We start from the raw sequence: 60,948 nt of genomic DNA, 5'->3' as shown, positions 1-60,948 counted from the left end.
CGTGAAACGATAAAATTTCTATTTATTCCCAAAGAATAGTTTATATACTGGGGCATTCTCTTCATTACCCATATTTGCAAAAGCTAAATATTCCATTCACTTTAACAGTAAATTCACAGTCTAAAAGTTAATTTAATCTAACTAATACTAAAACCTACTGAGGATGCATAACGATATTCTTAGAGCACAGTTGGAGCACATGTTTTCTTCAATTATTAAATAAAGGAAAGTGAGACTTCCCTGGTGGCGCAGTGGTTAAGAATCCACCTGCCAATGCAGGGGACACTGGTTCGAGCCCTGGTCCGGGAAGATCTCACATGCCATGGAGCAACTAAGCCCGTGCGCCACAACTACTGAAGCCCGCGTGCCTAGAGCCCGTGCTCCACAACAAGAGAAGTGACCGCAGTGAGAAGCCCGCGCACCGCAACGAAGAGTAGCCCCCGCTCGCCGCAACTAGAGAAAGCCCGTGTGCAGCAAGGAAGACCCAATGCAGCCAAAAAATAAATAAATAAAGCTATTAAATCTGGTCAAAAGTATGGATCTTTTAAAAAATAAAATAAAATAAAGGAAAGCTAACTCAGTGTTTCTGGTGAGAACTCTAAATTATATAGTCTCTGAATATATACATATATTAATGAGGATGTAGATTAAGCTGCTGCAATGTGGAAATCCCAAAATACAGTGGATTAAACAATATTGAAGCTTATTTCTCTCTCATGAAACAACCAAGAGGAGGGTACTTTTTGGTACAAGGAAACTATTTCTAAAGTTGCCAATTTCTAGCCAATGGGGAGAGAGGAGAGGAAAGGAAAGAGGCCAAGCACATCACTTCCGCTCACATGCTGTTGGCCAGAACTTAGCCACATGTGCGTGCCTAGCTGCACGGAAGTTTGGGAAACGGAGTCTCCATCTCGGCAGCCATGTGCCCGACTGAAAATCAAAGATTTTTATTACTAATACAAAGAAGAGGAAAAGGGATATTGGGGATAAATCTCAACTTCCGCAACATCTACATACAATCCAGAATCTAAATATACTTGGAATGTAAAGGAACGATATGGTTGAAAATTTTACTTTGAGAAAATTTATTTTCATGATGTGTTCTATATCAACATTTAAGAAGTTTAAAATTTGTATTCATTTGATCAAAAAGAAATTTTATGATAGACTATCTTCCTTTATACAAGCTTTAGCTATGATATGCAAGTGATGTATAGCAAGTGATGCGTGTAATATGAATCATGCTATACTCTCAACACTATTCCTCAGCACTGACTTGGGCTTTTCCAGAACACAATAGTTCCACAGAACAATGTTCAGTCAGATCTTATACGATTGTCAGTGTTATTTCCTTTATTTAATTGAATAGATTCTGACAGCTTAGGCATGGACTCCTTTGAGAATCTGATGAAAATCGTGGATCCTCTACTCAAATATATCAACGATTTAGCAAATAATTTTAGGGGCATTAGAAACACCTTGCCCCATGAAGCCCAGTTTCAGAGTGTCTTGATTTCCCCCCGGTCTTCCACAGAAGCCTAGGAAAGTATAGATAAAATCACTAATCCCTCTCTCTGGGACCCACCAATGGAATTCCTGGAGCTCTGGCCCAAGGTGGACACCTAGCACAGGACCTGAAGCGTACTGATGCTAAATGATGTTAGTTCCCTGGTGTTTCAAAGCGCCTTTGCTCCCTGTAAGAACTCCTTGGTGTGCTGACATAGGCGAAAGTAAACAAATTAAATTATTGTTAATTAAAAAAAAAAAAAAGAATTCCTTGGTGGTCCATGCATTCCCCTTGGTATTAGTGTTGCTTCTCCCATCTTCACCAACATGAATCACAACCAGAGCCTTGGTGGTTGACTTGGTCATTCCCATGACATTAATGCCGCTCCTCCTTTTGGCATGGACATGGACCTTCTCCCCATCAGTGGGATGTTTCTCAATCTTTTTGCTCACCCAGCATCTGAAGCACCTTCTTACATATATTACCTCCTTATACGTTTGGACGAGAGACAAAATTCACCTTGTGATGTTGAAACTGAAAATGCAAGATACTTTCTCTCTAGGGTCCCTTGTAACTATTGCATGGGCACTTAGTATAGGCTCTGACAGGTTTATGCATCTGCCACAAACTTTGAACTAAGAGCTAGTGATAGAACACAGCAGGGTCCGTGGAGAACGGTCTCTGGCAGCAGTGACAGCTGGGATCTGCGGTACCAGTGTTATTGTAATAGTACCGGTGTTACTGTAATAGTACCGGTGTTACTGTAATAGTACCGGTGTTATTGTAATAGTACCAGTGTTATTGTAATAGTACCAGTGTTACCGGCAGCATCCAGAGTCATTACCAGTAGGAACAGCAGTACAAGCCACAGTGTCTTGTGCTTTGTAGTAGAATCAGTGGCTTCCAGGCTGAATGAGTTCTCCTGCATATTAAGCCATGTTTCCTAAAGCCTTCAGTATAAGCTTCCTCTTTTGGACACCCATATTCCTAGCTTCTCCAGCAGCACTATGATATTTCCTTGTACAAAATCTTCAGTAGTAATCTTCACTGTGACATAGATCTACATGGGAAACTTTGTGGGAAATAAGAATGAATTTCTCCACTGAAAGGGGCAGGTCTAGGAACATAAGCCATTAGAAAATGACTGAGAGGCTCTTGGGTTCTTTCCATGCTGAGAGCAAGCAGAGAATATAGCATTTCCTTTACTTATATTTCGAGCAGATAAGGCCATAATCGTATACTCATGAATCTTATTCCACGGCTTGAAACTTTCAGTGGTTCATCATCAAACTGAAATGGAAGCAGGCTCTGTCATTTTTTGGATTTTAAACTAGAATAATTAACTTAGCTTTTCTGTGTTTCATTTGCTCTTCTTTATTTTTTATATATTTTTAGAGGGGTAGAGAGGTTGTAATATCCATGAAAGATGTTTGTGATATGTATGATGTATAATACATGAAAACCTGGTGCTAGAAAGGCACTCCGTGAAAATGAAGTTTATTCTCCTTAATCTGGCATTCAGAGGCCTTCACTTTAGATCACGATCTGCCTTTCCGATCTCTTCTCTTATCACTTCCCTTCCCTCTTCCTCTCTTCCAAATGCTTTGGTGACACCAGATTTTAAAAATCATACCTTAATGTGGCATAAACAATTCCATGTATCTACTCCTCCGTTCTCTCTGCTTGGAATGTGCTTCTCCCCTGTTTTCTTTTTTCACTCCCCAAGGTCCACCTATGTTGTCCAGTACGTCCTCTACTTAGCTGTTAAGTTAGCCAGTGTTCCGAGGTTATATGACCTAAGTTCATGAGTCTGAGTTCATTGGGCTTTTTGGTTGCAAGGAACAAAGATGTCAGAAAGGTGGGTGTATTGTAAGGATACAGGTGGCACTTAAGAGGAAAGAATGTCACAGGGATCCAAGAAGGCCTGACAGGCAATAGGAGAGTCAGGATCCAAGAATGAGAGGAAGAGGATTACGATTTACTCCCCAGCATCAGGAGTTCAATAATCTTCAGTTTTGTGCTCCACCATTCATGGACTTAAGCTTTCTCCTTATTCCTGCTTCTCTGTATTTTCCCGTCTGTTTTTGTTCAGACCACTTTCTGACATCTCTCTCCCTAAATATCCAAATTTACAGAGAGGGAAAATCAGATTAGACCCCAAGCCACCATCGTTGTTGTTCAGGCAGAGCCTTTGTGCCACGCCTCCTCTGAGGCTGCTGGCCGACTTCCTTTGGGTTGGGTGCCTGTCCCACACCATCACCTGTGGTGAGGCGGGACATTTGAGTGGCTAGAACCTGGTCACCTATGTCTCAAGCAACCAGGAGATCTGTGCATGGGCAGTTCTCCTCAGAAGACACTGTGGGTTGGTAGGAATCTGTAGGTTAATAAAGCCAGGTAAGTAATCCAGAGAGTCAGAGAACCCAAATGTAGGTGTGCAGATGGGCTACTTCAGAACCTCCTGGGATCCTTTTTAAAATACAGAACTTGGGGTTTCACTCCAGATCTACTGAATTAAAATCTGAAGGGAGAGGATTAGAGAACTATATATATTTTATCTCCGCAAGAGACCATAGCTTTGACGTTATGAGGGAACAGAGCTATGTGAAAGATGGGAAGGGTCAGGCTGAAGGTTAGGAAGTCTTCTTGATTCTCTGAATGAATTTGTAGGGGAATTTTGATGTTCTCTAGTGGCAGTGTGTGTGAAAACGCATTTGAAAAGTGGAAGTGCTGAGATGAGGTAGTTTCCTTCAAAGAAATACAGTGTAAGGAATGTGTATCCCTGTAGTTTCCAGAGTTTACACTTATGACTCAGAGACACCAGCAAGAACTAATGTTAAACCCAAACACCATGAACTTTTGGCATGGCCTTATATAAAAGCTGAGAGCTTGCTTCCTTTTTTTAACCTTATCTATAACAGGTATATTTAGTGAAATATCATAAGCAACATGTAAAGTAACTTTATCAAAATGCTGCCTGAAGTATAAATAAAATTAAATTTTCAGGAAATAATTTAAGAAGATCCTTTGTTTTAATGGGAGAAAGCTAATAGACTATTTTGCAATGCTTTAAAGGAAGAGTCGTTTCATATAAATATATCCTAAAAGTTGACATCCCTATAAAAAATAAGCACATACTTCTTCTGGATATTATTATCTTTATTACAAAACAAATATTTTATGTTGAGGTAACATTTCAAAGGGTATTCGGCAAAAATCAGTTGAATTCTATACACACAATTTTGCTACGTGCGACACAGGCAGAGGACTCTGAGAACAGGTTTTCTAACATTGCACATAGACTGATCTTAGAAAAAATTAAGCTGAAAGTTGTCTATTTAAAGAAGAATTTTCTTTTTCCACGCTCCCCAACCCATTCCTCCACATCACCAGTGGTCAGGGAGGTGATTCTCACTGGAGTTCCACAAAAAACATTGAAAAGGATCAATTAATTGAAAAAAAAAGTTTTACTTATCCAAAACACCTCACTTTGCCATAATTTGAAAGTGTTTTCACAAACTAAATATTTATTCATACAGGATTTTCTATTGCTTATACCAAGAATAAATAGAATTGTCTTGTCTTAAATGGAGAAATCCTATGCAATGCTCCAACTCCAGTGTCTTTTCTGCTGTGAAGCCTTCTCTGATTCTCTAAGGCAATGTTGGTCCCCGCTCTGTGCTCCCATATGTTCTGTTCATACCTGTGTTATAGGACTCACCCCACTGGATAGTAGTAATTCTTGCTTCCGTCATATGTATCCCTCTTTAGCTTTATTTATCCCTCCAGAAGCTCGTCAGGAGCAAGAACCAAGTCTGAAGCTTCTTTATATCCCCAGCACCTAGCACAGTGCCTGGTACCTCACGGAATCTCAATAACTGTGTGTTAGGTTAATGAGTTAGGAACTATTTCAGCTGTGAAGCTATAATGCACATCTTTCCTTGCTTCGGGTCTCACTGAGGGTATTCTAGTGAAATTCCCCGTTATTGAAACCTCTATGGTTTGGTGACATCCTAGAAAGAAGTATAATGTCCAGTATTTCCTTTCATAAAGGAATGGTCTCTGGTTATTCTTCTGATACAAACATCAATAAATTACAGTTATAATGATCTCCCTAGTCTCCAGCCCCCACGACACCTGTGTGCGAGAGGCACCGAGGAGCGCCCGCGCTAATAGCCGTCTTGGCAGTCATTGTCATCTTGATCCCCGATGGGTTTGTTGTGATAAGCATCGACTGTTAATCTTCTGCTTTCCATCTCAGTGTTTTTGGACTGGATTTCTTCCTCGCTGCTTGATGTGCTCTCGGTTGAGCTGCTCTCTTCTTTTGATTTGCTGCTGTCCTGAGAATCGCTGCCCTGCTCTTCCTCAGATGGGCTGTCCTGGCTTTCCTGGCTCTGGCTCTCTGTTGAGGCGCTGGGAGACCAGGGGCCCTCCTGGCTGGAACTGTTCTCCTCTTCAGTGGACTCCGGGCTTTCCTCTGAGGATCTGGTGCTCTCACTGGATTCGCTGTCAGTTTGCTCCTCTCTGGATTTGCTCTCTGAACTGGAGGGTTTATCCAAGCTGTCCTCTTCACTGGAGTCACTAGCTTCCTGTTCTTTTGAGTGACTGGTAACGTTATTGGGGTTGTCACCCCTGGACTCACTCACTACCTCTTCCTGAGATTCACTACTATTTTCTTGAGAAGGCAGGTCAACCTCTTGACTAGACTCACTGCTGGGGTCTTGGCCATGCTGACTGTCTTCCGGGGACCGATTCTCCTCGCTCTCCTGTTGAGAGCCACTCTTGCTGTGTTCCCTGGATTGGCTGAGACCAGCCTCTTTGGAGTCGGGGTGTTCTGTGGAGTCACTCTTGCTTTCTTCCACTGTGTTCCTACCATCAGGCTCACCTCTGCCATCTTCCTCGGAGATGCGAGACGATCTGAAGAATTTCCTACTGGGATACCCCACTGATGGGCCTTCACCAGAATCCTGAGTGCTTGCTTGCTCCTTTTTGTTCCCTCTCGAACCTTTTGACTTGATGCTGGCACTGCTTATTCTGGAATTGCTTCTCTCACTCCTGAAGGTGGCCGGGTCATCGCTCTGCATTCCTTCGTCGTCAAACTCAGAGCCATCCCCGTGGCTACTAACCCCCTCAGTGTCGCCTCCCACCCAGAGCTCTTCACTCTCGCTGTCTGGAGTGGAGTCGCCTCCCTCAGGCCTGCTGGGCCCCTCGTGCTCACTGCCGAAGTCCCTGCTCTCACTGGTGGTGTCTTGGGCGCTGTCTTCCCCCTGTGGGACACTCTCCTCTGCGGATCGTGTGGTGTCAGAGGACTCCTCATCACTTCCGAGTCTGGAGTTCCCTCCTCGCCTCTCTTCAGGTCCTGGGCCATTGTCATCATCAGCCAAGGTGTCATCTCCACTCTCGTCTTCATCGTCATCTTTATCATCTCCTTCTTTTCCTCCACTCCTAGAAAGGCCACCAGCTGGTCTATGAATGTATTGCTGATGATCAAGGCCCAGGCCCTCCTCTGATTCAGTGCTGTCGCTGGAGTCTTCATTTACCTGGAGTTTGGGGTTAACAGACATGGTTAGTACCCCAGGAGCTGCTCTCAAGGGTGTTATTTAATGCCCGTCTAGGCTCTTTTTGCTTTCTTCTTCCGATGTCCCTCATCAAAGCCATGTTCAATTTTATGGCTCAATAATGTTTCAACCAGGGGTTAAAAAGGAAGGAAGAACAGTTGAAAGTCAAGTCATTCCATTTTACACAGGCACAGTTCACTTAATGCTGCAAAAATTTTCTCAAAAATTTTATAGAAATCACATTTATGGAACTCAATATTTAAGTGGGAGTCCTTAAAGGATACTTTTGGAGAATTTTTTGTAAATTAAAGAATTGGTTTATAATACTCACTCATCAAGTTGTTTGGTTTAAAACAGAGTTTTTTAAAATACTGGGTGATTTTTAAAATGACTCAAATTTTTTTTTCTAATCAACTCTGGGGGAAAAAATGTATTAGGGCAGGCGGATGAAACCTTTCGCTAAAATGAAAGTATAATATTGTAGTAAGGTATAAATCTCACCAAAACCATGTTTAGACCTCATTTGCACAGGCAGAGAGCTGCCTGTAGAAGGCTTAGCTGAAAGCCTGTAACTAGTGTGACCACCAAGACAGCTTAGTTCTAACTGTGAGCTCAGAGAGGTGATTCCCCAGAAGTAAAACAATTGGATGCTCTACTCAGATAAGGAGGGATAGTGAATCTTCATTCATTACGCTCTGGAAAAATCTGCTCTCTCTACCATATCCTATGACAGAACATTCTTGCCAACTTTTTTTTTTTTTTTCCCACATGTCCCTACTCATCAATGTCTGAGTTTCCAGTCAGGACTACAGGGTGATGACACCTTTTCCCATCACTAGCGTTTACACTGATCCATTAGAACTGAGCATCTATTTAGTTTTCCTAACCTCGATAGGCACATACTGCACCCCTCCCAAGGTGCTGTCATCATCTGAGAGCCCAGAGAACACTGAGGCAATAAATCACAATGTCCCCAGAAAAGAGCATTTCCCCAATTCTATGCTTATAAATCTGTAAAATGTTCCTCTGACAATCTTTAGTAAATCGTGGTAAAAAGCCTAAATCCATTTTCCAACTCTGAGTGAGTATAGAATGCAACATGGGTCAAAGTTTCAGGGAGAAACCTGGTTCCTAGAATGTCTGGAGCCCCTCGGGGTTGAGATTGGTCAAAATGATAGGACAGCTAAGAAAGCAGTGACACTGTCTTAGGAAAATGAAAAGAATAAGGAGGAGGAGGAGGAGGAGAGGAGAGGGAAGGGAGAGGGAAGATGGGGAGGAGAAAGAGGATAAGAAGAGGAAGCTGCCAAGTTTTCTATTAAAGTGATACAAGCTAAGTCAGCTTTCCCCTCTCCCAGGGCCACAGATGAGACGATTTTAAAGATGTCATTACTAAAGCATGAAATCACTTTCACACTCTTACCATCATCTCAGGCCATTTGGAAAGTAGTAAATCCAAACCGCAAGTGATTGATGTGTGTCCTATTTTTTTCTTTATTCAGGAATTACCAACATGAAGCAGCTGTCTCCTTAAAGGTTCCTCAGGGCTCTCCTATTCTCTCCTCCAACAGGATTCCGGGCACAGAGGTGGTCTCCAGACCCAGCAGGTATCTCACATTAACCAGAACTCTTTGCCAGATCTGAACTGCTCCAATTGTAAAACCAACATTTGAGATTTATGAGTGAGCTATTCCTTGTCTTACAGAGTCTATGACCGTGTGTGTGTGTGTGTGTGTGTGTGTGTGTGTGTGTGTGTTTTCTCTTTAACTAGAGGGACATTTAGGGCCACAGTGTCTATCATCTGGCTCCAGTGATAAATATGGAATGAAGAGCATGTCTACCTCTGAATTCTCCCACTCATTTTCCCCTTCCTATTTTGTGGGATGATTTAGCCAGCATAACCAAAGGTTAGAAAATATTATATTTAGAATGGTCACTAGGTAATTTAATCTAACATCATTTCCTTTGATTCCTAAGTAGCCTGGAAAGTTAAGAAAGGTTTGTTTAATTACCTGTTCCTCTGAGCTAACTTTACTTTCTTCTGATGACTCACTTCTCTTCTAAAAAGAAAAAAAAAAGTTTATTTTTCATGTTCGTAATTCCTGAGTAAAGAAAAAAATAGGACACACATCAATCGCTTGTGGTTTGGATTTACTACTTTCCAAATGGCCTGAGATGATGATGAGTGTGAAAGTGATTTCATGAGACGTTTATGATAAAAAATCAGTGATATAGTTACCAAAGGTGGTGTTGGTGTCTGAGCCAAATGACCCTGTAAAGAAGGAAGGAAGACAAGTTACTCTTTCACAGATGGATCATATCATTGCAAACATTTAGGATAATTTTAGGTTTTTTTTAGTATATTGATATATATTTTGTATTCACATGAATATTAATGCTATTTTATAATGAAATGGCTAAAAAATGAATGTCAGATGACCAGTGGCCTGAAAAGACCTTGTGATATAAAAAACCTGGAAGATTTTTGTATTTCCAATACTTAGACAAAAATACAATTTCTCTGAAGAAAAATATACAACCTAGAGGAAATGTAAGAGAGGAAAAAGAGCATTGGAACTCACAAACCCAGATTTAAGTCTCAGTTAGCTCCTTGGCTTAGGTTTTAGCCCTGAAAACTGTCTTGATGCCAGCACTGAAATTCATGTGTTCCAGGAAACATCTAGCCTCAGGTAAACTGCGATGGTTGGTCACTCTATGTGAATTTGCACAATTCACTTCACCTATCTGACGTCAGTTTCTTATTCGTAAATTAAGAATATTAGCAACCACTGTGCTCATTGCACATGGTTGCTGTGAGGATGAAATTGGCTAATGCCCATGGAAGCATCTTGAAAAGTATTCAGTATGATATAAGCTGAAGAAGTGATCCATTTAGAGAACATCTACTTTATAAAATTCAATAGCGGACAAAACTGAATTGAAGAAGCCATTAAACCTTTCTTGAGTCACGTAAGATCACCAAAATAACAAAGGCTAAATCTGAAACTTAGTCATAGTTCTGATTTATTTCACTTTCTTCAATCTGATGAGAACTCTAAGAATGCCTGTACCACCTCTGGTACCCTCTCCCCATCTACTCTCCCTCCCCTTGAACATGACGAAATCCCAAATCCCATGTGGCTCAAAGCCACTGAGCAATGGGTGTGAAGACCCAAGGTGCAGAGAAGAGCAGAGGGTAGCTGCTGTCAGCATGTCTTCAACAAGCCTCTCAGCGACGCTGGGCCGGGATAGCTCCTAGAGGAAGGGCCTGTCATCACTTAAAGTCTTTGCCCTGTGACACTGCGGCAGGCACCATGGCAGACTCTACCCCCGTCACTTAGCATCTGGAATTAGGAATGGAAGGGAGCAACACATTGGTATTTTTCTCATGCCAAGGCTAGACTTGAGAACACAGTGTGTTTGGGGTACTCAGGCTGAATGAAAGAAGGGATCCACAGCAACTGCTTTTAAATAAACCAGCCTAAGGACGTTCCTGATGAAAGTTCATGTAAGAAATCCTGCGATATCTATTCCAGCCTCAAGCAGGGGCAGGACCCCATCTCAGGCCTCTGACATTATCTGGCCATCACTAATAGCATTGTGCCCTAGCTGTGTCCTACGTAAAAGCCAGCAGGAAACAAGGTAATGAAAAAACATTCTGATTTAGGTTGAGATTTTAAGCCTTACTCCTAAAGTCAGCCCTTTATCTCCATGGGTTCCACATCCACGGATTCAGCCAAACTCAGATCAAAAATATTTTTAAGAAAAGAAAGAAAGAAAGAAAGAAACCTCCAGAAGTTTCCTAAAGGCAAAACTTGTATTTGCTGCACTCCAGCAAATATTTACATGGCATTTACATTGTATTAGGTATTATAAGTAATCTAGAGATAATTTAAAATACACATGAGGATGTATGCAGGTTACATGCAAATACTACATCATTTTATATAATGACTTGAGCATCCATGGATCTTGGTATCCGAGGGGGTCCTGGAACTAATGCCCTGCGGATACAGAGTGACAATTGTAGTTCCAATCTTGAAAAGCTACTGACTTCCTAGACCTGACCCCTTCCCAAGAGGGATGTAACACCCCAGTAAAGAAAATGAATTCTGGAGTCAGAGCGACCTGGGTTCAAAGTCTGGCTCTAACGCTAATTAACCACATAACCTAGACAGACTAGGTTACTCTCTGTGTCTCAACACAGAAAATACAACACCTAATTCACTAGGGGTACTGTGAAGATTGAGAAAGTTAATACATGCAAGACACACAGAACCGTGTCTGGCAGTGGTTGTTGAGTTATTGAGAGTTAATAATGATTGGGTTATTTGGAGCCAACACTCAATAAACATTAGCTATCATTCTGAAGACTCTAGCATTCTCTCATTCTTCTTTCTCTTCTCACCTTCCGGGACTTGATCTCCTAACCTCCTGCCTACCAGACATCTGATAAAACAGATTTCTAGTCCTAACCCCTCAAGGACAATCTTGGCTCACTGTCATCCACCCCCTTGCACTACTATACAGACCAACCACAAAAATAAAGCTAAAGGAAAAAAATGCTTCCTCACCAAATTATACTATTAAGTTGGAGTTGAAGCATTATATGGACTACATTTTCTTATAAGAACTAGAAATTATAGCCCTTACTCCCTATATCTTAGGTTATTAATGTGTTCATTAAGTCATTAGTAGTTTCAACATTTGCAATGAAGCCATCTTGGTTATACTAATAACATATTAAAATAAAAATATTTCATAAAAACTTTTCTACTCACCTTCCATTCTTCAGAACTCTTAGATTCAGTATTTTGATCCCTGGCAACCTAGAAAATTCAGCACAAGTGGTCGGCCCACAGAAATTTCCAAAGCAGCAGCTATTAACACTTCACATACTTGGGAGTGGTATTAGTCAAATTTTAGCATGCATCAGAATCACCTGGAGGCCTTGTTAAGACACAGATTGCTGTGCCCTATCGCTGGAGAGTCTGGTTTAGTAGGTATGATGGGGGACCTAAGAACTTACATTTCTAACAAGGTCTTAGTTGGTGCTGATACTACTGGTCTGGGGAATGACGCTTTGAGAACCACTGCTCATGAGGAAGAAACAAGAGCAGCCTAACTATATGAATGGCAACTGAACAGAACAAGGAATTATTCGGATGATATTTTAAAGAAAAGAGCTTCCTAAGAAGCTACATTTTCATCTGACTGGAACATACACACAGCCAGTTTGTCTTATAGCCAATGCAATTTGTGCAGTTTTAGGTATAAACACTTTTTTTTTCATGCATCCCTACCCTGATACTTACTGGGAGAGCACAGGACAATCCCCACAAGAACATAAGCAGGATGCTGGTCTTCATTGCTGGGTATGTCACCTCTACCTGTGATGAAAGACAGAAGATGCTTTTCTCCACCCCCAAGAAATATAGAAGCTTCAACTTTTTAACACCTTCTTTCTATTAAAAAAAATAAACTCATCCAAATGTCCATCAACTGAAGAATGGATAAACATAATGCACTATATCCATACAGTGGAGTATTATTCAGCCATAAAAAGGAATGGAGTACTGATACATGCTACAAAGTAGAGGAACCTTGCAAACATTATACTGAATGAAAGAAGCCAGATACGAAAGACCACATATTGCATGATTCCATTCATATGAAAAACCCACAATAGGCAAATCTATAGAGACAGAAAGTAAGTGTTTGCCCGGGGCTGGAGGATATGAGCTGATGGGGTGACAACTAAGGGGTGAATTTTGAACATAATGAAAATGTTCTAAAGCTGACTTTGGTGAAGGTGGAATAACTCTTGTGAATATATGAAAAACCATTGAACGGTATACTTCAAATGGGTGAGGCATATGGTGTGTGAATTATATCTCAATAAAGCTGTTTTTAAAAAACCTCACTCCTAAGAGCTAAATCGAAAAGTTTTCAATGAGGAGCTCTGTAAACACTTCTTCACTAACACATAAACTATGACAAATGGAGGAAAAGTTAGGAAAAAGCAATAGAGAAATTTCTGACCATTCACTTTTTTTCTTTTTAACATCTTTATTGGAGTATAATTGCATTACAATGGTGTGTTAGTTTCTGCTGTATCATAAAGTGAATCAGCTATACATATACATATATCCCCATATCCCCTCCCTCTTGCGTCTCCCTCCCATCCTCTCTATCCCACTCCTCTAGGTGGTCATAAAGCACCGAGCTGATCTCCCTGTGCTATGCGGCTGCTTCCCACTAGCTATCTAATGTGGCAGAACAGACTGGCAAATATCTTCAGACCAAAAAACTACATTTATTGATACCATTGATACCATTGATACCATTGATAGGTGGTGGGCATTTATCTTCACACACACATGGCTCCTCATTCACGTTTATAACCACATAATAACGTCTAGACAAAATAGTTTGGTTTTGTATTTTTTTCTTCATCTTCAAGAGATGCATTATGGCAGGCTTCATATTACAGCTCCAGAAAGCATTTAATATCCTCTGTGCTACTTTTAGTCATACATTATACATGATTATGCTAAATTTTTAAAGTGTCATTCACAATACTGAAGGATTCAGGGAAGATTAGAGGTTTGGGATACACTTGTGAATCACACTGAGAGAAACCTGCCAAATCAAACTGTACTTTCCTGGAGGGTGGCTTCATTTCACACTTCAAGAACTGGTGGTTTGGAAAACAATTTGTTCTATATCTAAAAATAGACATCCTAGATGCTAATGTAAAAGGTTATTGAAATGATTTAAAAGGAAAACAATTTGTTCTATATCTAAAAATAGACATCCTAGATGCTAATGTAAAAAGTTATTGAAATGATTTAAAAGGAAAACAATTTGTTCTATATCTAAAAATAGACATCCTAGATGCTAATGTAAAAGGTTATTGAAATGATTTAAAAGGAAAACAATTTGTTCTATATCTAAAAATAGACATCCTAGATGCTAATGTAAAAGGTTATTGAAATGATTTAAAAGGAAAACAATTTGTTCTATATCTAAAAATAGACATCCTAGATGCTAATGTAAAAAGTTATTGAAATGATTTAAAAGGAAAACAATTTGTTCTATATCTAAAAATAGACATCCTAGATGCTAATGTAAAAAGTTATTGAAATGATTTAAAAGGAAAACAATTTGTTCTATATCTAAAAATAGACATCCTAGATGCTAATGTAAAAGGTTATTGAAATGATTTAAAAGGAAAACAATTTGTTCTATATCTAAAAATAGACATCCTAGATGCTAATGTAAAAAGTTATTGAAATGATTTAAAAGGAAAACAATTTGTTCTATATCTAAAAATAGACATCCTAGATGCTAATGTAAAAGGTTATTGAAATGATTTAAAAGGAAAACAATTTGTTCTATATCTAAAAATAGACATCCTAGATGCTAATGTAAAAGGTTATTGAAATGATTTAAAAGGAAAACAATTTGTTCTATATCTAAAAATAGACATCCTAGATGCTAATGTAAAAAGTTATTGAAATGATTTAAAAGGAAAACAATTTGTTCTATATCTAAAAATAGACATCCTAGATGCTAATGTAAAAAGTTATTGAAATGATTTAAAAGGAAAACAATTTGTTCTATATCTAAAAATAGACATCCTAGATGCTAATGTAAAAGGTTATTGAAATGATTTAAAAGGAAAACAATTTGTTCTATATCTAAAAATAGACATCCTAGATGCTAATGTAAAAAGTTATTGAAATGATTTAAAAGGAAAACAATTTGTTCTATATCTAAAAATAGACATCCTAGATGCTAATGTAAAAAGTTATTGAAATGATTTAAAAGGAAAACAATTTGTTCTATATCTAAAAATAGACATCCTAGATGCTAATGTAAAAGGTTATTGAAATGATTTAAAAGGAAAACAATTTGTTCTATATCTAAAAATAGACATCCTAGATGCTAATGTAAAAAGTTATTGAAATGATTTAAAAGGAAAACAATTTGTTCTATATCTAAAAATAGACATCCTAGATGCTAATGTAAAAAGTTATTGAAATGATTTAAAAGGAAAACAATTTGTTCTATATCTAAAAATAGACATCCTAGATGCTAATGTAAAAAGTTATTGAAATGATTTAAAAGGAAAACAATTTGTTCTATATCTAAAAATAGACATCCTAGATGCTAATGTAAAAAGTTATTGAAATGATTTAAAAGGAAAACAATTTGTTCTATATCTAAAAATAGACATCCTAGATGCTAATGTAAAAAGTTATTGAAATGATTTAAAAGGAAAACAATTTGTTCTATATCTAAAAATAGACATCCTAGATGCTAATGTAAAAGGTTATTGAAATGATTTAAAAGGAAAACAATTTGTTCTATATCTAAAAATAGACATCCTAGATGCTAATGTAAAAAGTTATTGAAATGATTTAAAAGGAAAACAATTTGTTCTATATCTAAAAATAGACATCCTAGATGCTAATGTAAAAGGTTATTGAAATGATTTAAAAGGAAAACAATTTGTTCTATATCTAAAAATAGACATCCTAGATGCTAATGTAAAAGGTTATTGAAATGATTTAAAAGGAAAACAATTTGTTCTATATCTAAAAATAGACATCCTAGATGCTAATGTAAAAGGTTATTGAAATGATTTAAAAGGAAAACAATTTGTTCTATATCTAAAAATAGACATCCTAGATGCTAATGTAAAAAGTTATTGAAATGATTTAAAAGGAAAACAATTTGTTCTATATCTAAAAATAGACATCCTAGATGCTAATGTAAAAAGTTATTGAAATGATTTAAAAGGAAAACAATTTGTTCTATATCTAAAAATAGACATCCTAGATGCTAATGTAAAAAGTTATTGAAATGATTTAAAAGGAAAACAATTTGTTCTATATCTAAAAATAGACATCCTAGATGCTAATGTAAAAGGTTATTGAAATGATTTAAAAGGAAAACAATTTGTTCTATATCTAAAAATAGACATCCTAGATGCTAATGTAAAAAGTTATTGAAATGATTTAAAAGGAAAACAATTTGTTCTATATCTAAAAATAGACATCCTAGATGCTAATGTAAAAGGTTATTGAAATGATTTAAAAGGAAAACAATTTGTTCTATATCTAAAAATAGACATCCTAGATGCTAATGTAAAAAGTTATTGAAATGATTTAAAAGGAAAACAATTTGTTCTATATCTAAAAATAGACATCCTAGATGCTAATGTAAAAAGTTATTGAAATGATTTAAAAGGAAAACAATTTGTTCTATATCTAAAAATAGACATCCTAGATGCTAATGTAAAAAGTTATTGAAATGATTTAAAAGGAAAACAATTTGTTCTATATCTAAAAATAGACATCCTAGATGCTAATGTAAAAAGTTATTGAAATGATTTAAAAGGAAAACAATTTGTTCTATATCTAAAAATAGACATCCTAGATGCTAATGTAAAAAGTTATTGAAATGATTTAAAAGGAAAACAATTTGTTCTATATCTAAAAATAGACATCCTAGATGCTAATGTAAAAAGTTATTGAAATGATTTAAAAGGAAAACAATTTGTTCTATATCTAAAAATAGACATCCTAGATGCTAATGTAAAAAGTTATTGAAATGATTTAAAAGGAAAACAATTTGTTCTATATCTAAAAATAGACATCCTAGATGCTAATGTAAAAAGTTATTGAAATGATTTAAAAGGAAAACAATTTGTTCTATATCTAAAAATAGACATCCTAGATGCTAATGTAAAAAGTTATTGAAATGATTTAAAAGGAAAACAATTTGTTCTATATCTAAAAATAGACATCCTAGATGCTAATGTAAAAAGTTATTGAAATGATTTAAAAGGAAAACAATTTGTTCTATATCTAAAAATAGACATCCTAGATGCTAATGTAAAAGGTTATTGAAATGATTTAAAAGGAAAACAATTTGTTCTATATCTAAAAATAGACATCCTAGATGCTAATGTAAAAGGTTATTGAAATGATTTAAAAGGAAAACAATTTGTTCTATATCTAAAAATAGACATCCTAGATGCTAATGTAAAAGGTTATTGAAATGATTTAAAAGGAAAACAATTTGTTCTATATCTAAAAATAGACATCCTAGATGCTAATGTAAAAAGTTATTGAAATGATTTAAAAGGAAAACAATTTGTTCTATATCTAAAAATAGACATCCTAGATGCTAATGTAAAAGGTTATTGAAATGATTTAAAAGGAAAACAATTTGTTCTATATCTAAAAATAGACATCCTAGATGCTAATGTAAAAAGTTATTGAAATGATTTAAAAGGAAAACAATTTGTTCTATATCTAAAAATAGACATCCTAGATGCTAATGTAAAAGGTTATTGAAATGATTTAAAAGGAAAACAATTTGTTCTATATCTAAAAATAGACATCCTAGATGCTAATGTAAAAGGTTATTGAAATGATTTAAAAGGAAAACAATTTGTTCTATATCTAAAAATAGACATCCTAGATGCTAATGTAAAAGGTTATTGAAATGATTTAAAAGGAAAACAATTTGTTCTATATCTAAAAATAGACATCCTAGATGCTAATGTAAAAGGTTATTGAAATGATTTAAAAGGAAAACAATTTGTTCTATATCTAAAAATAGACATCCTAGATGCTAATGTAAAAGGTTATTGAAATGATTTAAAAGGAAAACAATTTGTTCTATATCTAAAAATAGACATCCTAGATGCTAATGTAAAAGGTTATTGAAATGATTTAAAAGGAAAACAATTTGTTCTATATCTAAAAATAGACATCCTAGATGCTAATGTAAAAGGTTATTGAAATGATTTAAAAGGAAAACAATTTGTTCTATATCTAAAAATAGACATCCTAGATGCTAATGTAAAAGGTTATTGAAATGATTTAAAAGGAAAACAATTTGTTCTATATCTAAAAATAGACATCCTAGATGCTAATGTAAAAAGTTATTGAAATGATTTAAAAGGAAAACAATTTGTTCTATATCTAAAAATAGACATCCTAGATGCTAATGTAAAAAGTTATTGAAATGATTTAAAAGGAAAACAATTTGTTCTATATCTAAAAATAGACATCCTAGATGCTAATGTAAAAAGTTATTGAAATGATTTAAAAGGAAAACAATTTGTTCTATATCTAAAAATAGACATCCTAGATGCTAATGTAAAAGGTTATTGAAATGATTTAAAAGGAAAACAATTTGTTCTATATCTAAAAATAGACATCCTAGATGCTAATGTAAAAAGTTATTGAAATGATTTAAAAGGAAAACAATTTGTTCTATATCTAAAAATAGACATCCTAGATGCTAATGTAAAAGGTTATTGAAATGATTTAAAAGGAAAACAATTTGTTCTATATCTAAAAATAGACATCCTAGATGCTAATGTAAAAAGTTATTGAAATGATTTAAAAGGAAAACAATTTGTTCTATATCTAAAAATAGACATCCTAGATGCTAATGTAAAAAGTTATTGAAATGATTTAAAAGGAAAACAATTTGTTCTATATCTAAAAATAGACATCCTAGATGCTAATGTAAAAAGTTATTGAAATGATTTAAAAGGAAAACAATTTGTTCTATATCTAAAAATAGACATCCTAGATGCTAATGTAAAAAGTTATTGAAATGATTTAAAAGGAAAACAATTTGTTCTATATCTAAAAATAGACATCCTAGATGCTAATGTAAAAAGTTATTGAAATGATTTAAAAGGAAAACAATTTGTTCTATATCTAAAAATAGACATCCTAGATGCTAATGTAAAAAGTTATTGAAATGATTTAAAAGGAAAACAATTTGTTCTATATCTAAAAATAGACATCCTAGATGCTAATGTAAAAAGTTATTGAAATGATTTAAAAGGAAAACAATTTGTTCTATATCTAAAAATAGACATCCTAGATGCTAATGTAAAAAGTTATTGAAATGATTTAAAAGGAAAACAATTTGTTCTATATCTAAAAATAGACATCCTAGATGCTAATGTAAAAAGTTATTGAAATGATTTAAAAGGAAAACAATTTGTTCTATATCTAAAAATAGACATCCTAGATGCTAATGTAAAAAGTTATTGAAATGATTTAAAAGGAAAACAATTTGTTCTATATCTAAAAATAGACATCCTAGATGCTAATGTAAAAGGTTATTGAAATGATTTAAAAGGAAAACAATTTGTTCTATATCTAAAAATAGACATCCTAGATGCTAATGTAAAAGGTTATTGAAATGATTTAAAAGGAAAACAATTTGTTCTATATCTAAAAATAGACATCCTAGATGCTAATGTAAAAGGTTATTGAAATGATTTAAAAGGAAAACAATTTGTTCTATATCTAAAAATAGACATCCTAGATGCTAATGTAAAAAGTTATTGAAATGATTTAAAAGGAAAACAATTTGTTCTATATCTAAAAATAGACATCCTAGATGCTAATGTAAAAAGTTATTGAAATGATTTAAAAGGAAAACAATTTGTTCTATATCTAAAAATAGACATCCTAGATGCTAATGTAAAAGGTTATTGAAATGATTTAAAAGGAAAACAATTTGTTCTATATCTAAAAATAGACATCCTAGATGCTAATGTAAAAAGTTATTGAAATGATTTAAAAGGAAAACAATTTGTTCTATATCTAAAAATAGACATCCTAGATGCTAATGTAAAAAGTTATTGAAATGATTTAAAAGGAAAACAATTTGCCCTGCACTCGTAAGCCCTGGGGCTGCCCTAACAGACTTGTCAGATGGACATCCGTATACTCTGTGGAAAATCCTGCTGGCTGATTTCAGACTTCACTTTTGCTGATTTGTGTCTTTTTTTTTTTTTTTTTAACTTTTGGATTTATTTATTTATTTACTTATGGCTGTGTTGGGTCTTCGTTTCTGTGCAAGGGCTTTCTCTAGTTGTGGCAAGCGGGGGCCACTCTTCATCGCGGTGCGCGGGCCTCTCACTATCGCGGCCTCTCTTGTTGCGGACCACAGGCTCCAGACGCACAGGCTCAGTAATTGTGGCTCACGGGCCTAGTTGCTCCGCAGCATGTGGGATCCTCCCGGACCAGGGCTCGAACCCGTGTCCCCTGCATTGGCAGGTGGACTCTCAACCACTGCGCCACCAGGGAAGCCCCTGATTAGTGTCTTTAAATGTTAAATATATACTATGCCAGTGACAAAAGATCTAAGCCAGAGATCCCCAACCTTGGTTGTATATCAGTATCACCTGGGGAGATTTAAAGCAATACCAGTGCACAAACCCACCATGGGGTAATAAATCAGTTCACTGGGGGTGGGAACAAGCATGGGTTTGTTTTCAAGGTGCTCCAAATGATTTTACCCTCTGATCTAAGAAATAATAGTACCTTGCTCCATAATGTCTGAATACACTGAATAATGTCTGAAACATTGGGCTCAAGAAGTCACCTAATCTTATTTTTTTTATTTATTCAAGAAAACAATAGAAATCCTAAGATAAGCAGACTGAGAAGTTTCCTCATTTCTACCTTCATAAAGCTCAAATGGTCCAACAGAGCCTCTCCTCCTGTATCTTGAGTGTTATTCCTTGTCAACATAGCTATTCCTTGTGTTATTTTCTTTATTCTAATCCAGCATACTTCATATCAGTCCTTGTATGTTGATATTATTTTTATTTCTTTTTCAAATCTTTCCCCTAATATCAACAGAGAAAACATACGAAAATGTTCAGCTGCCCCTAAAACAAGCCTAATTCAACAGATATTACTTCTGAAGGAAACCAGAATATCTCATCCCAAAATATGCCTCTTTGACATAAAAATTATCTTGAGCTGAAGGTACTTGAGAAACTGCAGATGCAAGAAGGGTGCTCTGATCTTCCTTCTTTTTCCCAGAAGCAGGAGATAAATCTCCCTCGTGAAATGTGCCCTCCCTCTCCCAGGAGGAGGGAAGACCTTCTCATCACCAGAGACGGAGTCAAGGCTGAGGGAAATCCTTGCAAACAAATCAGTTAAACTAACCCGATCTTCCAGGTTACTTCTCCACAATCTGCTGCCCCTGTGTCTTGTCAATCCTTCACAAATGTATTGTTTCTTTGCCTAAAAGGTGTAAAATCTTCCACTCCGGTCACTTCTTCACGTCCTCATTCTCTTGTGAAGGTGCCCATGTACATGTAAAAAATTTAATAAAACTTGTATGCTTTTCTCCTGTTCATCTGTCTTATGCCAGTTTAATTCTTAAGCTCAGCCAGAGACCCCAAGAGGACAGAGGAAAATTTTTCCTCCCCTACACTTCCCTTTAGTTCCCATAATCAAAACATTTTCTTTTAAGAAGTTCTCAGGTTCATTTCTTAAGGAAAGGAAAGTTTCTCCCAAATACGACACTCTCAAAATAACTGCGTACCAATGGTTTTGGCTTCATAGGTCAGATAATCATGAGGTCTCTCACATTTTCATTTTTAAAGTGAAATTTGAATAGAGTGATAATCTCATGGTGCTCTAAAACCCAGCAAATGTTCCAAGAAGTCAACGAATATTGAGTTCTCCTCTTGTATTTTCTTTTGCTTCTCTCTTATCTAAATAACAAAAAAATGCTCTACACCAATGAATGTTGTGTGTTTTATGAAGGAAGTGTGTGCTTCCAGTGTTCAGTTTCTCAGGGGTGTAATATTATGAAACATAAGGAAGATGCAGTGACTCGTTCATGCTTCTAGAAATAACATTTAGCACCCTGACTCGAAGTCATAATTTTCCAAGTAAGAGTCTGGCAAACTAAAATAAAATACAGCCTGAGGTCCCGAGAGAGCTGATGTTGCCAACCATAGAATATAGTCTGCCATCAAGCATTACAGAAAGTCAGAGCTCAAACACTATACGTATTAGGTTTTCAATTAGTATTTTTGATAAGAATAATTATACTTGTGTGAAGTGTATTCCAAATGAGAGCTCCAAACTTTCATAAGCTTTTTACCTACCACCCCCCAAAAGAGTAGAAGCAGATATGCAGTAGCCCTATTCTGAGTAATAAATGAGCAAAATAGCTACAAGCCTAAAAGATGAGTCCAGAACCCTAAGTTCTTCTTCAGTGATTGGTAAATGTCATTTCTACATTGCACGTGCTGTCATTCTACAATGAGAACATGTAACAAAAGGAAATCAACAACCTCAATTTGAGTTCCACCTGTATGGAAGGCAATGTGTGTATCAGAGCTTTTCAACCTTTATGAGTTGTTCTCCCAGAATTGAAAAGATCCAAAGTGTTTAGGATCTGGAGAAGTGGATTGCAGTCCCTTCTCTCTCTGGCCACCCTCAAGTGTAGCCAGAACTTCTTTGTGCTCTCAAGTAAGAGACCTTGTTCCAGAACTTCCTCAGAGTCAATATTCACTTTTAAAGTATATATTTTCTTTTATGTAAACTAAAATGAAAGAGGTAGGCTAAAGGAAGGAAATGAAAAACTTGAAAAATCATAAGCTCAATTTATCATGCTTAGTTTGCTTATTTTTGACTTCATGTTGTTATCCTTAATAATACTAATGAATAATATATCCATTTATTAGCAGTCAATAAATAGCTGTTGAGAACATCCTATGTGCCAGGCACTGCTCTAGCTGCTTGAGTATACAACAATGTGTAATAATGATAATATGCTTGTCTTACAAAAACAAAATTACCCAGAACCCAAGTAACCAGAACCTCCATTAGCTAGAATTTGTTTCTTTATTACTCTTTGAAAATAAAGTGGAATTTGGCCAGGACATGAATTCTATCACAAATTCAGAAAACCAAATAAATAAATCAATAAAAATTCCCAAACATTCCAATTGTAATTGTCTTGAGGTCAGTTATAATCAATCCCATGTTATACGCTTTCAACCACAGTAAAATAACTCCTAGGTGTCCCCAAATTAAATATAGATGTGGGAGGACACACAGCATCTGAGACACATTGGTCCACATCGCCATTTTGGGGATCTCTAGCGGACTAACACCGTTAGAAAATTGTTTGTTTGTTTAAACATTTTAACCAACCAGATCGAAGTAGCATAGTCTACTTGGCTCTCAGTCAAACAGAAAGTATGGGTCACCAGAAGTTATAGCTCTTGAAGAAGAGGAGTGCCTGAAGTGTTGCTATTACACGTGGGATCTTCTAGGTGTCATGCAGAAAGCATTGCCTGACCACAGCTCCCACTCTGTTGTGGAAGACAGACACTTCTGATATAGATGAAGAAGTGGAATAAATGCAGCAAATAAAAATCCACATGGGCAGGAGTATATATACTTCTAAGTCTTCTACACTAGGAAAGGTTTTTTAAAAGACAGTTATATTCAACATTTACTGACCTCTGACTGTATGCAAGGCATCATGCTAACATGAATACCCAGCCAGACAATAGAAAAGCAGTATAATTATCACAGCCATGGTTTGTTTCAGAAGTCTTAACATCTCCTTTCAGCTACTCAGTTCTCAGGAATATTATTGGATGAATAGCATTATCTGATTTTCAGCTTAAGAGACCATATTTACAAAGTTCTGCCAGTCTAGTTTAGATTCTTTTATAACATCTTGTAGGCCATGAGCATACCTATATCCATAAAATCTAAATGTAAAAGCTGTATTTGTTTTGATAATTAAAGCAAAACTTCAGAATGACCTTCCATCTGCCACCTAATTAGTAAAATTTCCCTTTCAGAATACCATGCAGAGATCTAATTAAAGTATTACTGAGAAGAGCACCTGTCTCTATTGACTTAACCTGTCATTTTAATATCATTATTTACTGTGGCATAAACAACTGGAACAAAATGGAATCGTTTTTACCCAAGGCACAGCTCTCCCCATCTTTCTCTGCATGACATAATGCCGCTCAACATGTACACATGCTTAATATTTTCCAAACAACACAGCAGAAGTCATTAAAAAAAATTAAACAACGAGAATGTCTTACCTTCTTCAGTTTCACAAAGACTTTGCCCCAAATGTCTCAACAATCAGGCTGATGTTCTCATAGGGGAAATCTGTGACAATGAAGCCACTCTTGTGTTGAGGTTCTGAACACTTCTCTGATGGTGCAGGAATTTAAACTCTGCTTCGGCTCTTCCCAGCCAATCAGCTGCGGCCTGGGGGTGACTGACATCACAAGGTGTGACCGGGACTCCAGTACACCCACACTTCCTCCAGCTTACAGAAGCAGATTTTCCCTAAAAAGCTCTTGTGGTTCCCAAATGACTAGACTAGTTTCAATTAAATTGAAGATCTTCCTAAAGCTTTATTTTGATTTCTAAATATATGTCATTCACATCCATGCAGGCTTATGAGCATTATAAACAATGACAATATCTTCCACCCACTGGCAGATCCCAGCAGACACAAGGATGGGAAAAGGAGAGTCAAGGAGTAGGTAGAAAGTTTCCTGTTAATGTACATTTCCAGGTTGCACACGAAGAACCTACTAAAATACTAGATTTGCCTAAATTGTTGGTGTTGAGAAGATGGGCCTTCATTCTTGCCCTTTTCATCTTTTAACAACTTCCATTACTCATCTCCTTTTCCTCTCATCTGCCTACCCTCCTATACACACAAAGGTCCAAAATTCTTACTAATCTAACAAAGTAGCCCCTTACAGAATTCTGTGGTGATTGGAAATGTTAAAGCACCTCCCTAAGTAACTTTCATTTTTAATTGAAAATAATTTAAATCCAGCACTTCATTACTCCCCTCAACTGCCTGCCACATTTTGGTTTTAACGCTGGTGACTCTGAAATCAGTATTGGATTAAAAGAAAGACTAGTTGGGCAGCATCCGGAGAAATCAATTTCCAAGGGACTTTCTGCCATTCCTGAAAAAGTAATGAAATGAATAAAATGGTATTGACCAGGACTCTTCAGGGAGTGTGCTGAAAGTTGTGTAGGGAGCTGGAAGTGAGGTGGGCAGCTCCCAAGGAGCATGCTCAAGTAACAGTAGAAAGACCACTGGACAAATATTTAAAGAATATAAGCCACCTGAATTTAACTTCCTCAAGAGTGGGGATGTTTGCTTTAATTACTGGTGTATATTGTCCTAATATCTAGGTGCCTGGGTCATAATAAACACTCAATAAACAGTTTTATGAATGAATGAGTGGCTTTTAACTGGGCCAGACTATTAACTTGCCTGCGGTACCCACATGATTCACTCTGACTTTTTTTGAAAGAGTTATGATTGTTGGAAATTTTAATTGATGCTCCTACCAACCTGGTTCTGGAGAATTGGGGTGCCCAGCGTTATCCAGGAAACTAACATCTAACTCATGGGTTTTTAACTTTCTCACTGTGAACTGCGATGAGGCTGGGGCAGAAAATGTGGAGAGGAGAGTCTATTTTCATACAGGGCTGATTAAAAGACCAAAGTTCATAGGCGGAAGCTATAAATTCCCTATGTTCTGTTCTGGTTCTGAATTACACTTCCTGGTGGTTTCATAGGTCTTGACTGAGGTCTATCCTAGAAGCAACTTATAATCTAATGTCAGAGCGGATTCTGGGAAGGTTTTGGCAAAGGGTATTACAGGACGTTGTTTTAGGATCTCTCCAAATTCCCACATAAAAACAGACAGAACAACTAGATAACAAGACTGAAAACCATGGACAACATGTACAACAAAACTAAATGTTTTAGTCCTATTGCTGCCTTAAAAACCATTTCACTACTTTATATATTAACACAACAACTATTTTGTTATCTCTCATAGCTAGGGCTGCAGTCATCTGGGGACTCAACTGAAACAGAATATTCAATATCGCTCTCATATGGTTGTTTCTGGGGAGCTGGAACGGTTATCCTGAGCACTTTAGTTCTCCCTCCCATGGCCTCTCCTTGTGGCTTGGCCTTTTCCCATGGTGGCTGGAGTCCAAGAGCTGCCCGAATGTCACTGTCTCCATATTCTAATGGTCAAATCAATCACAGGGCCATCCCAGATTCAGAAGGAGAAATCGTCTCTATCTTTTGATGTGAAGAGCAGAATGACTGTACAGGGAGCAGAGGAAATGTTGAGGCCATTTTAGAGATTGGTTACCACACTACATGACAGGTTGTAGCCACAAACTCCAAACAAAGCGGCTGAGGACAAGCCACCAACTGCCACAATTCCTACATCATCTGTGCAGGACTAAGCAGAGGGAAGCAAAAGGACATCTGATGGACATGCGAACAGGAAACACCAACATAGTCAATAATTGTCGCTGGTAGGTGCGAAGGGAACATAATAAAATCTGAAAGATCTGGAGCGGTCTAGCCCCTAAAAATTCTCAAAACAGACACCACAGCTGCCTTCCAGGACAGACCCACATAGAGGAGAAACTGCTGGGAGTGGAATAAAAATTTCACAGAATAGGTAAAGTAAAGGAGGCACGAATAAGTGTGGGAGAAGGAAATGGAAACAGCAAGTCTTAGAAAGAAAGCTGCTACATTTTTTTAAAATTAATTAATTTATTTATTTTTGGCTATGTTGGGTCTTTGTTTCTGTGCAAGGGCTTTCTCCAGTTGTGGCAAGCGGGGGCCACTCTTCATCGCGGTGCGTGGGCCTCTCACTATCGCGGCCTCTCTTGTTGCAGAGCACAGGCTCCAGACGCGCAGGCTCAGCAATTGTGGCTCACGGGCCTTGTCGCTCCGTGGCATGTGGGATCTTCCCAGACCAGGGCTCGAACCCGTGTCCCCTGCATTAGCAGGCAGATTCTCAACCACTGCGCCACCAGGGAAGCCCTACATTTTTTAACACAATATGAGAACAAGAGAAGAGGGTGAAAGCTACCCTGAGCTATACCTCCTTCCAAAAGTTCAGGAAAACCAACTTCATATAAAAACAGCGAAAAGCTATGAAGTTTAGATTAGAGCAGAAAACAAACAACCTTACAGACAATGAAAGCATGCTGAGAATATATCAACACTGTGACATTCTATTTTAAAAATAGCAAAAAGACATTATGAAAATGGCACAATGGATGGAAAACAACATAAATAGAAATTAGAATAATTTAGAAATTATTGAAAGTCATGAAAATTTTGAAATAAGAGAAAAATTTTGAAAATGAAGACTAAACTAAAAGGAAGAAAAGAGGGAATAAACACAACAGATAATTCCTTAAGAGAACTAGAAGGCAAAAAAAAGAGGAAAATGTTTTAAATTTAAAAGAAATGGGGGGGACCTTCAAAATGGCAGAGGAGTAAGATGTGGAGATCACCTTCCTCCCCACAAATACATCAAAAATACATCTACATGTGGAACAATTCCTACAGAACACCAACTGAACACTGGCAGAAGACCTCAGACTTCCAAAAAGGAAACGATTAAAATGTCCATAAAATTGCACACCCCATGCACTATAAAGTAAGCCATGTGGCTGACAGGGTCTTGGTGCTCTGGCTGGGTGTCAGGCCTGAGGCTCTGAGGTGGGAGAGCCGAGATCAGGACATAGGTCCACCAGAGACCTCCCGGCTCCATGCAATATCAAACGGCAAAAGCTCTCCCAGAGATCTCCATCTCAATACTAAGACCCAACTCCACTCAACAGCCAGCAAGCTACAGTGCTGGACACCCTATGCCAAACAACTAGCAAGACAGGAACAAAAACCAACCCATTAGCAGAGAGGCTGCCTAAAATGATAATAATGTCACAGTCACCCCAAAACACACCACCGAACTTGGTGCTGCCCACCAGAAAGACAAGATCCAGCCTCATCCACCAGAACACAGGCACCAGTCCCCTCCACCAGGAAGCCTACACAACCCACTGAACCAACCTTAGCCACTGGGGGCAGTCACCAAAAGGAGACCCCAAACACAGGAAGTGAAGCAAAATGAGAAGACAGAGAAACACATAGCAGATGAAGGAGCAAGGTAAAAAACCACCAGACAAAACAAATGAAGAGGAAATAGGCAGTCTACCTGGAAAAGAAATCAGAGTAACGATAGTAAAGATGATCCAAAATCTTGGAAATAGAATGGAGAAAATACAAGAAATGTTTAACAAGGAGAACTAAAGAGCAAACAATGATGTACAACACAATAAATGAAATTAAAAATTCTCTAGAAAGAATCGGTAGCAGAATAACCAAGGCAGAAGAACGGATAAGTGACCTGGAAGTTAAAATAGTGGAAATAACTACCTCAGAGCAGAATAAAGAAAAAAGAATGAAAAGAATTGAGGACATTCTCAGAGACCTCTGGGACAACATTAAATGCACCAACATTCAAATTATAGGGGTCCCAGAAGAAGAAGAGAAAAAGAAAGGGACTGAGAAAATATTTGAAGAGATTATAGTTGAAAACTTCCCTCATACGGGAAAGGAAATAGTCAATTAAGCCCAGGAAGTGCAGACAGTCCCACAGAGGATAAGTCCAAGGAGAAACACGCCAAGACACATATTAATCAAACTATCAAAAATTAAATACAAAGAAAAAATATTAAAAGCAGCAATGGAAAAACAACAAATAACATACAAGGGAATCCCCATAAGATTAACAGTTGATCTTTCAGCAGAAACTCTGCAAGCCAGAAGGGAGTGGCAGGACATATTTAAAGTGATGAAAGGGAAAAACCTACAACCAAGATTACTCTACCCAGCAAAGATCTCATCCAGATTTGACAGAGAAATTAAAACCTTTACAGACAAGCAAAAGCTAAGAGAATTCAGTACCACCAAACCAGCTTTACAACAAATGCTAAAGGAACTTCTCTAGACAGGAAACACAAGAGAAGGAAAAGACCTACAATAACAAACCCAAAACAGTTAAGGAAATGGTAATAGGAGCATACATATCGATAATTACCTTAAATGTAAATGGATTAAATGCTCTAAACAAAAGACATAGACTGGCTGAATGGATACAAAAACAAGACCCATATATATGCTCTCAAGAGACCCACTTCAGACCTAGGGACACATACAGACTGAAAGTGAGAGGATAGAAAAAGATATTGCATGCAAATGGAAATCAAAAGAAAGCTGGAATAGCAATTCTCATATCAGGCAAAATGGACTTTAAAATAAAGACTACTACAAGAGACAAAGTAGGACACTACATAATGATCAAGGGATCAATACAAGAAGAAGATATAACAATTGTAAATATTTATGCACCCAACATAGGAGCACCTCAATACATAAGGCAAATACAAACAGCCATAAAAGGGGAAATCGACAGTAACACAATAATAGTAGGGGACTTTAACACCCCACTTTCATCAAGGGACAGATCACCCAAAATGAAAATAAATAAGGAAACACAAGCTTTAAATGATACCTTAAGCAAAATGGACTTAATTGATATTTACAGGACATTCCATCCAAAAACAACAGAATACACTTTCTTTTCAAGTATTCATGGAACGTTCTCCAGGATAGATCACATCTTGGGTCACAAATCAAGCCTAGGTAAATTTAAGAAAATTTAAGAAAATTAACAAAAAACCCCTCAAATTTAGAAGAAGGAAAGAAATCATAAAGATCAGATCAGAAGTAAATGAAAAAGAAAAGAAGGAAAAAATAGCAAAGATCAATAAAACTAAAAGCTGGTTCTCTGAGAAGATAAACAAAATTGATAAACCATTAGCCAGACTCATCCAGAAAAAAAGGGAGAAGACTCAAATCAAAGGAATTAGAAATAAAAATGAAGTAACAACTGACACTGTAGAAATACAAAGGATCATGAGAGATTACTACAAGCAGCTATATGCCAATAAAATGGACAATCTGAAAGAAATGGACAAATTCTTACAAATGCACAACCTTCTGAGACTGAACCAGGAAGAAATAGAGAATATGAACAGACCAACCACAAGCACTGAAATTGAAACCGTGATTAAAAATCTTCCAACAAACAAAAGCCCAGGACCAGATTGCTTCACAGGAAAATTCTATCAAACATTTAGATAAGAGCTAACACCTATCCTTCTCAAACTCTTCTAAAATATAGCAGAGGGAGGAACACTCCCCAGCTCATTCTATGAGGCCACCATCACCCTGATACCAAAACCAGACAAAGATGTCACAAAAAAAGAAAACTACAGGTCAATATCACTGATGAACATAGATGCAAAAATCCTCAACAAAATGCTAGCAAACAGAATCCAACAGCACATTAAAAGGATCATACACCATGATCAAGTGGGGTTTATCCCAGGAATGCAAGGATTCTTCAAAATATGCAAATCAATGTGATGCACCGTAAAACAAATTGAAAGATAAAAACCATATGATCATCTCAATAGTTGCAGAAAAAGCTTTCACCAAAATTCAACACCCACTTATGATAAAAATTCTCCAGAAAGTAGGCAGAGAGGGAACTTACCTCAACATAATAAAGGCCATATATGACAAACCCACAGCCAACATCGTCCTCAATGGTGAAAAACTGAAACCATTTCCACTAAGATCAGGAACAAGACAAGGTTGCCCACTCTCACCACTATTATCCAACATAGTTTTGGAAGTTTTAGCTACAGCAATTAGAGACAAAAAAGAAATAAAAGTAATCCAAATTGCAAAGAAGAAGTAAAACTGTCACTGTTTGCAGATGACATGATACTATACATAGAGAATCCTAAAGTTGCTTCCAGAAAACTACTAGAACTAATCAATGCATTTGGTAAAGTAGCAGAATACAAAATTAATGCACAGAAATCTCTTGCATTCCTATATAATAATGATGAAAAATCTGAAAGAGAAATTTAGGAAACACTCCCATTTACCATTGCAACAAAAAGAATAAAATACCTAGGAATAAACCTATCTAAGGAGACAAAAGACCTGTATGCAGAAAACTATAAGACACTGATGAAAGCAATGAAAGATGATACAAACAGATGGAGAGATATACCATGTTCTTGGATTGGAAGAATCAACATTGTGAAAATGACTATACTACCCAAAGCAATCTACAGATTCAATGCAATCCCTATCAAGCTACCAATGGCATTTTTCACAGCACTAGAACAAAAAATTTCACAATTTGTATGGAAACACAAAAGACCCCGAATAGCCAAAGCAATCATGAGAAAGAAAAACAAAGCTGGAGCAACTGACAAAGGGTTCATCTCCAAAATTTACAAGCAGCTCATGCAGCTCAATATCAAAAAAACGAACGACCCAATCTAGAAATGGGCAGAAGACTTAAACAGACATTTCTCCAAAGTAAATTTACAGATTGCCAACAAACACATGAAAGGATGCTCAACATCACTAATCATTAGAGAAATGCAAATCAAAACTACAATGAGGTATCACCTCACACCAGTCAGAATGGCCATCATCAAAAAATCTAGAAACAATAAACGCTGGAGAGGGTGTGGAGAAAAGGGAACCCTCTTGCACTGTTGGTGGGAATGTAAATTGATACAGCCACTATGGAGAACAGTATGGAGGTTCCTTAAAAAACTAAAAATAGAACTAACATATGACCCAGCAATCCCACTACTGGGCATATACCCTGAGAAAACCATAATTCAAAAAGAGTCATGTACCACAATGTTCATTGCAGCTCTATTTACAATAGCCAGGACATGGAAGCAACCTAAGTGTCCATCATCGGATGAATGGATAAAGAAGATGTGGCACATATATACAATGGAATATTACTCAGCCATAAAAAGAAAGGAAATTGAGTTATTTGTGGTGAGGTGGATGGACCTAGGGACCATCATACAGAGTGAAGTAAGTCAGAAAAAGAAAAACAAGTACTTGCTAACACATATATAGGGAATCTAAGGAAAAAAAAAAAGGTCATGAAGAACCTAGGGGCAGGACAGGAGTAAAGACGCAGATCTACTAGAGAATGGACTTGAAGATACGGGGAGGGGAAAGGGTAAGCTGGGACAAAGTGAGAGAGTGGCATGACATATATACACTACCAAATGTAAAACCGATAGCTAGTGGGAAGCAGCTGCATAGCACAGGGAGATCAGTTCAGTGCTTTGTGACCCCCTAGAGGGGTGGGATAAGGAGGATGGGAGGGAGGGAGACGCAGAGGGAAGAGATAGGGGGATATATGTATATGTATAGCTGATTCACTTTGTTATAAAGCAGAAACTAACACACCATTGTAAAGCAATTATACTCCAATAAAGATGTTAAAAAAATAAAAAAGAATATCTATTAGTCTACTTCCTTTCCTGAACACATAAAATTACATGCATAAATATCAGTTGTGATCTATGTGCTTGTTTTAGTATATTTCCTAATTCTATTTCAGTAAACTAATTTTGGATTTTAGTTTTCTACTCTTCAATTTCCTTCTCTCTTCTTTCTTTAGCTGCTCCCTATAACTTCACTTTTTATTATCTGTTAATATCTTTAGGACTAGACAGACCCTTATAAGACACTTTGTAAAAGATAATATTTCCTCTTTCTTTGCATAATTTAAAGGAATAAATAGCTTTGTCCAACTTCCTATTTACTACAACTTAAGTTGAACCATTTGCAATTGCTTTTTTTTAGGTTAAAAAAAGAACAGTTGAAATGAAGCAACCAGCACTGCCCTACATTATAGCTGAACAATGTGGGCTTAGGGGTGCTGACCCCTGCACCGTCGAAAATCAGCCTGTAACTTAGTCAGTCATGCATATCCTTGGTTCCTCTGTATCTTGGGTTTTGTATCTGCAGATTTAACCAACTGGGGATAATATAATACTATAGCAGATATTTATTGAAAAAAATCTGCATATGCAGTTCAAACCCAGGTTTGTTCAAGGGTCAACTATAAATCTTTCTTATCTCTCCATGTCATCTTCTTTTTTGTAATTTCTCTATGAATCCTATACTTCTGGCATCCTCATCTATTCCTTCTACCTCTCAAAACATTCTGCTTCTAATCAGTGGTTCATCTGACTCAGAATTCCCTCCTTGCCACCGATTGTATTAGTCAGGGTTCACCAGAGAAACAGAACCAATAGGATATGTAAAGCTATATAAGAGATATAGATGTAGATATAGGAATAAGCACATGATTATGGAGGCTGAGAAGTTCCATGAAAGTTAACAATACTGAAATACTGATATAAAGTCAATACATTTTCTTATGTTACATGATAAGGGAATAAGAGAGGAAAGAAGACAAAGATATTTGAGATATATATACACATATATATATTCACACACAAATGTATTCATAACAAAATAAGGAGGAAATGCTCATGACAGGTACAGTCCTTATTTCTGTAACTGGTCATGTGGTCATAGTTGATGTTTGTAACTATCTTCATCTACTACCCATTCTATGTCTTTTGCCTCCAGCAAGCACCTCAGCTGGTCATGGTTCTTACCTGGTGAAGTCATACAAATCTTCATTCCTGAAGGGTCTGGGCCATTTGTAGTCCTGCCTAAATTGGGTGGTTGTAGTTTTCCATTTACCTTAATCACAAGGCACGATAATACTGAGACACCCTAACAGATCTCCTGTATTCCAGACGTATGTTTCCTTACCTCCATTGTGGAATGATAATTCAATCTCCCCTCAGTAATCATGATCTGTCACCCCAGCCAACACTGTAACTCTATTCTTTACCTGTTGTTTCAGAGGCATGAGGAGCTCCAAGTGGCCAGGTGCCAGTACTAACCTCCAGTTCAATGGAATCATTGTTGAGTCTCCTGGTGGAAGCATTGCCCCCTCTGGAACTAAGATCTCTAGGTCAGCAAAGCATAAAGTCACAGAAACAAAAAGCAAAAATTTTGCTAGTGGGTCACTAGGGTTAACAGTGAGTGATGCCCCTACAGTTTCTACCCCTTGATCACTAGACTCATGAATCCTGGCTATCATATAAATATGATATTGCACCATATATTGGACGCTGATTTAGAGCATATGCAGCTTTCTGTAGAACCTTACCCCAGCCCTGAAAAGTATTACCGCCTAGCTGGCTTTGTAACTGAGTCTTCAAAGGGTCATGCCACCATTCTATCAAGCCAGCTACTTCAGGATACTGAGGAACATAGTAGGACAAGTGAATTCCATGAGCATGGGACCACTGTAGCACTTCTTTTGCTTTGATTTGAGTTCCTTGATCAGAAGCAATGCTGCGTGGAAAATCATGACAGTGGACAAGGTATTCCGTAAATCCATGGATGGTGGTTTTGGCATAAGCACTGCATGCAGAGAAGGCAGATCAATATCTAGAGTAAGTGTCTATTCCAGTAGGAACAAAATACTGTCCCTTCCATGGAGGAAGCAGTCCACTTGATCAGCCTGCACCAGGTAGCTGGCTGTTCACCCTGGGGAATGATGCCATATGGGGGCTCAGGGTTAGAATTGGCTGCTGGCAGATTGGGCACTCAACAGTGGCCACGGCCAGGCTGGTCTTGGTGAGAGGGAGTCCATGTTGCTGAGCCCATGCATAATGTCCACCCCTGCCGCCATGGCCACTTTGCTCATGAACACATTGGGCAATGACAGGGGTCTGGGGAAAGAGACTGACTGGTGTCCACAGAACATGACATCCTATCCTACTGATGGCTATAATCCTCCTCTGCTGACGTCACCCTTTGGTGAGCATTTACATAGGACACAAATATCTTCACGGTTTTGCCCACTCAGAGAGATCTGTCAACATACTTCCTCTTCAAATCTCTGCATCGCCAATTTTCCAGTCAAGTCCCTTCCAAGCCCCTGATCAGACCACGGCCACAGCCCATGAATCAGGATATATTTGCACACCTGCCCTTTTCTCCTTCTAAGCAGAGTGAGCAAACAGGTGCACTGCCCAAAGTCCTGCCCACTGGGAGGGTTTGTTTTCACCACTATTTTTAAGGGATATCCCGGGAAGAAGCTGTAGTGCTACAGCTTTCCACTTTGAGGTGGTGCTTGCATGTTCTGTAGAACCATCTGTAAACCAGGCCTTAGTCTCCTCTTGCTCTGTCAGCTGGTCATAGGGAATGCACCATGAGGTCATAGGTACAGGCTGGGAGAGAGAAGGCAGGGTAGCGGGAGTAGGGACCACGGACATTTGGGCCACTTCGTCATGTAATTTACTTGTGCCTTCAGGGCTCAGGCCCAGTCCTGTATACACCACTTCCATTTGATGATGGAGGGTTGCTGTGCATGCCTAACTCTAGAGCTTCATGGGTCAGTTAACACCCAGTTGATAATGGGATGCTCAGGTCACGTGGTAAATTGTTCAATCTCTACAAAGGCCCAGTAGCAGGCCAAGAGCTCTCTCTCAAAAGGAAGGTAGTTATCTTCAGATGATGGCAGGACCTTGCTCCATAATCCTAAAGGCCTATGCTGCAATTCACCTGTAGGGACCTGCCAAAGGCTCCAAACAGCATCCTATCTGCCACTGACACTTCAAACACCATTAGATCTGGTGAATCATATGGCCCATTTGACAGACCAGCTTACACAGCACAAATGTTCAGGGTACAGAGAGTAAGCAGCGAAAAAGAAACAAATCCCAGGAGTGACACAAAGTTCAACAGGTGGTGATCTAGAATGGGCAATATTTAAAGAACAGGCAGGCATCTAGAAGTTCTGCGAGAATTTAGGAAAAGGACTGCAAGATAAGCAGACTTTTGGTTTTAGCAGAAACATATCTCCTGAGAAAGCAAAAACTAGCTTGGACTGAGAAAGTAAAAATCTACCCACCATTTTTCAGACTGGAAAAACAGAGATAAAGCCAGCTGCAAACGTTAACAGAAAATAACATCTCTCTCAAGGACACTGAATCTATAAAGTGTCATGACAACCCTCTACTTTGAATGACTCCTGCTTTATTAATCACTGAGAAATTTTATTCTCTAAAATCATAGATTAACAGAGACTTTGCTTTTTAAAATTATATCAGTAAAAATAAAACACCCAACTCTTGCCTGGAGGGTCTGAGGCACTTTGACACAAAGACTCCGTCTCGATTTACAACCCAGGGGCAGAGATTCAGATACAACAGTCCACATCCATCTTAACTTTACTTCGCACTTCCCAAGGACTCAGGAGCCTGGGTCTCCTTCACAGTCCAAACCTGATGTGGACCCCTTCAGCCACAGCCCAGCTTTGCTTTGAGCCTCTCAAACATTGCTTCATTTAAATATCACCTCAGTTCCATCCTTTCCCCAAATCCTACACTAGTTCTATCTTATCCTTTGCTAAGGCTCCAAAGTTGCCCTGGTGGGCAGTGTCCTTCCTTGCATTGAGTCCAGAAGCCTGATGGTGTCAGACAATTTGCTCCTGGTTGTCTTAGGCTGATTGGGCTGGGACAGTTCTAATCAGTGTACATGCTAGAATGAGATAAGGAAGATATGCAGAAGCCCAGTTAGAAAGATCACAGGGGATTGTTGCTTGAGGACAAGGTAAGGATCCACTTAAGGGAATCAAGATATTAGGACAAGACAAGAGGTAAATGTGCTTTGGTGCCAAGCCTAAATGTTGGTCTGTTACAGCCTGAGTATCTCCTGCCTTCAGTTCAGATTGTGTTAGAACAACAAGGAAGATTCAGTGGTTTCAACTGAGGAAAGTACTAGGGAGGTAGGAGCTGGGAACCAGTTGGTTTTGACTGAGATCTCGGGAGCAGGCCAAAGAGCCAGTGAGGTGGGCTCGAGCACAGCAGCCCTTGACTAGGGGCTTGGACTGGGGCCTCACACTGGACAATGTCTGGGAATTAAATTTTGCAAGTGTTTTCTTCCCACAGACACATCTTCATCTCTCTGAAAAGAACATTCTAGGGAGGAAAAGAAGGAAAGAGTAAAGGAGGGAGGGGTATAGCTAGTGGCAAAGCCCAAAATAATGAGGGAGTAAGGGAAGCAACTTATGATACAGCTGTCTGTAAATGCAGCGTTTCATGCTAGAGCTGGGGCCATGCAAACTAATGGAAAAAACACTGAGTCTAATGTATTGGTGACCTTTAGACTTTATACCATTTTCTGAGCTACATGTGTGCCCCATAGGAATTGACTCTTTTTTTCCTTTTTTAAAAATTTCTTACTTCTTTCTTCTTTTTTCTTTTTTAGCATATAAACCCAAGGTCCCTGTTCAGAGGGGAGAGGTTGGGAACATTGAGTTGCTGGCTTGTTTCACTCTCTAGAGGATTTGCTTGCAAGCAGCAGTGAATGGATCACTGTGAGAACACAACGATATTTTCATCTGTGAACTGAGCTATTCTATTCTGTTCCTGTTCCTTTTAGGGAGAGGAAAATTTTTCCTAGTTATTTTGGTCTCAAGTTTTTCGGAACTTCCATTACAAACCATAAAGCAAGTTTGACTTCTGGGAAATTCTATTCCAATTAATAATTTAAAATGTATTTATATGATGAGGTATGGACTCTCTAGAGGTTATCCTTTTATAATCTATTTTAGAAAATAGATTTTGGACTTCCCTGGTGGCGCAGTGGTTAAGAATACGCCTGCCAATGCAGGGGACACGGGTTTGACCCCTGGCCTGGGAAAATCCCATATGCCGCGGAGCAACTAAGCCTGTGCGCCACAACTACTGAGCCTGCGCGCCTAGAGCCCGCAAGCCACAACTACTGAGCCCGCGTGCCACAACTACTGAAGCCTGCACGCCTGGAGCCCATGCTCCACAACAAGAGAAGCCACCGCAATGAGAAGCCCTCGCACTGCAACGAAGAGTAGCCCCCGCTCGCCACAACTGGAGAAAGCCCAAGCGCAGCAACGAAGACCCAACGCAGCCAAAATTAATAAGTAAATAAATAAATTTTTTTAAAGTGGGAAAGAAACAGAGGTTTGTAAGGAGAAAAGTGAATGTGAAAAGTAAAGGTAATGTATAGCTGATTCACTTTGTTATAAAGCAGAAACTAACACACCATTGTAAAGCAATTATACTTCAATAAAGATGTTTAAAAAAATGACAAAAGTAAATATACAATGATTACTAGCAGTAATAATGTTTTATAACCCTTTTCTAAACCAATGGCTTTCACATCTTTTTTTTACTGCAACCAAGAGTATATGCATACTTAGACATATTTGTGTATGTATGTATATAGAGAGAAATGACACTGTTTCATAAAACACTACACATTATACACTAAATATTTTTCTTTTTTATTCTTTCATTTTACAAAATGCTGGTCATGTGTCACTAAACTGATATCATGACCTACTAAATGAGTGGCAACCTGCAGTTTAAAAAAATACTACTCTCATGGGCAATATTAGCAGCTTCTTCATTAATCTTTAGTCCAGAAAATAACCTAAAAGCAATTTTATTTTCTAATACCAGACTTCTTGTGTTCAAAGGATCTACCCTTGAGACGTTCTTTGGGAGTGTCTCCTTCATTTTCACCTTGAAGTTACGGATGGAGGTCAACGAAGATATTACAGTGGAAGATCGGGACCATAGTCTTCCTTCATGGTTTCTGACATCGGCCCTAGATTCTGAGTATCTCCTCTCCCCTGCCCCAGATATGCTTTTTAAGGTGAAGTCTTTATAAGAACTGGCAGGAAATTTATCCCGCTTGACTCAGGTGACACCTGCAGAGACTCTCATTGGACTAGAAATGGAAAGTGATCAAAAAATAGGGACAGGTGAAATACCTAAGGCATTTCATAAAATAAAATACGACACAGCTTTGAAAAAAGAACGTCAATCTGTGTGTAACGAACCAATATTCAAGGTATAGTTTTAGGTTAAAAAGAATAAGTTAAGCACACTGTGTGTAGTAGATTTCCATGTGTTTTTAAAAGGGGGACATATGTGCTTATATGTGCATAGAATATTTCTGGAAATTTCCACAAGATATTAGTAATGGGAATGGCCCCTAAGGAAGAGAAATAGAGGACTGGGAGTCTGGGATGATAGAGATTTAATATTTTTGCCTACCTTTTCATAGTGTTTGAAATTTTTATTTTGTGTATATATACATATTATTTTTTCAATTAAAAAAATAACTAATTTTAGGGAATTCCCTGGCAGTCTAGTGGTTAGGACTCGGGGCTTTCACTGCCAGGGTCATGGAACTAAGATCCCACACGCTGCACAGCATGGACCAAAAAAAAAAAAAAAAAAAACTAATTAAAAAAAATATGTTGGAGGAAGTACGTACTCACAAACCATTAAGATGAAGGGAGTTTTCCTTGTGAACAGTCCTAGAAATAGATGTTTATTATAGCACCAAAATTCATTATCTCTTTCATTTACATATATTATATAATTTACAAAGAGCTTCATATCCATTGCCTGACTTAGTGCTCATAACAACCTTTTGAAATAGGTAGGACAGTTACTAGAAGCCACAAGTTACAAATTGGAAAAAAACAGAAGGGCTAAAGGAGTTAAAAATCTAGAGCATAGTTTAAGGAAAGAAGTTTGGAGTCATGTACATGATTATGATATTGTAGAAACTTGAAATTTTACAGTATTATGAGTTACCAAGTAGTTTATAAATAGCAGTATTTTTAAAGCCTCCAGCAATATTACTTGCAATATTGATCTCTTAAGAAACTCATGCATAAAGGAGGAAGAAGCCAAGAAAAAAAAAAGCCTACTGAAACTCTGTGTAAAATATGCCCTATAACAGAGCATAAATTTTCAACCAGTCAGCTAAATGACTGGCTGAAAATTAACATTAAAGAAGTTGCATTCAAAACTTCACCATATAGAATTTTACTTTTGAATTAGAACAAATCTAAAATAATTACCTAAGTGGAAGAGAGAAATTACAAATCATCACTTACTAAATCTTGAATAATACCCTAAAGGCTTATGCTTATGGTCATTATATCTCCCAGAGTCCCAGATAAGCCAAATTTACACCTCCAGGCCCCGGGGAATTATTCATAGCAGCCCTTTCACTCTCAAGGGTATCCTAGATTGGGGATAAATGATATATCCACCTTATTAAATATCACACTCTAGTTTCATACACCTTTAAGATCCTCATGTTCTAGGGTTAGGGCTTCATCTCAAAATTAAGAAGTACCCTCATTCATGCAAAATCTGAAGAACCCATGTTCAGATTTTAGCAGCATGTATGACTCTCAGATAAAAAAGAGTAGTTTCCAAAGCAACTGTGGGCTTTACTAAAGAGATTAAAATAAGAAGGGAGTCTGAGAGTCTGATTTGGAATTTTTGGTTTGTAGGGGTTTAAAGGCAAATGTGAACCAAGTTTGGCTTGTTGAGACTGAGGTGGAAGACAGATAACTGATTCCACTTAGCAGACTTCTGAACAGAGTTCAAAAAGTGCATCCCCTCCAAGAGCACTTCATTCATGAGTGTGTTTATTTATGAATAGTTGGAGCATGTTCTAAGCACTGCCTCAGTTTTGTCAATAGTTTTGGGGACCTTATGCTCCATTTCCAGCACTTTGCAGGAATGTGATACTATACATGAGGTTTTGTTTAAACCAGCCTCTGAATTCTTTCCTGCTTAGCGCTCTTTAGAATTTCCATAGTTTGTAATTACTCTATTCACTAATTACAAAGATTATTCTCATGGTCCAGGTAGGTTAAATCGTTGCTGTGATTTTTTTTTTTTTTCATGTTGCAAGTGAAACAAGCAGATGAATTGTAGCCAAGCTGGAGATCATGGTAACAGCATCTTTTACTCAGCAGTAAGCAGACCATCTGTCCAGAATATATAATTACTGAAAGATTAAGGCATTAAGATGTGTTTACTTGCTACATTCTCTAAAGCACTTGGCATTTAAATTGAAGTTATTTAGTATGTGATTGCTTGAGGTTTCTGTGTAAAATACTAAAGAATATTTTAATCATTCTTCTATGTTTATATTTACACTTTTAACAAAATCTTTTCAGAATATATTTAACACGCGGGTACACAGATTCTCTGAGGGTGTTTGGACTTGGTTCTGAATCTGACAATTTGACTATTTTCTTGTTGTTTCTGTAGATGTTTACGTATGTCTTCTCTTTTATTTCTCCCCTTTCTTTACTTTCTTGGAAATCTTTATTTCCTATCAATTACTCACCAGATTGTTCACAAAAGGAATCTTGTGGAGTTTTCTTTAGTTCTAATCGTCACTGGTTGAGTGATTACTGTCACTGCCTTCACTGTCACTATCACTGTCACTACCACCGCCATTGTTGTTGCCGTTGCCAGACTTGCTCTTGCTGTCACTCTCATCACCACTGTCAGAGGCACTGTCACTGCTGTCACTATCACTGCTGTCGCTGTCACTACTGTCACTGCTGTCACTGTCACTGCTGTCACTGCTGTCGCTGTCACTACTGTCGCTGTCACTGCTGTCACTGCTGTCACTGCTGTCACTGTCGCTGCTGTCACTGCTGTCACTGTCACCACTGTCACTGTCACTGCTGTCACTGTCACTACTGTCACTGCTGTCACTGTCACCACTGTCACTGTCACTGCTGTCACTGTCACTACTGTCACTGCTGTCACTGTCACCACTGTCACTGCTATCACTACTATCTGATTTGCTGTCACTGCTGTCACTACTGTCACTGCTGTCACTGCTTTCACTACTGTCGCTGCTATTGCTGCTGTCACTGCTGTCTGATTTGCTGTCACTACTGTCACTGCTGTCCCACTCAGTAGCCTATGAAATTACCCACCCCTATAAAAACTGACAACCCCATACCCTGGGGCCTTTCTCACCTTCTGAGATGGCCCGCACTCTGTCTGTGGAGTGTATTTTTCTCTAAATAAATCCACTTCTTACCTATCAAAAAAAAAAAAAAAAGAAAAAGAAAAAGAAAAAGTGGGTAGCTATTCATTGCATGCTAAACAGGACTAACTTTTATACTTTTCAGCAAATATTTGGTTGGAATAGTTCTGTGTGGGCTATTGGTTTGAAGGGGCAATGGTAAGATTGCCCAGGCTTTGTTCTGCTAGGTTATTGGTACAATGAGGAATTCAGTTCAAATTAGTCTGTTCTGCCATAGTAAAGGAAATATTTCCATCATGACTATTAATCAGTTGTTAATAACATAGCAGTGTTAGGAGAGGATAGACTGTGCTGCTAAAATAAATAAGCCCCAAATTTGGGGGCTTAGTACAATAGAGGCTTATTGTTGCTTGTGTCACAATTCAAAGTAGCTCTCCTGTAGACAATGACCCAGGAACCCAGGCTGTTTCCATCTTATTTTTCTATCATCTTGCAGCTTCAATCTCACCCTGGCATTACCCATTTGAAGTTGGGGAAGGAAAGAAAATGAGAGTGAAAGACTATGCTGGGTATTTTAGGAATCAGACCTGGAAATGGTTCTTTACTTTTGTCCACATTCCATTGGCCAGGATCCAGTCACAGGGCCAAACCAACTCCAAGGGAAGCTGGGAAATGTGGAGGAACATGTGGATACGAAAGATCACGAATAATCTCTGCACAGACAGAAAAGATTCTCCAGCCTTCATGCTGGAGAACCTCACATTTCTGCAGGGGACCTGCATCCTGGTTGATTAGATATGGCTGAGAACACTTCTAGGTAGCTTGGAAGCACTGTTTAACTCTCTATCCATGGTTGTTATGAATAAATATAATATTAATAAATATTATATTATAGTTATTGTCTTTAGCAAAATATTTGAGCTCCTCCCTAAGACAATTCTAAAGATGGGACTAACAAGGAAGCAAGCCCACAGTGTGGATTACTCCTGCGTACATCTCATAAGACCTCAAATTAACATTTTTCATAACGTGGCTCCTAGGTAACTTGAATCTGAATCACCTTGATTCAGGCTGTTAAATCTAAATTTGTTTAAAATACAGATTTCAAGGAGCCACCTCTGACCTATTGAATCAAAATCTAACTAAGCGGAGCTCAGAAATCTGCATTTTAAGATGTTTCTTAGTTTGTTCCTGTGTGCACTGGTATTTGAGAACCACTGCCAACAGGAAAACTGAACTATCTTCCACCTGAAAGTTGAGTCTGCCTGTGACTGCAAAGTAAGCTCAGATCTAAGAGCCAATTTCAATCTTCTTTTCTAAACGAGAAGAGCCAAGCATAGCAGATTCTAGGATTTAAATTGTCATCATGCTGGCTGAAACAGATGATGACAGAGCCCAGATGATCGAGGCCAGAAAAGGAAGAAAGCAGGACAGGCTTAACTTGGACACCAAAACTCCTCAAAACTTTATTTTTGATGTGTGTGTGTGTGTGTAAATCTCATCTCTACAGCTTCCTTTCCCATTACGTTTTCTAATTCAACCCTTCCCTGCCCTTTAAGTGCTTACTGAGCAAAAAGCCACCTGCCTACCTAGCCTTTTTGCTAATATGAAATGATGTAATAATATCCTCATCACAGGGCTGCTCTGAGGATTCAGCAAGATAATGTGTATGACGTGTTTAACTCAGTCCCTGACACCCAGGAGGCTAAATCAGTTCCAGCAGTTATCAAAATCTAACACAACCACTGACAGACCTATGGCATTTCTGGGCTCTCAGAGTAATCTCACAGATGGCCAGGAAATTGAAGGCCCTGATATATCATTACCCAAGGAAGGGTTGTAAATGGGTGATATAGGTGTCCCCAGTAGGTACATTATGGCATCCACCAGGAAATGAGCTAGGAATGCCAGGTCACCCAAGCACACCCTGCCCTATGGAGGAGTGCCAGGGTAAATGATACGTAGGCCAACTCCACCACTACTACCACCCAACACACTCACTCAGAGAAGGTTTTAAGCCAAATGTAAATCAGTGGATAACTTGCCTACATTTGCCTCTTATAGACATAGCCTTGGAGTCTCCTCAAACAACAAACCACCTATCAGTTCAGAAAATGACAGGGTTCAATTTGAATGGGTCTATCTGCTCCCTCACAAGGATGTAGCCAGGAAGAAAGAGAGAGAGAGAGAGAGAGAAGTACGGGATGTGGGTGGTAAAATGCCTAAAGCCACAGGAAGAATTATGTTATGATGTTTTGCACGCGCTATTATAAATTTAAATGAGCAAAGACTAACTAAGACAACTTCCCCTTTAATTTTGGTTCATAAGATCTGAGCAAAGCTAAAAAGAGGACTGTTGGTTAGCATGGAAAAGAAAGATTCTTCCACAATATTAATGGAATGGTCACAGGAAAGGGAAAATAGCATGTTGTGTTTTTCAAACTGTAGGTCGCAACCCCCATTAATGGATCATAAAATCAATTTTAGTGTATTTTTCATGAAAGAATAGAAGAGAGCATCAGACATAGTAACGGTTTTTGAAAAAAAATGATTCAGTTTGTATGTGTATTTGGGTTACAAAGTAATATTTATTTTTTATAATGGATTATAGTAGGGAAAGTTTTAAAATGCGTAGCAGAAAACTAACTGCTCTAGATTCACAAGGAGTTTGAATCCAGGCCCCAACCCTTGCTAATTTTATGACTTATGACAAGCTTCAATTTCCTCAGTTGTAAAATGGAAATAATACCTACAAGAATTCTTGGAGAGTGAAATGGGATCATGTATATAAACTTCTTTAGCACAGTGTCTGCCACAAAATAATCACCTAATAAATGTCAGTTTCCTTCTTCTTTCCACTTAAGGTATTACGTATATAACCAGATTCTGACACCACAGCAACAGCCATTTAATTTCCCTTGGCCTCCATTTCTTCATTCTGAAGTAAAAGAGCCGAACTAGACGAACTAGTGCCTTGCCTGCTCTACAACTGTCTGATTTAATTAAAATGGTCATTCCATTATCACATTAGAGCGATTCTCTCTGAAATTATTGCAAATCCCAAGTGACAAAGAGATTTTTTAAATTCATCTTTTTGTTTTGAGGTAACTGTCGATTCATATGCAGTTGTAAGAAATAAAACAGAAATCTCGTGTGTCTGCTATAGTAAGAAGTAATACATGGACTTTGTCCCCGATTTCTGGCACACAGCTTCTAACGCCTTTGGATCTTCCCAGTGAATTGCGTGTGTGTTGTATGCTAATGCGATGGCTGGGGGCTGGGGGCTCCTGGATGGATGGATGCTGGTCACAAGAAAGACGAAGGCATGATTAGAGCGCTGCAAATTTCAGCCGTGCCCCCTGCCCTCAAGAGAGGGGAGAGGGGCTGAAGATTGAGTTAATCACCAATGGCTAATGACTTAATCATTCCTACATAATGGAAACTCCATAAATACCACTAAATCACAGGGTTCACAGAAGTTAGTGAAAAATCGAGGTGCTGGGAGGGTGGTACACCCAGAAAGGGTATGGAAGCTCCCTTCACCCCTTTCCCATACCTTGCCTTGTGCATTTCTTCTATTTGGCTGCATCTGAGTTCTATCCTTTATAATAAACCAGTAAGTATGGTGCCTTCCTAAGTTCTGTGAGCAGTTCTAACAAGTAATCAAACCTGAGGAGTGGGTCGTGGGAACCCCTGACTGATAGTTGTTCAGCCAGAAGTTATGGGAGGCCTGGGACTTGTGATTGGCTTCTGTAGTGGGGGGAACTTATGAAACTGAGCACTTAACTTGCGGGACCTGATGCTAACCTCAGGTAATAGTGTCAGAATTGAACTGAATTGCAGGACATCCAGCTGGTGGAGGAGAATTGGTTGGTGTAGGGAAAAACCTTGTTTTGTCAGTAAAAATAGCTCTGGAGTACCCTTCACCCAGTTTTCCCTAGCGGTAATATCCTACAAAACTGTAATACAATATCTCAACCAGGATATGGACTTTGATACAATAGCTGATCTTATTTAGATTTAGGTTTCTTTGTAGGTGCCAACTGGGGTTGATTAGTAATGGCTAGACTACAAGCTTGGAGGCTGCTTTGAGTCCTGATTTAGAGGAAGCAAATGTTTCTCACAACTAGCAATGTCCACCCAGGATTGAGAGAGTGGTGACATGATTGCTACAAATGTGCTGACTTCTGCAATAAGTGAACAAGACGTTTAAATTAAACATTTCGAGCTGGTGCTTAGTGAAGTAAAATATCTCTGTTTTTATATATTATAATGTTTTAGCATACCAAGATCCAAAGAAAGAGTATAAAGTTATCTCTTCATCCTGAAATTATATGAGTAGTTCCAATGTAATTTTAGGTTGATAACCTACTCACAGCAGAGAGAGCAAGCTTTCAAAAAATCAACGGTAAAGTTTTTCTTTGGGCCTCTTTGCATAATTGAACTATTTTCATGTTAGTGCCTGAATTACTGCTTTGTAAAAGGACAAAGGCAACCTTAAATGGGAACATGTATTTGTTACATTTTTGTCTACAAATTCTGCACGAAATCATGAGATTCATCAACTCAACTGAAAGATGAATGAAAGAATTTGGACAGAACAACCAATTTAAATAAATTTTTTCCTCAAAAGTCTTTTTAAAGTAGGCTTAACTATGAGGTAAGAGGTTATAGGAAGTGTTGCTTTCAGGAAATGTAAATCTGATATTGGGTTTTCTCACATCAAACAGACTGGAGAGCTGCTTTTGAATCTCTGAGATTTACTGTTAAGAATGGCAGTTTTGGGCTTCCCTGGTGGCGCAGTGGTTGAGAATCTGCCTGCCAATGCAGGGGACACGGGTTCGAGCCCTGGTCTGGGAAGATCCCACATGCCGCGGAGCAACTAGGCCCGTGAGCCACAACTACTGAGCCTGCGCGTCTGGAGCCTGTGCTCCACAACAGGAGAGGCCGCGATAGTGAGAGGCCCGCGCACCGCGATGAAGAGTGGCCCCTGCTCACCGCAACTGGAGAAAGCCCTCGCACAGAAACGAAGACCCAACGCAGCCAAAAATAAATAAATAAATAAATTTATTAAAAAAAAAAAAAAAGAATGGCAGTTTTATATAGTGAAAATGGAGCATACCTTTGGTTATTTTTGTCTCAGCAAAACGCTATCTTAAGTTAAAAGAACTATGCGTATAAAGCAGTGCCTGGCATATAATAAGTATGAGACAAATGTTAGCAGCTATGACAATGATGATGATACCACATTCTTAGCTTTGTAAATTTTAGTAAACCACTTAACTTTTCTGAGCCTCGGTCACCTGATTCTCAGAGGTGAGGTGGAGTGAATAATAACAATGCCTTTTATGCCTACTTCACAGGGTTACTGTAAGAATCAAACAAGATTATGTTTTTGACAATACTTTGTAAACAGAAAAGAACTGTAGGTGTGTTATTTATTGGGTTGGCCAAAAAAGTGCCTCTGGTTTTTAAGTAAAAATAAAAGACACGTTTTTCATTTTCATCAAGAACTTTATTGAACAATGTATTCACCTTTTTGTTCCACTACCTTCTGCCATTTTCCAGGCAACTTCATAATTCCATCTTCCCAAAACTTTTTATCTTTTTGAGGAAAGAACTGTTCCAGGTGCCTTCTACAGTCTTCCAAGGAATTGAAATTTTTTCCATTAAGGGACTTTTGTAAAGACCAAAATAAATGGAAATCTGAAGGTGCAATGTCTGGTGAATACGGTGGATGAATCAGAACTTCCCAGCCAAGTAAGAGTAACAGTAACAGTAACAGTTTTTGCCTGGTCATCAAAGAAACATGTGGGAACTTCCCATATTAGGGAAGTTTTCAACTATAATCTCTTCAAATATTTTCTCAGTCCCTTTCTTTTTCTCTTCTTCTTCTTGGACCCCTATAATTCGAATGTTGGTGCATTTAATGTTGTCCCAGAGGTCTCTGAGACTGTCCTCAATTCTTTTCATTCTTTTTTCTTTATTCTGCTCTGCGGTAGTTATTTCCACTATTTTATCTTCCAGGTCACTTATCCGTTCTTCTGCCTCAGTTATTCTGCTATTGATTCCTTCTAGAGAATTTTTAATTTCATTTATTGTGTTGTTCATCACTGTTTGTTTGCTCTTTAGTTCTTCTAGGTCCTTGTTAAACATATCCTGTATTTTCTCCATTCTATTTCCAAGATTTTGGATCATCTTTACTATCATTATTCTGAATTCCTTTTCAGGTAGACTGCCTATTTCATTTTCATTTGTTAGGTCTGGTGTGTTTTTGCCTTGCTCCTTCATCTGCTGTGTGTTCCTCTGTCTTCTCACTTTGCTTAACTTACTGTGTTTGGGATCTCCTTTTCGCAGGCTGCAGGTTCGTACATCCCGTTGTTTTTGGTGTCTGTCCCCAGTGGCTAAGGTTGGTTCAGTGGGTTGGGTAGGCTTCCTGGTGGAGGGGACTAGTGCCTGTGTTCTGTTGGATGAGGCTGGATCTTGTCTTTCTGGTGGGCAGGTGCACGTCTGGTGGTGTGTTTTGGGGTGTCTGTGGCCTTATTATGATTTTAGGCATCCTCTCTGCTAATGGATGGGGCTGTGTTCCTGTCTTACTAGTTGTTTGGCATAGGGTGTCCAGCACTGTAGCTTGCTGGTCGTTGAGTGGAGCTGAGTCTTGGCGTTGAGATGGAGATCTCTGGGAGATTTTTGCCGTTTGATATTACATGGAGCTGGGAGGTCTCTTGTGGACCAGTGTCCTGAACTTGGCTCTCCCACCTCAGAGGCACAGCCCTGATGCCTGGCTGGAGCACCAAGAGCCTTTCATCCACACGGCTCAGAATGAAAGGGAGGAAAAAAAGAAAGAAAGAAAGAACACAAAACAAAACAAAATAAAATAAAGTAAAATAAAATAAAAAAATTTATTAAAATAAAAAATAAAAAATAATTATTAAGAAAAAAAATTTTTAAGTAATAAAAAAAACAAAAACAGACAAACAGAACCCTAGGACAAATGGTAAAAGCAAAGCTATTCAGACAAAATCTCACCCAGAAGCATACACATACACACTCACAAAAAGAGAAAAAGGGGGAAATATATATATATGTCGTTGTTCCCAAAGTCCACCTCCTCAATTTGGGATGATTCGTTGTCTATTCAGGTATTCCACGGATGCAGGTACATCAAGTTGATGGTGGAGATTTAATGCGCTGCTTCTGAGGCTGCTGGGAGGGATTTCCCTTTCTCTTCTTTGTTCGCACAGCTCCCGGGGTTCAGCTTTGGATATGGACCCGCCTCTGCGTGTAGGTCGCCTGAGGGTGTCTGTTCTTCTCTCACACAGGACGGGGTTAAAGGAGCAGCTGCTTCGGGGGCTCTGGCTCACTCAGGCGGGGGGGGGGGAGCGGTACGGAGGAGGCGGGGCACGCCTGCGGCGTCAGAGGCGTCGTGACGTTGCAGCAGCCCAAGGCGCGCCGTGCGTTCTCCCGGGGAAGTTGACCCGGATCACGGGAGCCTGGCAGTGGCGGGCTGCACAGGCTCCTGGGAGGGGCGGTGTGGAGAGTGACCTGGGCTCACACACAGGCTTCTTGGTGGCAGCAGCAGCAGCCTTAGCGTCTCACACCCGTCTCTGGGGTCCGCGCTGATGGCCGCGGCTCGCGCCCGTCTCTGGAGCTCGTTTAGGCGGCGCTCTGAATCCCCTCTCCTCGCGCACCAGGAAACAAAGAGGTAAGAAACAGTCTCTTGCCTGTTCGGCAGCTGCAGACTTTTCCCGGACTCCCTCCCGGCTCGCCGTGGCGCACTAGCCCCTTCAGGCTGTGTGCACGCCGCCAACCCCAGTTGCAACCCCAGATCCAACCGCAGCCTGAGCCTCAGCTCCCAGCCCCGCCCGCCCCGGCGGGGGAGCAGACAAGCCTCTCGGGCTGGTGAGTGCTGCTCGGCGCCGAGCCTCCGTGCGGGAATCTCTCCGCTTTGCCCTCCGCACCTCTGTGGCTGCGCTCTCCTCCGCGGCTCCGAAGCTCCCCCCTCCGCCACCCGCAGTCTCTGCCCGCGAAGGGGCTCCTAGTGTGTGGAAACCTTTCCTCCTTCACGGCTCCCTCCCACTGGTGCAGGCCCCGTCCCTATTCTTTTGTCTCTGTTATTTCTTTTTTCTTTTGCCCTACCCAAGTACGGGGGGAGTTTCTTGCCTTTTGGGAGGTCTCAGGTCTTCTGCCAGCATTCAGGAGGTGTTCTGTAGGAGTTGTTCCACATGCAGGTGTATTTCTGATGTATTTGTGGGAGGAAGGTGATCTCCACGTCTTACTCTTCCGCCATCTTGAAGCTCCTCTCCTTTATTTTCTGTTGACTAATTCCGGAAGCTTTTTATGGTGCTTTCAGTTGGTCTAATTGGGAGCAGTAGTTGTTGGAATTAATTGTTTGGTTTTCCAGAAGGAGCTCATAATAGGGGACTCCCTTCCAATCCCACCATATACACAACATCACCTTCTCTGGATGAAGACCAGCCTTTGGTGTGGTTGGTGGTGGTTCATTTCGCTTGCCCCACGATCTCTTCTGTTCCACATTATTGTACAGTGTCCACTTTTCATCACCCGTCACAATTTGTTTTAAAAACGGGATCTTTTCATTACATTTAAGTAGAGAACTGCATGTGCAAATATGGTCAAAAGGATTTTTTTCGCTTAACTAATGTGGAACCCAAACGTCAAAGCGATGAACATAACGAAGCTGGTGCAAATGATTTTCAGCGCTTGATTTGGATATTTTGAGTATGTCGGCTATCTCCCGCATGGTACAATGTTGATTGTTCTCAATTATTGTTTGAATTTGATCGCTATCAACTTCAACTGGTCTACCCGACCATGGAGCATCGTCCAGCGAGAAATCTCCTGCATGAAACTTTGCAAACCATTATTGACACTTTTGATCAGTCACAGCACCTTCTCCATACACTGCACAAATCTGTTTTTTTGCATTTCGGTTGCGTTTTTACCTTTCTTGAAATAATAAGGCACGATATGCTGAAAATGTTGCTTTTTTTCTTCCATCTTCAATATTAAAATGGCTACACAAAAATTCACCAATTTTGATGTCTTTTTTAAAATGCACGCTGATATGACAGCTGTCACATACAATCTAACAAAATTGTTTTTTTAAAGTTTTAAAATTTATTTTTGGCTGCGTTGGGTCTTCATTGCTGCGCAGGGGCTTTCTCTAGTTGCGTCGAGCGGGGGCTACTCTTCATTTCGGTAGGCGAGCTTATTGAGGTGGCTTCTCTTGTTGTGGAGCACCGGCTCTAGAGTGTGCGGGCTTCAGTAGTTGTGGCTCACAGGCTCTAGAGCGTAGGCTCAGTAGTTGTTGCGCACGGGCTTAGTTGCTCCGCGGCATGTGGGATCTTCCCGGATCAGGGATCGAACCCGTGTCCCCTGCATTGGCAGGTGGATTCTTAACCACTGCGTCACCAGGGAAATCCCAAACAAAATTATTTTGAATGAAGTTAAAGACAACTAAGTGCTACTAGAGCCATCTTATGGAAAAAAACAAACAAACCTTTTGGCAAACCCAATACTATTATTGTTATTAGGTTTTCCCCCCTTTCTCTATAGAAAAGGTAATTACACATAAAATGTCCTTGCATCTAACTCTAACATGATTCTCATGGTAGATCCCACTGAGTGAAAGCCCATGGTAGTATTTTCCAATCTGCTGTCTCAACGCTCTTTTTCCCAGCCCCCACCTCCTGCGACTACTCCTTCTCCTACCACCTCGTGAGCATTAGTGAAATGCCCACCTCTACTGGGACTGTGGCCCTCCTGTGTTCTGGTGTGGAGGTGGCAACAGGAGCAGATTGGCAGACAGAATAGATGTAGGCACCAAATCAGTGGGCACGGAAATTACAGCAAATTGACATGCACACATGCAGAATGTTCAGAAGAGACTGTACTGTACCAAAGACCATCGCAAAGTAAACTATTTCTATCTAAAATTAAAACACTGTCAAAGTTAGAAAACATAAATAGGGGAGACCTTCAAGCTGGCAGAGGAGTAAGACGTGGAGATCACCTTCCTCCCCACAAATACATCAGAAATACATCTACATGTGGAACAACTCCTACAGAACACCTACTGAATGCTGGCAGAAGATGCCAGACTTTCCAACAGTCAAGAAACTCCCCACGTACCTGGGTAGTGTAAAAGAAAAAGAAAAAGCAGAGAAAAGAATAGGGATGAGACCTGCACCTCTGGGAGGGAGCTGTGAAGGAGGAAAGGTGTCCACACACTAGGAGCCCCTTCACTGGCGGAGACGGGGGGGTGGGGGGGGGGGGTGGCAAGTGGGAAGCTTCGGAGCCATGGAGGAGAGCGCAGCAACAGGGGTGCAGAGGGCAAAGCAGAGAGACCCCCGCACAGAGGATCGGTGCCGACCAGCACTCACCAGCCCAAGAGGCTTGTCTGCTCACCCGCCGGGGCGGGCGGGGCTGGGAGCTGAGGCTCGGGCTGCGGTCGGATCGCAGGGAGAGGACTGGGGTTGGCGGCGTGAACACAGCCTGAAGGGGCTAGTGCGCCACGGCTAGCCGGGAGGGAGTCCGGGAAAAGGTCAGGAGCTGCCTAACAGGCAAGAGAGCATTGTTTTGGGGTGCACGAGGAGAGGGGATTCAAAGCACCGCCTAAACGAGCTCTGGGTTTTCTCTGGGTTTATGTCCAGTAGTGGGATTGCTGGGTCATATGGTAGTTCTATTTTTAGTTTTTTAAGGAACCTCCACACTGTTCTCCATAGTGGCTGTATCAATTTACATTCCCACCAACAGTTCTTGCTTATATCTTAAGGATAACTTTATTACAGGATTTGAGGGGAAAAAATTCAGAATAGAGAAATTATGAGCTCCCAAGACTTTTTTTCGAGAGATGCTGATTGTGATGTGTGTGTGCGTGTGTTCAAATCCTGGAAATACTAAAATAGCTGTAGAAAGAGGAAAGGAAACTTGAGATTAAAAAAAAATTATTGTTTTACTATGGAAAGTGGTAGGGAAAGGAAATAGGAGTTTGGAAAAGTCTCTTTCCATACAAGCAAAAGTTTCTATCTGTGTACTTGAGAAGGAAGTAATAACCGCAGACGAAAGAACATGGTATGAAAGCAAACAGTGTGACATTTGTAGGGCACAAAGACCGAGTTCTTTCTACTCAAAATAAAATGCTTAAGTTATGCTGTCTGGCAAAGCCCACTGATGTTTGTACTGTGCTTATACCTGGATGTCTTTGTTTCCTGGAGCCCCTAAAAATAAAAGGACATATTCTATGTGGCATTTAGAATTAGTCATCAACTCACCCTGGGCTGTTTTCACTAAGAACCTGCTGCCCTTTAGTTTGGGCAGCAATGAGTCACCTCTTCTTCCGGCATTCATGAGCTGATAATCATGAACTTGGAAAACCTTGAAAATTCAAGGTAGCAAGTTTTTTGAAGGATTTTAACAAGAAACTTTAAAATGATGGGTCAATAAGAACTTCTGCACTTTCTGTGAGAAGGAATATTTTCTGTGTTCTAGTTTCATTACTGTTGGGTGATGTTAGAACATGATTCTATTAATTGCATTGGTATTTACTGAAGATAGTACTGTAAATGAATTAAAGGCACAGGCTCAAGAGTCAGACTGCCTTGGTGACAATCCAGCACTGTACTTATTGGCTGCATAAACCTGTGCCTTGGTTTCCCACTTGTAAATAGGGGTAGTAATGAATATAACTCATGGGGATATTGTGAATTCAATGAAATAATACATACGGAGAGCTTAAAATAGTTCCTGGTATGTAGTAAGCATTTAATAAGTTATTTTAAACACACACATAGAGAGACCAAAAAAGAGACTTTTATGCTAATTCAACATTCATCTAACTGTTTTGCCCAGTTTCAGTTCCAATACATTGGAAATAAACAATGCCAGGGAAAAGGGGGCCATTATTAAAGAGTATCAAAAAAATGACACAATGATTCTCAAATTGAGGCACTGAGGATCCTGGCATTTCATTTAAGAATATTACTATTTTTAAACAAATGCTCTGCTAGGTTTTTTTAAAATTAAATATGTTACCAGAGACTTCCCTGGTGGACCAGTGGTAAAGAATCCGCCTTCCAATGCAAGGGACGCAGGTTCGATCCCTGGTCAGGGAACTAAGATCCCACATGCTGTGGGGCAACTAAGCCCGCGTGTCACAACTACTGAGCTCTCGCGCCTCAACTAGAGAGCCTGCGTGCTGTAAACTACAGAGTCCACACGCCCTGGAGCCTGTGTGCCGCAACTAGAGAAGAGAAAACCTGCGTGCCACAACTAGAGAGAAGCCTGAGCACCATGATGAAGAGCCCGCACGCTGCAACGAAAGAGCCCACGTGCCTCAACAAACATCCCGCGTGCCGCAGCTACGACCCGATGCCACCAAAAATAAATAAAATAAATAATAAATTAAAAAAAAATCTTATCAGTAATTTTACTTACTACTTTGTTAAAATGTTATGATCTGAGATTACTTGAAATACCCTAGGATAACCAAATTAGGAATCACTGTTGTATATAAGAAATGTTCACCAATGGAGGGAGGTGGGATTGGGGAAGTGGGATGCTGGGAGGCAGAATTACTTGGAAAACTTTTCAAAGTACAAATATCCGTCCTCCCTACTCTTCCTATAGGTAAAGAACCACTCATACCCTCAAAAGAGGGTAAACAACTTAATAGTTGAAATGTTGGAAGTATAATGGCAGTGGCCTCAAATTCTCCAACGTTTGGAATTAACTTTTCCCTTAAGTTACAAACTAAGCAATGCAAACCACATTCTGCATATGATGGGAAAAACAGAGGCTTCTCCGATGTTCCTATGATTTGTTGTAAAGGGAACTTGTGTTATCCTAGATGCCTGTCACCACAAATTCCTGCTTCTGCCGAATTCTGAATCCCCACTCACTGTCTCCCTTCCTGTGTTCTCACCCCACTGTAGCCATCCTGCACTTGCTTTCTCCTCATTCACCCCAAACACTACTGATACAAATCACCCCACGTCTGGCTCTGCCTCTCCTTTACTTCATGTTTGCCCTAGCATTTATCATCAGCGGAAAAATTATATAGTGACTTCATGAGGACAGACACTTGGCCTGCTTGGTTTGCTGCTATATCCCTAGTGCCGTACCCCACGCAGTAGGAACTCAATGAATGTGTGTGTAATAACTGAGTCATGGATGAAGACGTTTATTATTATTATTTATTTTATCTGTGTAGCAGACCTTTATTGTGGACTTCAGTTAATGGAGGTTACTTACACCAGAGCTCAGAACAGGAAACAACCTAAAATGGGCCCCTTAACATCTCTGTTTTCCAAGCTCCTGGACCATCCCCCCCTCAGGGAATTTCTCACAAGCCTTTCTCTTCAGGCCATGTTTGTGACTTTCTTGGGGCTTCTTTCCCCTTCTCTTTCAGACACCATTTTGTCTCTCCTCCTGTCCCAGGTCCAGGACTCTTCTTGCTCTCAATACTGATACAACCGGGAACATTTCTGCACAATTAAAAGTCCAATTGTTGTGTTTCCAACACTAGGTGCCTAAAACCTGATTAATCATAATCCTTGGTCCATGACACAGTGTAACCTTGGTCCAGGCATGGCCTTTATTTATTTATTTTTACTTACATATTTTCTTGTTAAACAATAAATACCTGTATATGTACCACCCGGCATGGAAATGAGAACATTCATCATTTCTAACGTACACCTAAGTTCTCCTCCCTCTCCTGCACCCTGCCTCTCTCCACTGGAAGTCACTATCTGGCCACTTCTACTATTATTCCCTTAGCCTTTTAGAATGATAGTTTTAACACAATATAAATATTTCTTTAAGGTACATTGGGTAGTTTTAGTCATTTGTAACTTTTTTTTAAAAAATGAGGGGGTATATGGTTATATCTAATGTTGAGGGCTTACTTTTTACTCAAATTATATTTCTAGGATACATTTACCTTCATTTTTCTTTGTAGTAAAATATTTCATTGTCTGAATATACCACCATTTATCAGTTCTCCTATTACTGGGTGTGTGGATTTTCCCTAAGTTTTTGCTGTTTCAAACAGGAATGTTTCCATGAACACTCTTGTGTATGTCTCCTAATGTATGTGGAAGAATTTCTTTTGAGTATATATCCAAGAGTAAAATTCTTCATCATAGAGTATATGAATCTCTAACTTTAAAAGATAATGCCAAATTGTTTTCCAAAGTAGTTGAACCAATTTATACTCCCACCAGCAAAGTATAAGCTAGTCTATTAATCCACATTCTCTCCAATATTTGATGATATAGACATATTCAATTTACTAATGGATTGGGTTTAAAATTGTATCTCACTGTGTTCTTCTTATTAGGTTGTAAATGTGCCTTACATATTCTTACTATCAATTCTTTGCGAAGGTGTTGCAACTATTTTGTCTCCATTTAGTTTTTTCACTTTCTTAAAGATATCTTTCAATATACAGAACATTTTAGTTTAATATGTCAAATTTATTTTACGAGAGAAATCTGCTATCATAAATGTTCAAGGGGTAGCCTTGAAAGATAATGATAAGGGAAGTCCCCCCATGTGGGTAGTGCTTCAGGCCGTGTACCTGATCGTCCACTTCGTGTGAAGAAAGAAGCAACCCAAGGTTAGAATATACATGGATTCATGGTCAGTGGCAAATGCTTGGTCTGCTGGTTAGGGACTATGCTAATTTCCTAGAGCTGCCATACAAATTGCCACAAGTTGGTTGGCCTTTTAAAAGCAGTCTTTCATAGTTCAAGGTGGCCAGAAGCCTGAAATTGAGGTATCAGGAGGGTTGGTTCTTTTGGAGGCTCTGAAGAAGAAACCATCCCAAGCCTCTCTCCTAGCTTCTGGTGATTGCCGGCAATGCTTAGCATTCTTTGGCTTTAGACTTATCACTTCAATCCCTGCCTGTATCGTGACCTCTCCTTCCTCTCCTTGTATCTCTCAGTGTCCTCTCCTTATAAGAGAACCAGTCACTGGACTTAGGGCCCACCTTGATGTCATCTCAAGATTTTTAACTAGTTACATCTACAAACATACTATTTCCAAATAAGGTCACATTTGGAGGCTCTAGGCAGACATGAATTTCTAAGAGAAACTGTTAAACCCACTACAAGGCCTAAAAGGAGAAAGACTAGACTATCAGGAAAAAGAAAGTCCAGGAAACAGGCATATCTCTGGATATGAGAGAACAACCATGAATTATGAAGAGCTTTATAACTCACAACACCCACCCAAGAGCACCAACATGGAAGGGGCTCTGAACAGCCAGGGGGACAAAATGACTGAGCCAGTGCCTGGCCAGCTGTGACATTAGTCGTTCTCTGCCACCACCATCCAGTGCCAGCACAATGGGCAAACGAGTGAAGTAGCTTTGCGTCAGGGAGAAAGGCTGTGCACATGACCAGCGTGTAGCCCCATTCACTAAGGTGACTTAGCTATTGCCCCTGCCAAATGCACAGCCTGCAAGCAAGAGAGACCAACGCTTAGGCGCCATATCCCATCTTGTTTACCTCACTCAATAATAAATTGTGGAAATTGCTGGAAATCATTTGGAGTAGCTCTAATTGATTATTTTTAATAGCCACATAATACTCCAGGGCATTCCAAGGCTTTTCCTGCTATGGCCTCCCTTCTCATTGCAACACGCTATTAAATTCCTCTTGTGGTAGGAAAGTGTGACAAGGAGCCAAGAGCAATAGATGGTGAGGATACCTGAGAAGAACCTGTCTGAGCAGCCCCTCCCCCATCAAACAACATGCTTCCTCTCCTCCTGCTCCAATTCCACGTTACATATCTAAATTTAACAACTCAGAGAAGAGTTGGATTTCTTCGGCTGATAAATTTAATTCTGGGGATTGAGTTATATATTTTATTTTATTTTATTTTTAAAAATTTTTTAAAAGTCTTTATTGAATTTGTTACAATATTGCTTCTGTTTTATGTTTTGGGTTTTTTTTTTTTTTTTTTTTTTTGGCCTCGAGGCATGTGGGATCTTAGCTCTCTGACCAGGGATTGAACCCGCATCCTCTGCATTGGAAGGTGAAGTCTTAACCGCTGGACTGCCAGGGAAGTCCCCGAGTTATATATTTTAAAACCATTTTTGGCCACAAGTTAATAAAGCTACTGTTCTTTCATATAAATGATGAAAACAGAGAAACTCTTTGAAAACCTTTCCATGAGACTTGGCCCTAAGACAATATTGCTGAGAAAGTTAGCTGCAAAAACATTCTCAGAGTCGCTGTAAGTAGAGGAAGGTCAAAAAGCAAGCACACAAATTCTGGCGTGAAAGTTCACGTAGGTTCTTTTGAGATCACTGTATATGCACACATTTCTCTTACTGATAAACCTCCGATCGATTTAGGAAGGGGAAGTAGAGATGGTGAAAGAGACACACTGGTCTACCTTCTGGCTGTCCACAGAAAAGCAGCTGCTGCCTCCGGTTGCCCTTACATGGCATCGTTTCCTGTTGTCCCCAAGTGAATTCTGCCAGGACACACGGGGGCAAGTGGTACTTGCCATTTCCTGGAAGACAACCACAGGCCAACTCTACAATTACTCAGAGGCCCTAAGTACCACAGCAGTAATCAGGCATCGGTCACCGGAAGAAAAGACGTATTGGGCTCTGGGTAGATATGTTGGGCATGGAGGGTGAAAGGTCCAAACCACACCTGGTCAGGTCCTACCAGGAAAGCGTTGCCTCCACAGATGCTGTGAGAAACATTTCTACATGAGACAGTTGATGACCACCTCAAACTGCTCTGCTGTCCAGAATATGTGAGTGGGAGCAAAATTTCATGGAAGGGAACAAAGATTTCTGGAATGTTTAGAGATGCAGTTTATATTGGCAACAAACCCTGTGTTAGGTTAAGCTAAGTAGTTTTGCAGCTGTCTTGTCTTGCATAACTGGATCTCAGACCGAAAAAAATCACTGCTCTACCAGCTAACAGCTAGTTTTAAATGACTTCGAGGAAGAATCCACCAACAATTTTATTTCCCTGCAATGCAACAAGCAGTATATTAGCTATGCTTAACATCAGCATCTGTAATTTCATAACAAACCAATTCTGATACCATGTCGAAAACACTAGGCTATTTGTAATCAGTTCCCTTGGAAGTTGTAACCCTTCATTACCATAAATAATAATTCAGATTGCCTTCTAAAGCACAGCTACTGGGAATTCCCTGTCGGTCCAGTGGTTAGGACTCTGCTTCTACTGCAGGGGGCACAGGTTCGATCCCTGGTTGGGGAGCCAAAAAAGAAAAAAATTTAAAAAGTAAAGCACACCTACTTTTCGTGATTAAAAACTAAATTATTGCACATGATTTGATTTTTATCATCTCAAGAAATTTCTGTAACCTTTTAAAAGTGGTTTTTGAACTTTATCCCAGAAACTCTTTCTTCATAAGAAATCCTCCCAGAGGGATAAACAGATAAAAGCAGAACTGCTCTGATTAAAGCATGTTCTCCCCTCCTTGCATTATTCCCCACAAAATAAAATAAATAAATAAATAATAAATTGTCATAGTTGATGAGTTAATGTAATCCTTATTTTTTAAATTTTTATTTTGAAATAATTATAGACTCACAAGAAGTTGCTAAAATAGTACAGAGAGGTCCTGTGAACCCTTCACCCAGCTTCCCCCAAAAGTAACATCTTATATAACCATAGTGCATTATCAAAACCAGGAATACTGTTAACCAGACTACAGACTTTACTCATATTTCACCTATACCCACTGTTTTGTATGATTCCATAGATTTTGTTCACATGCATAGATTCCATCACCACAAAACTCCCCTGCGATACCCCTTTGTAGTCACAACCTGCCTCTATCCCCATCCCTCCTGAACCCCTAGCAACCATTGATCTGTTCTCTCCTGACCTGATCCCTATCATTTTGCTGTTTCAAGCATGTGATATACATGGAATCATATAGTATGCAACCTTTTGAGATTGACTTTTTTCCCTTAGCATAATGCCTTGAGATCTGTCCAGGTTGATGTGCGTATCAATAATTCATTCCTTTGTATTTCAGAGTAGTATTCCACTGGATAGATTTACGTCGGTTTCCTTATCCATTTACCTTTCGAAGGACATTTAGGTGTTTCCAATTAGGACTGTTAAAATTAAAGTTGCTAAAAAATTTGTGTACAGGTTTTTGTGTGAACATAAGTTTTCATTTCTGTAGGATAAATGCCCAAGAGTGCAATTGCTAGGTTGTATGGTAAGTTTATGTTTAATTTTCTAAGAAACTGCAAAACTGTTTTCCAGAGTAATTGCTACCTTTTGCATTTCCACCAGCAATATATGAGATCCAGTTTCTCTACACTCTTGTCAGCATTTAATATTATCAGTATTTTCCACCAGGCTAATTGGTGTGTAGTAATCATGTATTTTTAGATCAATATAACCTTTCCTTTCTTTGTATGTCCAATTTAAAATTGAGAACTGTTTAAATAATCAAGAATAGTACTTCCCAGTCGCATAGCACAGGAAGATCAGCTCAGTGTTTGTGACCAGCTAGAGGGGTGGGATAGGGAGGGAGGGAGGGAGACGCAAGAGGGAAGAGATATGGGGATATATGTATATGTATAACTGATTCACTTTGTTATAAAGCAGAAACTAACACACCATTGTAAAGCAATTATACTCCAATAAAAATGTTAAGAAAAAAAAAAAAAGAATAGTGCTTCCTAAACATAAAATTAGCGTAAAAATACATGTAATGATATGAAACCAAGGATAGCTATTTCAGACCGAATCTCAATGGATGGCTTTTACTGAGGTCAATGATCTGGTCCCAGCTATAAAGATTTAGAAACTTTATATTTTTCATTGACCTAAGCAGGCATTGAGCCATGCCAAATAATCTGCTAAGAGACTTATCAGCAGGCTAGAACATCAGGAATAACAAAATCAGGCAAACTTTGCCCATTTCCTCTGGCATGGTGGGTCTACATAAGATCCCAAAACTCAGAGCAAGAAAGAAAGCACAGGACATGGATGTTGCTACAGGCATTTTTATAAAGCTATCCTAGCCTTTAACATCAGCATCTGTAATTTCCTAACAAACCAATTCTGATACCATGTCTAAAACACCAGGCTATTTGTAGCCTAACAGTCACATAATACTCCAGGGCATTCCAAGGCTTTTCCTGCCTCCCTCCCTAGCCTGATAGAAGGCTCCCTTCACCTTAGATATTCCCTAGTGAATCGCAATCCCAGTCCATAAAATGAAATCATCCTTTGGCCACGACAATCTAAAGAAAAAGGTCCAATTTTAATCCCCTTTCTACAGCGGGGTCACTTATCT

At 39.0% G+C, this 60,948-nt stretch overlaps 1 protein-coding gene across 3 annotated transcripts; it reads right to left on the bottom strand.

The window, feature by feature from the left end:
- Positions 1 to 4,728: 4,728 nt before the first annotated feature.
- Positions 4,729 to 39,141, bottom strand: DMP1 (dentin matrix acidic phosphoprotein 1). Of its 3 annotated transcripts, none has more exons than XM_007184123.2 (6): positions 39,067 to 39,141; positions 12,375 to 12,449; positions 11,841 to 11,888; positions 9,299 to 9,331; positions 9,072 to 9,119; positions 4,729 to 7,044 (listed from the first exon to the last, which is right to left on the bottom strand). In XM_007184123.2, exons 2-6 carry the CDS (start codon positions 12,426 to 12,428, stop codon positions 5,674 to 5,676), a joined length of 1,554 nt encoding a protein of 517 aa, XP_007184185.2. In that variant the 5' UTR covers positions 12,429 to 12,449; positions 39,067 to 39,141; the 3' UTR covers positions 4,729 to 5,673. The 3 variants fall into 3 exon arrangements, with proteins under 3 accessions (XP_007184185.2, XP_007184184.2, XP_007184186.2); XM_007184122.2 differs by lacking the exon at positions 39,067 to 39,141 and adding an exon at positions 23,993 to 25,730; XM_007184124.2 differs by lacking the exons at positions 9,072 to 9,119; positions 39,067 to 39,141 and having other exon boundaries at positions 12,375 to 12,860.
- Between the last annotated feature and the right edge of the window lie 21,807 nt (positions 39,142 to 60,948).

Source organism: Balaenoptera acutorostrata, chromosome 5 (genome assembly GCF_949987535.1).
Source record: "Balaenoptera acutorostrata chromosome 5, mBalAcu1.1, whole genome shotgun sequence".
Lineage (NCBI taxonomy): Eukaryota > Metazoa > Chordata > Mammalia > Artiodactyla > Balaenopteridae > Balaenoptera > Balaenoptera acutorostrata.
This window is presented reverse-complemented; position numbering and strand designations above follow the sequence as displayed.

Bases quoted from the DNA above. Each gene is read 5' to 3' on its own strand.
- DMP1 (XM_007184123.2), bottom strand. From the start codon at position 12,428: ATGAAGACCAGCATCCTGCTTATGTTCTTGTGGGGATTGTCCTGTGCT. The intron at 9,332-11,840 runs GTGAGTAGAAAA...CCTTCTTTACAG, and splicing joins AGAGTTCTGAAGAATGGAAG to GGTCATTTGGCTCAGACACC. The intron at 9,120-9,298 runs GTAACTATATCA...TTTTCTTTTTAG, and splicing joins AGACACCAACACCACCTTTG to AAGAGAAGTGAGTCATCAGA.